The following is a 72,089-nucleotide window of genomic DNA, read 5'->3' on the forward strand; positions in this document are numbered from 1 at the left end:
CATGATGGCAAGTTAAGAGATCAGGGGAAGTAACAATGTTTATCAGTTCCACATCCCAGTTTAGCCAAGTGAGGCGGTGTGAGTTCTTAGGCATCATTTTGCTAGCTGAAACTAAGTTCCTTGAGGAGAATAAAGGCAGAGTGACTGTCCATAGTTTTATGTCTGTGTAGGTATAGATAGTGTTGTACTAGTGTGTCATCCTAATAACTCTGATTCAGTGAGCAACTTAGGAACAAAATCATCCTATGAAGCATTAGTAGTTACTTCCATAGACGGTAAATCAGTCAATGGATTTTCACCAAGAGAAGAACTTCAACATTAGTTCTATAGTCTGTATGATCATATCTGAAAGAACAATACAGAGAATATGACAGATTTAAGGAAAATTTTAGCCAGCTTTCAAAGGTAGCTAGTATGTCTGGAAATTCAAGATTTATCCAAGCCCATGGCCATCCATTTTGGATTTGTTGCTGTCTAGATTAAAGTATGCAGTTAACAGTAATCTGAGTTGGGGAGATGACTGCATTAGTGTCATTTGTGTGGCTTGACTGAGGTAGGAATGAGAACGGTTTTGCTGCCTGGGATTGTTCTCATTATTTTCATGGTTAATCAGCAAAAAAATTAAGTCAGGTCATGTAAAACATGCCATAGGTTATGTAGTGATTTTATGTTTATTGTTAATTGTAGCAAATCCCCAATTTGTTTATATGTAAGGTGAGGTAATGAATAACTGCCATTGAGTGATATTCCTAGCAATGTGAACTGACAGAAAAACAGAGTAACAGTACTGAAATAAAAGGTGCAGTACAGAAAAAACAAATGCATATTTAACTATGAATTTATTGGAATATTTCACTTTGCCAAGTACTGAATTATAGAAACTTCACAATTTAGGTATGTACAAGTTTCTGTACTATCACGTGTTACTGTAGGTATGGATAATCCCACTGATGACTTTTTCACCAGTCAATTTACAGAGGCAGTAAAATGAAATGACTTATCAGTGTCTTTTTTTATTTGTGATTAGCTTCATTCATGCACATCTCTGTGCAAGGGAAAACTGTCTACACTCCAACATTATTATAAATACCCCTGAAGTCACAACACCTCCCAGTATAAGTCTGGATTATAATTTAAGACACCAGATTTTATTTTTAGCCAGCAAGTCCCTATTGAAGAGTCTTCACTGAAAAAGTTGAAGATGTAACAACCAGCATCGTGCTACTATCATTCAAAAAACTGGCATTATGCTACAGTAGTATAGCACACATCAAAAGTAGAATAATAAAACAAAACCTTATTATGGTACCATCCTAGTGATTTATTCTGTATACTAAATTCACTACAAAATAAAAGTGATAGTTTAGTACAGATATCATGAGTAGTCATAACAACATTATACATGAAAATATGTCGTATCCCATGCCTGGAGAGCTGTTCATAGCAATCATCTTCAGTGGTGAAAAACAGACAAACAGTTTTTTTTTTCTTTTTTTTTCTTCTATTTTCTTTTTATTCAATGTTTTCAGAAATGTGTTTGTTGTTTTCTTCTAAGATGAACATAGAAATTATCTATCTGGGTCAATATTGGGTAACAAATAGAAAATAAAATAGTTTAATTGAATATCTATTTATCAAAGGTGAAGGAAAAAACTATGAAATAAAAAAAACTTTCATGTTACAGAATGTGAGACTGCAAAAGCCTGGGTATGGATGTGGTTGGTATAATCTAGTATGCAGTACTGATTAATCAGTGAAACAGATAGATGGAAACCATAAAGAACACACAGTCCTCTTATATTAGCCAACAAAGTCACATACTATATCTGATGTGAAGAAAGATCCTACCTACATTGTGGTTAATTGTAATATCATTTGTACATCTTCAGTTTTTTGAACATACCCAGATACAAAGAAATAAAGAAATTATTTCCAAGTATGTGCATTTTAATGTGCTCCTTCTGATTCTCCTGTTGTAGCTTGTCATTGATGAGGAACCAGAATGCTCATCTTGAAGAACCCCCCCCCCCCCGAGATACTGGCAATGGGACTTTGTTTTGGTTTCAACACATTTGAAAACAAACTAAGCAGCCTTGTTTGCATGTCATCTTTGGGCTTCACTTCATGAATTATGCAACTGTTGTATAATTCTATCATACAAAATGACTAATTAATATCTTTTGTAAACTTTAGTAATAATAACGAATTATTCCATGTGGCTGGCAGAAATGGTATGTATTCAAATACTGGTCCACTGTTTCTGATTGCCAAAGTTACATCCTACATTTAATGTGGTTTCCATTTACTTGTAGCATACGAGCGAATTCCAGTATGTCACCTATAGGGCTGTACCTTATAAATAATGACACTGCTACTTTATAATCTGATTCCGAAGATATTCCACATTCAGTACAAAGTTACTTTTTTTGGCAGCATGTTTGCTAGTTTAGTTGATGAATTATAATTTTAAGACATGCATGTTAAAAACTAGTGGGCAATAACTTTAAAATCATTCAGTGTATAAGACTTTGTTACATTTGTTAAATGAAACCCTGCAATCTTTAGAATTCTGTCCTCCCTCAACTTTTTCATTGGGAATAATACTCCTTTCTGTCACCTTGTCCTTCATTGTTCCTAAACACATATGCATTTCCAAGATTGAATTTTTGCAGTCTACAACCAAATATTCCGTACTGACAAATGCTAACTAACCATGGTACAATGCCTTGCTATCCTTGTGTATGCCATTATAAAGACAGCACAGGAGGAGTTCTACAAAACAATTAGTTCTGGTCTGTGTGAAGCAGTTTTAACATAAACATATTCAGTTAGTGAATGCATTCCTAAAAATGTATTTTGTCAGATAGATGCATCAGCAGGGTAGGAGTTCTGCAAATCTTTGTCTTAACAACTCATTTAATTAACAGGCTTAGTTCCTGGTTTTTCTGTGCCAAGTGAACTGGGTTATATTTGGTCACACACTGACTAGCTAGTGACAAGTATAGCACTGTATCTTGAGTGAAACAATGAAATAGTCTTTCGTCAAAAGGCTGTACCATCACTTTAATTTTCATACCAGAAAACGCTGCATTCATCAGTAATGCAAGCTTATTGCTGACCAATATGAAAAAATATGTGATATGATTTTATTGTAATGGAGTGTGTCCCTTTTCACTCAAATAGCTGCAAATCAAAACAAACAAATCATATGCTCTACAATTTTTATCTTAGGCACATAAGAAAGGGTCGATATCACAATTTCAAACTAACAAAAGTTTGATCGTTGTAATATCGAACACTAAAGTCTGAAACCCAAAAAACTGAAAACACAGAACGGCGATTTTTTTCCCAGGGAAAAAAAATCACTGTTCCGTAACCAACTTCGAGATCGCACCACAGTGGAGGAAATAGCAAAGCCCCAAAGACAGCCCACCGATTTTTTCCCTGGGAAAAAAGTCAATGTGCTGTGGCTTCACTGTTTTCAACTTTCAGACTTTAGGGTTCGATATTACAACACTCAAACTTGTTTTAGTTCAACGTTGTAATATAGACCCCATAAGAAAAACTCTATCAGCCCTAACATTTATTTAGTTAGCTATCTATATCCATTGTTAACAATGTAAATGAACTAGCCATAAGCACTAGGCTATTTTCAGTCATAACTCAGGCCAACTGCCAACAACATACCTAAATCATTATATGCATAAACAAAATAACTGGTATTGATACACAGTAGTAAACTGAATACGTATATTGTTATTACCTTAGCATTTTCTTTACCATAAGTAAGTATAAAGTACCTATTAAAGTTGAACAAGTAGAAATGCTTTCACTGAGAAGTAGAGCAAAAAGAAAAATAATGATGATAAAGATGATGATAATGACAGCGGTGATGATGGTTATTCCCAAGATCAATGGCTTGATCCATTCATCTATCCATCCATCATCATGTTTTTCTCATTGTTCCACATCAACAGTGACCATCACCTAGAGCCAATGTGCACACCACTGGGTGGCTAGCCCTGCCGTAGTTGTTCTTCCATATTCCCAAGATCTCAACCATTCAAAGTGTTTACATATTTTTGCAATTATATTAGGTAATTATTTTTGATTATTATTTTGTATTTATTATGTATGTATGGATGTATTTATTTGTTTGTCCATTTGTTTACCAGAGAAAGCATACCACCTTATTTCCTCTGTAGGAATAATTGGATATAGGATTAGTCATAGGAGTGGGTGCTGAAGCCATTTTCTGCTATATGCTAGAAACTAAATTCTTACTTGAATCATTCTCTTTTTTTTTTCCAAAGGGAGGCATATGATAGTTTTCTTCATCCTGCAGTATAACTAAGAAGATGGCTGATGTCTTTGTGCATTAGCACTGAATAACTAATATCCTGTCTTTCTTTTCTCAATTTCTCTAAAGAGTTTCAAAAGACTTATTTATCTACAATTAGAATCTCCACAGATTTTGTAAGATTGGTAATATAGAGGGATATCATTGGGTCTCCATGTTATCATGTGCTCAAGAAAATGCATTCCAAGAAATTCACCTCGAGAGCAAAGATTCAAAGGTGAATTGTGTCATCCATGCTGAGAACACCTAATAATTTGTTATTACTGGTGATGCCCAGTCATAACTATTTGTATTGCATGGAGTTTTATCTACTGGCTTTGAAAGTTAGTAAAGCATTTAGCAAGTGTTGTAACATAGACAGCAAGTAAATATAACTGCAGGAAAAATTCAGGGACAGTTTTTGAATACCGCCCTAATTTAAGTCATGTCTATAAACTTCCATGGAAAGATGAGGCAAAATATTCAGAGACAGTTCAGAGTGAAGGAGCATCCCTTCTGGAAGACATGACAGTAACAGTGTTTAGGGGGTATGTAATTGTTACACATTTCTGAAAGCATTTTAACATGAGGGTCTTGCACTATAGAAATGTTTTACAGATTTGTTTTTTCCCCAGTTTTGCAGCATAATCATGACGCTCCATAAACTATAATAGTATTATCAATTTTTATAGTATTACTAATTTTTAAAACGTATTTCTCCATGCATATTTCTGTATTGTTTAAATGTCTGTGAAATGCTTTATTATTTTCTTTAGTATACTATACCAATTTATTTTTGTACTGTAACTTTGCTTAATTGTTTTCTTGACTGCCTACAACTTTGTGGCTATGTTTACTTCTTTCAGATGGTAACTTCCTATAATTAACCCAATGATGCTTCAAAACTGTTTTCAAAGCAAACACCTAAACAAGTGTTTAAGTGTATAAATGTATATTTAAATATCTGAGAGATCATAGACAAAATACACGTCATGTGGCACATCTCTTTCTAGAAGGTAATCACATTAAAGACTTCATGGAGGTTAGTCACATATCTAAACTGTCTAAGTCTGTATTAAGCAACCTGACTGATATTATATATGTGTAACATCAGAAATTAAAAAGTTTATTTGTTTATAAGTTCACAGTTTAAAATTAGGTTTCACAAACAGCACTTGCCATTGCATTTTTCATTCATATAATGCATAAAAAGCCTTCTTTCTTTTGAAAAAAAAAATGGGCAGTTTCAAAGCTCCAGGAAGTTGCAGAGAAAATTAGTAGAAAATCAGAAGCTTTGGATCCAGAAATTTGATATGCTCTGCCTTGCCAAGAATCGCCAAAAAGGTACAGTGTGCTGGGTCTACTTCTAATAACTGAAAACCACTTAGCCAAAATTTACCAAGACAACACCGAACTTTTAATTTACCGAACAATCACACTACCAAATTTTTAACAGGGAAAGTATGCACTTGGCCAACATTGAACAAAGAAACACACCACAGTATATCAAATCCACCCAGGTGGGGGGCTGTGTTCCCCACATTCTCCCAATGTGGGGGTTGTGAACCCCCCCCCAACTAAATATACCAACTCTCGGATAGCACTACAGTGGGGAAAAGGCCACATTCCTCATGTTGGCTAAGTGCATACGTTCCCTGTTAAAAAATTCAGTAGTGTGATCATTCTAGAAATAGACCTGGTGTGCCACATTCCAACATATTGTAGGAAAAGATAACTTTTATCTTTTGAGAAGAGGAAATAGATAAATAGCAATGATAAGAAAGAAGTTCATGAAATATTATAAGTCTATAAAACATCTTCCATTTATTTACCATTTATTCTTTACTATAATCCAGGCTATGTAAAACTAGGGATAATTATGTTACTGGGCTTGCATAATTTGTTGACAACAGGCCAAATAGTACATGTTGTAAGACTAATCAGACAAGGGTCAGCATTATCCAAATCTGTGGATGTGTGTGAAGATATTAGAATTGCGTATATACAGGTCACAGGATTAAATGACAAAAGGGAAGTCTGCATTGACCCAAGTATGTAAAGAAAATGTAAGTCAAATGATAACTGTAAAGTGAGACGACATTATGACAGTAATGGTAATGAGAAAGACAGTCATAAATTCCACAGGAAGTATGATGCAGGTGATTCAAACCTTGGGTACTAGATACAGCTGTAAGAACATGCGAAAAAGAGTGCCATGTTTATTTAGTTTTGTTAAAGTTGTGACAGAAAAAATAAGTCTGCACGCATTTGTAAAAGGGAAAATAAGAATTCTCAAAAGAATATTCATTATATTGGATCAAAACAGAAAAACAAAGTCCAAATGTAATTGAAACAGAAAGAGATTATTCTGTGATATCAGAAAATGAAAAGGCTGTCTAAGAAAATAATCAAGTCTGAGTTGCAAGAGAACCTCAGAATTAACAAATTAAATTTTGAATTTAAATTGGATACTGCTGCAGAGGTTAATCTTGCGTCCAAAAATATTTTTAAAACATTGGAGATGAAAGGTACTGAAAGTTAGGCAGTGTACACATTGCTGGTATATTCAAAACACCAAATAATGTAATTGAGTCAAAAGCTACTGTCATAAAAATAGAAAGTATAAGGGACATGGAGAGAGAGCCATGACTCTGGCCTAGCTGACCTGAGATCAGTTAGCAGCTCTTGCACTTTAGCACAGGAAGGGAGGATGAGAGTTGCCAGTCCTGGTCGGAGGGAATGTTGTTGGGTAGACCCTGCAGCAGATCATCTGCCGAGTCCAGAGATGCACAGAGGGTGTCACTTTCATAGCAAAAGGGCAGTGGCTGAGTCACGTCAGAGGTGAGACAATATGCCAGCATGCCCACTGCACATCCATCCCCGAGATGTAAATAGTTGAATACAAGGGGTTGAAAATATAGGCACATACACACACAAAAACAGACTACCTTGATCTTGTCACTGGTCCCAAACATGAGTCACAGCAAGTGGATGGGGAGGCCCATCAGTTTATGGAGAGGACAGACCCATGGTAGAAGGTGATAATCAGCTGTGGGAAACCCAAAAATATGTTAAAAATCTTTTTGTTAATTTTCTTCTTTTTTATACAGTTTAATAAGGGAGTTCTATAAGTCAGGTTTATTCCTGAATTTGTCATTATATCTAGGGCTGATGTGTACCAACTTTTATGTACAGTTATTTAGGTGCTGGTAAAAGGTGAATGTGAATGTGGCAGGTCCTTCAGTTTGGTCCGTTTGCAAAGATTGGTGGGAATTTTGTCTAGGTCTTCTACAAGCGGAAATAGTTTTTTCATGGAGAAGTCCTTAAAGATGGCCTCATTTTGTGGTGGGTGGCACTACTGAGTCTGATGTAGAAAAAGACTGATTTTTTGGTCAGATTTTACCAAGGATGAGGAAATGTGAAATGTGGCACAGGTGGGAGCGAGACTGGTAAGGACCAGGTCGTGGATATCAGAGTCTGCAATAAATAGCTTTACAATCTCCTTCAGTGCATTGATATTAGCAAAGTCTAGGAAACACTTGCTTTATCCATTCTAAAGCTCTGCATGTGCCATCCAATGTTTGGATAATTGAATTCCCAATCATGAAGGTATGTGGTTTGATATTTAACCATTTGGTGATGTTAAGGTTATTTCCATGATCTCTGGGGGACACTTATGGGAGTCCATTGCTCGCAATTAAGTACAAGTTGGATTTGTTATTGTTAAGACTGATTTGGATTTCTAGGATTTTCAAGTCAGCGATATCGGTAATTGTACTTGTGGCGATGATGATTTGGACAGATACAAAATATTCCTCCAGTAGTTACCAGATATTCTGGAACATAGGTGGACATTCAGAAAGGGTTAGGGTTTCTATAACATGTTAATCACTGCAAAAATGTTTTTTTAATTTTATTTTAATCTAGTTTCATGGACTGTGGCAAAAGTGAATAGTATGCACCTCAAATACTATTCTTAAATTGCAAATGAAAATGCAGTATCACCTTCGTAAAAGAATGCCAGCACTAAATTCATAACTCATCTTCACCTGTTGATTGCACCTCCTAACGGCTTATGCATAAGGCAGTTGCCCCTTTACCCTATACTTGTTAATGTTGTGATTCACATTTTGTATAGGTTAGCTGTAGACAAACTCTTATTTTATGTATTGTGTGCAGACTTTAATAAATGATAGTATAATCACTGTAAAAGGATCATTAATATGGCTTGCAGGGTGAGGGTTGATGATTGTATTGTATGTGTGTAAGAGCAGCAATCAGTTTTAATAATATTATAGTGATCGTAATTTCTTTCATTTTTCAGTACAATTGAATTTCAAAGGCATATGCATAAAGTGTTTTTCTTTTGGGGGTAGAAACAGGATGTGCATAAAAGCAAATGACTATCTGACTGGCTTGTCAGGGGAATGCAAATGTGTGTGTGTGTGTGTGTGTGTGTGTGTGTGTGTGTGTGTGTGTGTGTGTGTGTGTGTGTGTGTGTGTGTGTGTACATATGCATGTGTATATGCATTCACATGTGCAGGGATGATGGATGGTGGATGTGTGAGATGTCTGTGTGTGTGAATAAACTGACATCCTAGCTTTTTTGAGCACAGTTAGGTGATCTCTTCACAGTTATAGTGGGTGCATCATACCAGAATGACCACATTCATTTATGAGAGACTGTATCTGCAGGGATCTGTAACTTGCATCTTTGATATTAAGTGGCACAGTAACAAAGGGAATGTATAACACACTTCAGCTTTCTGAATGCTGTTATAAATTTACTGCAAATATCTTTAGATTCATTTCACAAGAAATATGTGCATTTCCATTTTATAACACAAGCATGTAAAAGATAAAATCATAAACACATTGTGGTTTTGTAAGATATCTGAAATCACTGTTTCCTTGTTTCATTCTATGTTTTTAAAATACTTGAAATAATCCGGAAAAGAGAATGCAGTATTTCTCAGCTGACCAGTCACTCCCATGTAGCACACCCACTTCATTTGTGACTATTTTGGGATGAAAGACTTGTTGGATATCTGTTATCTGAAACTAGCTAAAACGTATTAAACTGTGTATGATCAGAAACCTGATCATAATTCTCTATATTGGGCATGGATATGGACTTGATTTGGTGTAAAGGTTCCATGACCTGCTTTCTGTAGAATTAAAGATAACTTAAGGTTAGCCACAGTGTCCAGTAATGCATGATACCACACTGAATACTTATGTAATAGTATATTTTTAACAGAAAAGAAAAGGGGATGGAATATATTTTGGGTATAGTATCTTGGGGATATAATATATTGATGTAGTATGTTCTGTATGTAATATATATCTTTAATATTTCATAACATAGTCAGCATTATGGCAGACAGGTATGAATCCCTGACTGTGGCCCAAATTACCAACTTTTGATTAGCGTCTTGGGCATCTTAGGTACTAGCAGGAGGAAATTGCTATGCCCATCTCTGGGGAGAAGGGGAGTGGAGAGTCATGCACCTTAGGCACACAATGCAGTATGACTCCCCTGATGGGAAATACCACAGAGTGTTACTAAGAATTGCTGGTACACCTTGCTGATGACAGTCAGTGCCAATTGTCAGTTGCATGTCTAGCCCTCAGAGTGTGCTGGGTGCATGCAGGGAAGAGGACTAATACAGAAAAAGCCTATATGAGCAATGTGATGCTGTTGTATGGGACACCTGAATCTCCTTGCTGACCTTAACCCATTGGAGAAAGTCGAGTGGGAGTAGAGGAGTGGAGGATTGAACCAGCAAACATGGGGAGTCACCGGTGTCTGCTGATGGTGAGCTACATGGAGAAAAAAGAACGGGAAAATGTTGTACAGCAACCAGAAAGAAAAAATGCATACACTCTGTACTTTTCTTTCTAAAAGGCAGAAACAGTCAAGACATCATATAGGCTGGTCACACATCAAGGTTCTATGAGTCTTTTCTGAGCATCCTTACTGACATTACAAATGCTGAAGACTTTGTATTGAGTTCAGCAGAACACTTTCCTTCCTGTCACCCATGATGTCAGTTGTCAAGCAACATTACAGGATCATAGGTTCATGAGTGTTTAGTAGGATAATGATTAGAAGGGGTATTTTAAGCCTAGCTATGCATCCCAAATCTCTAACAAGTTCTGACACCCTTGATAAGTGTAAGCATGGGTCTGGGAGATGAACCATTTACAGGTTACCTGTTTGCATTAGAGACATAGGTGACAAACCACGGATGGATTTTCGTTTTCCCATCCAATTGTCCAAGTTGCACTTGAATTGCATTGGGGAGGAACTGTGCTTCACATGGATGGGGAGCCTGTTCCATAGACGGGGTAGTCTCTGGGATACACACCTCTGCGGTCAAATGAAACAAGCTGTTTCTTGTAACCCTATAATACTTAAAGGCCATTTTTGTGTGGCAGCAGTTTGTGCTCATCTGTATTAGAGACTAACAAGTACCACAGCTGCCTTAAAAATCCACTTCCACACCTATTACATCCAGGTATCTACTGCAAAACTAACTGTTTGAATTAAATGTCACTGTGTAAAGTTATATTGCTGATGTGTGATCATCAGCTACTAAATATTAATAATTGTGCAAGTGAATTATTCCAACAGACCCTTAAACGTAATGAAGAAACTTGGTAAGTAGGTTGGAAATACAATGGATAAATGCAATGGCTAATATACCTTTTTATTCTGTAGACCTGAGTTTGACTCCCAAAGTATACATTTTTATATTCTTGTGACTAACCATGACTTGTAGTAAGAGAGAATGTCATCCGTGAAAACAAGCATTTTCTGTAGTGAGTTTTACCAAGTAAAAGGATTTTAAAAAAGTTAAATTCATGCTCTCTGTTGGAGCATGTCTTAGTTTTCTCTGCTTAACGATGTTTCTGCAACAATATAAGAGGCCTGCACATACAGCATCTTAAAGCCTGGCCAATACGATGACTAGATATTTGGTTTGAATATACTGCATGCTTCTGATTATTTGCTGATGTTTTCTTAGCTAACTTAAACACAAATAGAGGTCTCCACTCTGCGTGTGCTGACTTTACATGTTTATCACCTTATTTCAAAGCACACTTAATATCATTTAGTTCAGCTTTACATTTTATTGAAAATGCATTATTTTAGTTAATCAATTTGTTGTTTAATTGCATAAGGCCCAATAGAAACAAGTGTTGTTTTCTAGTGGTAATCTATAAACTTTCGTCTGACTAAATGATTTAATCACAGCCACACAATATGGCAAAGAGAAGTTGAAGGAATTAAACTAGAATGTTCACGTTTAACATATAAACAGATTACTCACTACCTTTTGTTATTTGCTTTGTGAAATTCCTCCCTGTGTCCCTCTGCAAACTGTACATATTACTTCCCTATACCTTGCACCTACTGTCTCCTTGTATTCTCACTGCTCCCTTTCTTGTTTTTTTTGTCACCTAAACTATACCTCTTTCCCACTTATACCAGCACCTGTTTTATTTACTTGTTTACTGCCTGAACCCTCTCAGGCTCCTTAAATAACTTTCCCTTTCTTGCTTCTTAAACTAAGTAGTATAGGTAACTCGTGGTGTTAACTTTCCTGCTTAGCTGATTGTTTTCTGCTCTCCTCTCTAACTGTTTCTGCCCCGCTTCGCTCCCCTCCCTACCCCCTTATCCCACCCACCCCACGTATCCTTAGCTTTATACCCCTTACACCACACCCCCTCTATAACTTCACCTATCACTGACTCTTACATCATCTACAACTTCCTCTCAACTATACCTTCCTCTATCACCTCTCCTATCACCTGACTATACTTAAAGGTATATTCTTATCCTGTCTCTTCCATCTAGCTACACATCATTGCACTATAGTCTTACCAAAGTCTTCTAGTCTATTCCTCTCTTGCTAACCTCAACATGTCTACAGACATCCACCATTATACTTCCATGATCTCTGTAAAAGACAATACTCTAAAAATACTAATTCTTCTACTCATTACTTCCCTTTCTCTCACTCTGCCCTATTCCTTAACCTCCTATGAAACTAAACTCAATTTCCCAACTACTCTCCTAAACACACAACCTCAAATTACAAAAGCCTAAACTTTTTCTCAATTGAACATTACATCTACCTCTTGTTACCTCTTAGCTAAATACCACAGATTGTCTCACATAAAAAGTCAGAACCTCTTGATTAGGAAACTAAAATACTTACTGAACTTCCCTAACAAATCCTACTTGCAATACAACCACTCTACCTTGGTAGATGGTGACATCCACCCCAACCCTGGTCCATCTAATTTTTCAGCTGAGGCTACACCTGTTTCTCTATACACTTCTCTTCAATTACCAACCTCCAATACAAATACTCTACTCATAGGACACCTTAACATCCAAAGCGTCAATAACAAAATAACCCAACTCCACTCTCTTCTTGATCACCACTCCTTTGATATTCTTTGTTTAACAGAAACCTGGTTAAAACCCTTTACTAAAGACACTGAAATCATACCACCAGGTTATAATATCTTGAGACTCGACCGCAATGGTAAAAGGCGGAGGAGTAGCACTATTGTTCAAAACAGAACTAAAAATAACATTAGTACCCTATGAGAACCTTGGATTTACTAAAACTGAACTTCTTATCTCAAAGCTGCAACTAAACCTCAAAAAATCTATCTATATCATCTGTATATATCTACCCCCTGGAAATAACTCTACTACCGTAGAAAATATCCTCAGTTGGGCCTCATCCACCTACCCACAAGAAACCATAATACTAGGGGACCTCAACTTAGACTGGTCCTCAATATCCACTAACAACCCAGCATCTCATATTAATCTCCACGGCTTCACTCAAACAATTAACACCACTACTAGGATTAACAAAACTACTAACAAAGAAAGTATTCTTGATTGGATTTTGGTAAACAAACCTCTAGTTAAATATCAGTCTGGAACGCTACCTGATGACATTAGTGACCACAACCTAACCTATATTATAAGACAAAAAAATACCTCTAACTACTCTCCTTTATATAGGACCCTACGTAACCTCAAATGCTTTAACCCAACCCAATTTAAAACTGAACTAAAGGCTTGTAACTGGAACCCACTAAAAACACTTCCTCTTCAAGAAGCTGTTAATTACTTTAACAACACATTCCTAACTATTCTAGATTATCATGCACCAAAATGTTCTATTAGAATTAAGGCTAAGCCAGCCCCCTGGCTAACGAAAGAGACTAGACAAAAAATGTCACTTAGAAACAAATCTTGGTTAAAATGGTGAATTAGCAAATCTCCCATAGACCAACAGACTTTCAGGCACCTGAGAAACAATACCAAAAAAGCAATCCTCTCTGACAAAAGGAACTGTTATAGCAATCTTCAGCAAGTGAATCACAATAACCCTCAAAAATTCTGGTCAACCCTAAATAGACTTCTTCACCCTGGACAGACTACCACCCCCCCCTTCTGGGTCTGATAAAATTTCTCCCCTTGATACTGCCAACACTTTCAACTCATTCTTCATTAATACTATTAATTCCTTGGCCTCCCATCTCTCCAGTGACAATACTAGCATCCATGACCATGCATCCTCCAAACTACCGACCTTTAGGCTTCAACCCATCTCCACTACCTTTATACAGAGATGCATTCTCAAACTTAAACCTTGCACCCCCTCAGCTGACCAGCTTCCTTCTGAATTCCTTCAAAAAGCAGCCTCTGAAATAGCTTATCCCATATCATTTCTCATTAATAGGACCATAAATGAAGAAACCATCCCTGATGTATGGAAAATCTCTCACATCATACCATTACATAAAGGAGGAAACTCCTTTGAACATTCTAACTACAGGCCCATAGCCCTATTGTCCCCACTCGCTAAAATAATGGAAAAATGTGTCCACCATCAGTTAATGAATCACCTTATACAAAATAAAATTCTGACAAACTGTCAACATGGCTTTAGGCCCTATCATAGCACAACTACTGCTCTGCTCTCCTTTACAGATATTATTAACAATAATCGCAACAATAATAGCCTGTCTTCTGCTCTCTTCATTGACCTGTCCAAAGCCTTTGACATGGTTAACCACTCTCTCCTATTAAAAATTCTTGAATCTCTTTCCTTAGGACCTGAGGCTATCCACTGGTTCAGTTCATATCTCACTAACAGGAAACAGGCTGTCCTCTGGGATAACAAACTCTCATCTCTTCTACCAATCTCACTTGGAGTCCCCCAAGGCTCTATTCTTGGACCACTTCTTTTCTCCCTCTTTATAAATGACTTACAATTAGCCATTCCACAGGCTACTTGTATTCAATATGCTGATGACTCCACACTTATTTGCTCTGCTAAATCCATTTCTGAACTTCAAACTAACACTCAAGCTGTATTTTCTAAAGTCGAAACTTGGTTCCTAAAACGCTGTCTACTCCTAAATGCAAAAAAGACCAAACTACTACTCTTTAAACCTACTACCAGATCCCCTACATTCGACTTCTCCATTGTGTCGAATAATGGAACCATTATATCACCTGACTCTACTACCAAATTGCTAGGGGTCACGATTGATAACAATCTCTCCTTCGACTTTCATATCAATAATACCATTAAATCTGTAAACAGGAAACTTGGCTCTCTATATAGAATCAAAACTTTTTTAACCTTCCCAGCAAAAGTGAATCTTGCCCACTCACATCTTATTTCCACACTTCTCTATGCCTCACCTATCTACACTAATCTCAAGAAAAACAATCTCTCTAAACTGTCTACCACTTACAATAACATAGCTAGATTTGTTACTGGAAAACAATTTAGAACCCACCATTGTCAGAATCTGCAACAACTTAACTGGCTTGAACTGACAAACATGTTGCTTCTATCCCAACTTATGTTTGTCCAAAGAGCCTTTTACCAACCTCTTAATACACCTGCTCTTTCTAACCTCTTAAGCCCCTACTCAAACCTGAACTCACTCCGCTCTTCTAGCAAATTGCTAGTTACCTTAACCAAATCTAATAACCTTGCTGGTGATTCCCTTTTCTCAAATGCCATTGGGAAACACTGGAATAAACTTCCTCCCGAACTTACTTCAATTGCATCTACTGCTCTGTTTAAACAAAAACTAAGAGTCCACCTTAAAAAACACTGGATATGTTCCTGCTCTAAGCCTGATTAAAATTTTCTTGGTTCTCTCTCCTCCTCATGGCTATTTGTCTCTCTCTTTCTGGCAATACATATCTCTTCTAATCTGTACCTTCTTTCGATTAATGTTCTCTCTTTTCCTTGGTTTCATGCTTTCTCTAATTGATTCCAAAGATGAAATTATGTTGAACATGTGGTTTATACCTTTAAAATATAATTAATCATTCTTGTCCTGAGTGAAAGACCTACCACTTTTTTAATCTGTTCGTTAATCTGTTATTATGTATTTTTTGTTATGTTGTATCCGTCCTGTCTACATGTGGAGCTTTTCTCCCCGGGCCTCTACTGAAATTGGAAATATATCCAGTTAGACTAGCCCAGTTAACAAATGTAAAATAAATAAATAAAAATAAATAAAATATAAAAGAGGATAGAAGTGCATTTGTTTAGTTCTGAAAGTTTCATGAAACGGGTTGAAATAAATATTTTTTATTTCCTGTTTCCTTATTTTATAGGTCAGTACCAGATAAACAGAATTTTTAAGTGTAGGTATATAAAGTGTAATAATTCCAGTTGGCTACACTGTTCTGTTATGCCTCTATGTTAAGAGCCTTTAATGGCTATAGATGTGTACTAGGCAAACAGAGATATAGATATGTACATATATTACATAGACAAGAAGAAAAATATTAGATAGATAGATAAATAGGTAGATAGATAGATAGATAGATAGATAGATAGATAGATAGATAGATAGATAGATTGACAGATACTTAGATTATATAGAGAGACAAATAGATACTATACATATTCAAATTTAAAATAGTTAAATTGTTTCATGCATGAACCTACTTGAACACTTTAACAAATGTGCAGCAAGGTTTTAACTTTCTTACTTCTATGGGTAGAAAACTGACAAAAATAAAATCACATTTGTGGGGAGACCTTTAAACCTAGAAAAAAAAGAAAGAGAAGACTCAATGATACAACATTTGCTTTTGTTTTTCTTAATGTGTTTAATACAACAATGTCTGCATTCTAAGCCATGTGAAGAAACAAACAAGGCTTCCTGTACCTGAATGATGGCACTCAACATTACAAGTTCCGACATTTCAATAGGGATCCTTTGTGAACACTGTTACCAGTTTGTATGTGCTGGTTTACATTAGGAGCTCATTTCTACAAATGCCATATTACCCTGCACTAAGTATAACAAGTCACTCTGCGCTGTCTTTCCCATAGTATTTGTTGTGCTAGTACTGCAGTCTGTGTGAGGGATTGACACAAAATGAGTTCTTCCAAAACGTACATGATTTGCACCAAAATATATATTTTCCCAGTAACATATCTAGGTTAATAGAGGGAATTAATTTAAACTTTTCAGCTATTGTTTTAGTAGACTATAACACGTTATTGTTTTATTAGACTATAATATGTGAAATGTAATATAATTTTCACTGAAAGTCATTATCCACCCTTTCATAAATCACTGTCAATGGAGTGCATAAACTTTAAAGGACCTATGCAAGCACACAGGTTATGTGCCTGCTTTCTTGAAAGAGACATGAATATATGATATAACTTGCAATCTAAATCAGGTTGCCAATAGTACCTGGAGATCAGATTTAAGTAGCTAGTATCACATAAACTGTGCTCCAAGGTATAAAAGCAGTTCTGAATTCTAGATTAATACTGACGTGCAACACAATGCTGTAGAGGGTTGAGTTGCTGCTTCATAGCATTTGGGTCTTCAGTTTGTTTCCTTACTGTCTGCCTTCCCTCTGGAGCCTGCAGGTACTCTCTGTGCCCATGTGGATTCTCCAAGTGTTTCAGTTTCTCCCTGCTTTGCAAGGGCATGGTATAGGGAAGCTGTCCATCCTCCAAATTCCCCATTGTATATCTGAGTGCATGTGGTCTGTGTGTGCATGTGTGTGCGTGCATGCATGTGTGTGTGTGTGTGTGTGTGTGTGTGTGTGTGTGTGTGTGTGTGTGTGTGTGTGTGTGTGTGTGTGTGTGTGCGTGTGTGTGTGTGTCTTTGTCCTGCAGTTATGGGCTTTAATGTTACTGAATTAGTTTCTCTGTACTGCACTTAATGAATGCCATGGTATGCGTTATCTCTCCTTTGACACTGAATTAAGTAAAGTGAAAATCACAGAATTAATCTTTTTATATTTATGTACATAGCAAGATATAAATGAAACAGATATGAGGCAAGTTCTTGGAAAAATAGCTGTTGTTATCATTGCTACTAGCTCAGCATTTTGATGGATCATATTAGTCCACAGCAAGTCAGGATTATAAACTGAGAGGATCATCATTCCCTGATCTGGATAACATTCATTTGACAATATAAAGTTTTAACTCAGCACAGCTGACTATTTCCTGAGCTAACCATGAATCCAATTTTTCATAGTAGGTGAGGGAAGGCTATGCAAACCAAAGCCATTTCTGAGTGATTAGCTCTTTCATGCTTTATTTATTTAATGTTCAGACTGTATCATAAGCCTTGCAATTAGATGAAGTTTGAGTTTTATTTATCTGTTGATGTATTTTTGTATTTGTTTATTCATTTATTTTTGAGTCATTCATTGATCTCATTAAGTTTACCAGGTACATCTGCATTTTTTACATTTACATGGGGTACTCTGGTGCACTGCTTGTTAACTGACTGGTTACAAAGTATGCAAGCACAAAATAGAGGAACCAAATTCAGGGTTTCATGATGAAGTTCATTTGCAGCACATAGTTGTATACCTTGCTTACGTGTTGTCAGAAACATAACAGGTAAACTACACCACAAAGTACAGAGACAACACACTGAAACACCAGTATAAGAGTTCTTCATTTTGAGACCATTTTATTTTCAGAAAAGGGGAGAAAGATGTTTAGTCAAATGCAATCCAGCCAGCAAATCACTTGAAAATTTAGCTGGATTTTTCAAAAAGACAGCAGTCACTGAGAATAGTATAGTCTGTCTTTCAAAATATGTGGTGATGCCCAGATATATTTATAATAAGTAGCAGGGATATAAGGGATAAAGCCTTCTGCATAGGTTGTGTTAGGGATAAATTCCCTGAAAGAAAAAGATCCTAGTATTAAACTTTTCCAAACAGATACTTGATTGATTTTTGGCAACTCTAAAAATCTTATCTTAGAACAAACAATCTAGTCTCCTAGAAATTAGGCTAATATGATATGCTTCTGCAATGCCATTCACTGAATTTACAGCTGGCATAAAACTTGAACTTTTGTTTATTTATTTTGCAGTACTATATGTAGCTTTTTCTGTTGAATGATTTTCATATGACTGATATGTATACTTACTTAATTTTGAGGTATATTATCATTTAAGTATTTTGACAAGTATCATCCTCTCTTGAATGTTTCTATGCTATGGGTAGTCAAGTCCCTTAAGTTAATACTGTTTTCCTTTGGTCTTTATATGCAAAATGAAACAATATCAATGCTGGGTTAAAAAGAAAGTCAGGAACAAAAGAAAAAAAAAGATCTACAAAATGATTGGTCATGGTTCTGTCAACTTTCAAAAAATAAGAAAACCTCTCATCAAAAAGGGGTAGTAGGACACATTTCTGGAGTCAGGCCTGAGGATGGTGATCATTAGTGAGGTCCGGCTAATTGGATGACCCATGTAGTCTGAGTTTAGGTAAACAAAATTGCATAGAATCAATATATGAGCTCGCTGTCCACACAGTTGAAGGGTAGGTATCATTTGCAATGCCAGTCAAGTGACAAACAGGAATGAGATGGATTATGATGGATTAGATCCTGGAAATGGAACATGACTCTCAGGAGATGGAAATGAAAAGTACCAGCTAGGAATACATGGCTTTACTTCTACACACAACATTTGTTCTGGAGCTGCATTTTTGATTGGAGTGTTGTTCTTTGTCTGAGAGGCTTTGTGTAAGTGCAGGCATAGTCACAAAGTGCCACCATGGGTACTGTACAGTTTGGGACTGTGCCAGATAATGACATGGTCACCTCAGTGTGACTGTGAATTTCAGAAAAGAAAATTCTATCTAATGTTTCTGCATATCCATCTAACAGCTACATGGAAAGTCCATGCTTCCAGAAGACTATGAGAATAGTGCTACATTGGGTCCTACCTACCGACAGCCTCCAAATGTCTACTGAGAAACTTCAACAATCATGTGTGGGATGATGAAGACACATGAAGACTGTGACTGGGGGGCTTGTTAGACCTATATTCAAACTGATTTGTTACTAAACATCTGGGTTAGTCATGGCTTATCCATAACAGACACCATGTCCAAACAGAAATCTAGTCATAGACATACATCAGATCATGGCACCTTGGGCCAGTGATTGATGATTACTTTTGCATTCATGTGATCAGGGCTGAAGCCATTTGCTTTGGGCACTCAGTTCAAAGGGGTGCTGAGTTGTCAGCTTGATGATGAGATGAATCCCAAAGGTGGGGCATCTGCTGTTCTTACCCAACAAGCTCAAAAGTGTAGTGAGGCTGTAGCTATCTCTGATACGCTTAGCCAGAGTTTCTTTGTGAGATGCATTCAACTCTCAACTTGGAAGATTTCTTTCCATATTACTTGGGAGGTTAGGGATGAGGAGTCAGAATGGATTCTGCTCAAGACCTTAGTAGCTGAGGCAACAGCAAGAAGCTAAAGCCAAAATGTGTTTAATTGTTTTCATGTTGGTAACTCATGGATCTACTGGTAGAAACCAGCACTGAAGAAAGAATCAAGCTAAAGAATGACTCATTTGGTCCAGTGTCAGTAGATAAGTTTCCATTTCAAAATAATAGGCATTGATGGGGCTTGTAAGACAGCATTTGCGGCAATAGCCAAAATGAATGCCCAAATGTTGGAGGAGTTTGGCAAGGCCTTTGGGAATTGCATTTAGTTGACCTCAAAAACATTTTGGTAAATAATCCTGTGATCTAATGGAAGGAGATGTTCTCGGCAAGGGGATGGGAAATGTTGAACTTTACTGTGGACATTGTCAAGAGATGTAGGAACACTGTCAGCAATAACTAAACCTACTAGGGATGGCTTCTTTGAGGAAACAATGCAAGAAGCAGATGGAGTGAATTAGTCTGTTCCCATAGATGTGGTCACTCTAACAATTAAAGCAGTGGGAGGTGACTCTTTAGTTAGGAATACAGACTTTATATTCACCAGACTGGACAAAAGGAGGGTGACTGTAAGCTGGTTGTCCAGTGCTAGGATCCATGATGTTATAAATGGACAAATATGACTATGATATAGTGGGGTCCAATTTGATAATGAATTACCTGAGGCGCTGTACTCACAGGAACATGCAGAGAGACACAATGGAACTTGCTATACAAGATTCCAAGAATGATGGCAAGATATCAAGAAAAAATAATTGACTTTAACAATTGGCTAAGTAGATCTCTATTCCAGGGAACAATGCCTATCATGAATTCAGATGCACATTTTGTAAATGTCTTTCACTCCTACAGGACTATAGCAGCACTGGTCTTCCTCTTTCCTAGTGATATTATATGATGTTCACCAGTTCTCAACTACCATATACTGAATGCCTTCCTACCCACTGAAATCATCTACAAGTACCTGAATCAAGACTGTGGTGTCAACTTCCATTTCCTGTCAAGACACACAGGTAAGGCAGTGACACAAGGCACCAAAAACAAGTTATGTAGGTACTTCATATTTTTCCATTCTATGAACTGCCCCAGGATAGTTCCTACAACTGTGTGAGACCTGTGACTAGTTTTGACTGACTGTCCAAAGCTGTAACCCTGTATGTCCTTCCTTATATACTATTTCTGTAGTTAAATTAAAATATACTCCTAAATTTACACACCTTGAACTGAGTATCTGTAACATGATATGCAAGAATCTCAAGCCACTAGTGTTTTCATTTCTCTGCCTAATACCTTTGTTTTCCTAACTTAATATAATGACTAATTATATACTCAATTTTTATTTTGTGTACATTTGCCATGCTATTGGCATTTTGTTAAAATTCTGATATACTTAGCAATATCTCATTCCTGTATAACTCACTGAATTGATTGACTTTTTTTGTTATTTTTACCTCAGAGCTTCAGCCTGGGGTCCTGCTCTATTTACCCATACTCTTCTTAGTCTCACTATACCCCCAACCTACCCTACCCCACCTCTAATTCCCATACCCCCACTTAGTTTACATTTCAATCTTTCTAGCTCCAACTCTTCTCTCCAGTCAACCAATAAACAACTATCTCCAGCCAACTGATCTTTCATAGTCATCTTTGTCATCCTACTAAGTACTCCACATCAGTGCCACAAACTTAGACTCTCGTCTCCCTCTCCCTATCTACCAATAATCCACTATCTCCTTCCTATTAGCTCACAAACTTACTCTCGTCCCTCTCTCCATATCTAGTAATACTCTATCTCATTCCTTTTTAGCTCACCTATTTATCCTTAGTGCCCCTGTAGTAACTAAAACCTCTATTTACTACAATCACACTCAACAATTCTTTCCAGTCTCTCTGCTTCAATCTAAAACTATATTTTTTACTTATCTGAGACTGATACTTGTCTCCTTCTACCCCTCTGTCCTCAAGCAAACTTATATTAAACCCATGATTTATATGTCAAAGACATTTGCTAACTACTATCAATAGATACCTTGTTGTTTAAAATACTTTTGGTTACATATCTATTCTACATGTTGTCATTTACTCTCTCTACTCTTACTTGATCACCTACACAACCTGTCAACCAACTCTCCCTCTAACCACCAAAACCTATTCTCTAACCCTTCCTCATTTCATTGTTATTCTTACCCAAAACAAAGCTATGTATAGCATTAATCATTTTACCAATACACCTACTGCTAACCCATCTCACATTCCCTCCACTACATACAAATCCTTCACCTCTGCCATCTTTCAATATGTTCATCTAACCACAATCACTATTTCATTATGATAGCACCTTCCCTCCTCCACACTTTCTTGATATTCCTCTGAAAGCACAACCTGCTCCAAATTAACCCCATAACACATAAGCTTACAATAAAAAATAAACTAAATATAAAGTGGCTATTCTTCCATCAGCATAATACTTCTAACTTACAATTATGTGGGGACATCCATCCCAGTCCTAGCCCATCATAACATCAACTCCCCATTATATGCATCCCCAACCAATCCTGGCTCTCTAGGTGCTCCTCTCCTGGATAAACTCACTATCAGTGAAACACTATCTTCTCTACCTTTCTCCTCCTTTTACTGTCTTGTCTAACCATATCCTACCTTAACCTTGCTATCCTCTTCCATGTAATTGCTCTTATCACAGCCTTCTGACCTTATCTCCGATCACTATTACTGCACTTCTAAACTTTAGCTCTGAATCTCCTCTCTTCCATTTGGCAGTATGCACACCACAGTTCTCCTCTACTTTCTCCTTCTCTCCTTTCATTGATGTAAATACAGACTATTTTTCTCCACTGTTTTCCCCATCACTAGTCTGTTTTTCTCACTTTAATACAGATCAAATCATTTTACTACTATTTTGCACAGTTACCATATAAATCTCACAAGATTTTTAATTGTCATTAACCATGTAAATGTGTGGCAAATATATTTTTAACAATGCTGCATATAGACTTTGTAACCTAATGTACTTTGCTTGCTTGTATTTCAGTACATATTTATCATATAATTGTGTTACAAATTTATCTCTATCACTGTTGCACTTAACACTTTGTAACCAGCTGTACTCATCTTTTCTTGCTTTTATTCATAATATGTATTTATTACTGCATTGTAAAACATTTCTTCCTGGACCTTCACTGGAAAGGATTTGTTTACCCGGTTGGACTGTCCTGGTAAACAAAAGCAACAAATAAATACATAATTATACTAAACAAAACGAATTACTAAATTATTATCTGTTGTAGGACCATGTCTGTGACCCCCTCAGAGTATGTAATACACCTTAATCAGTAAGAAAAATAAACCATTGAACAAATACTTTTCTTTTTTCTCAAATATTTTTTTTTTATTGTCAATTAAAATAACATTTACATAATATTTTTAAATATCATTTTAAACAACTATATACAATATGTACAGTAGCCTGACTTTCAATTATATACACTGTATGTTATTAAGGTTCCCTATCAGAAGCCTGAAACACTATAAGCCTGAAAATCAAAATCCTGAAAACTATAGACTGAAAGACCAAAATCCTGAAAGACCAAAATCCTGAAACTCAAAATCCTGAAAACACAAATAATGCTAATATGTCACTATAAAGACACTAATATCTACCAACTGACCCTGACCCTAACCCTAACCCTAAGGTCCGTCACTATCACACACTCACCTGACCCGCACCCTAACCCTAACTCACTTAAACTGCCCCTAACCCCAATATTTGTCACTATTGCATACATGCCTAACCTGCGCCCTAACCCTAACTCACTTAAACCGCCCCTAACCCTAACATAAAACCAACCGCACACTTACCTGAACCCAACGCATGACCCAACACCACAGGGCTAACAATAGCAAAGCCACAATGACGTCAGTATGTCCATTTTGTGTTTTCAGGATTTTGAGTTTCAGGATTTTGGTCTTTCAGGATTTTGGTCTTTCAGTCTATAGTTTTCAGGATTTTGATTTTCAGGCTTATAGTGTTTCAGGCTTCTGATAGGGAACCGTTATTAAATACAGAATTAACAGATCAGTTATCAGAGATACAATATTGCTTATTGCAGAGTGTCCAACAAAGATATAACTTTCTTCCAAGGATTATTAACCAATGGCCTGGGATAGATTCGTAGTTCTTTGATATTTCCATCAATGCAGTTGTCTTCAGTAAAGTGTAGAATTCTTCCAAGGTCGGGGGTGTATTTGAATTCCAGCTTCTGGGTACGCATTTCCTAGATATAGCAAGTATTGTCCATAACAAATACATATTTGTCTTATTCAGTTAGGGACGTTTAGAATTATCAGTACTTTAGTTAAGGTAAAGGATTCATTAAATAAAGTTTGTAAAAAATGATTGATTCCATTCCAATATGATTTAATTTTATTACATTCATAAAAAATATGAATCCAGTCTGCTTTATTTGACTTTTCACACCTTAACTGATAGTAAAATGTTAGTTTTAATTTCTTCTGTTAACTGCAATGACTGACCTTTTGTTAAGAACTGCCAGTATAATGGTTTGGGAATTGTTTTATATGTTATTAACTCTTTATATAGATTTGAAATGTAATTTTTCTTTTCAGAACTATTATATATAAATTCATACAGAAAACTTATTAGATTTGGAATATCTTTAAGTGAGGAATTATTAATTAATCTGCATAAATCTTGAGTGTACATTAAAATGCATTGCAAGGTTAACCAGTCCTGTATTGGAATATTGTAAGCAGTTTTTATCATATGTATATCTAAAACATTTAATTTATTTACAAATTGAAATCAGCATAAGAATCCATTTTGTTCCCAGGAGGTTATTGTTTCCCTATATATTTTGTGAGGAGAGTTCTTAGTGATGGTAAATGGGGTTAAAAGGTCAAGCCAAAGTTTTGGATCTATGTTTGCATTGATACGTTTCCTAAGGGAATTGATGTAATGATTAATCAGTGTTGTTTTAGAAGGTTTTGTTATATTATATTGTATACTTATGCATAGTATGTACCAGGGTTTGTTTAATTTGTCTACTATTAAAATTTTTAACAGATTAAATTCATTTATTAATATAGCCATTGTTAATTCTTTCCAGTTGGCAAAATAATTTGGGTTTGTCCAGTCTATTGTAATTTTAAGCACAGATCCTTTTATATATGTTTCTATTTCTGGGAAGTTCAATCCTCCTTGTTTCCAGGGTCTAATGTGATGAGTTAGAGCAACTCTATTCTTTTTGGGATACCATAAAAATTGTATTAAACATGAGTTTATTTCTTTAAGAATGCATCTTTCAGGAATTAACTGTATTGCTAATGCTACATATAGTATGTTTGGCAATAAGACCATTTTTATTAATTGCAATCTATCTTCAAAAGTTAATATAATCACTTTTCTATATATATTTTTATTGTTTCAATAATGTTTTTATAATTTATTAATATTGTTTCGTTTATATATTTGCATAACACTATTCCTAAATAATTTAGCGTAAGTTCTTGTTTTCTTATGATGGATTTATCTGTAACTTGTAGTTATTTTTTCTTATTTAAAAATAGAAATTTTGATTTTGATCTATTAAAGTGTAGACCTGAAATCTTATAAAATTTCTCCATTACTTCTTATAGCTCTCCTAATGACTCTCTGGAGTTTGATAGGGTTAATAAAATAACATCAGCAAAAAGCATTATTGTAGATATGTACTGGTCATAGTGTTCTATTCTTTTTATTCTTGGATTATTGTATATTATTTCTGCAAGTATTTCTATAGCCAAAGCAAATAAAATAGGAGAAAGGGGGCATCCTTGTTTAGTACCTTTTGTTATATGGATAGATTCTGAGGTGAAAGGACCTAATTTAATGTAGGCTAAGTTATTAATATATATGTTTTTTTAGTAATAAGATGAAAAGAGGAGGAAATTCAAATAATGCTAAAGTTTTAAATAGATATTCCCAGTTGAGGGAATCAAAGGCTTTTTTCTATGTCTAATCCAATTACAAGTGTTTTTCTATCTTCTTTATTCACATAGTCTATAAGAGTAAGTATCCTTTTAATATTATCATGTGTATGCCTGTTAGATAAAAATCCAGTTTGATCATTATTAATTGTCTTTGAAAGTGGGATTTTCATTTTGTTAGCTAGTATTAACATGAATATTTTGTAATCATTATTCAGTAATGATATAGGTCTGTATGAGGTCCAAAGGTCTGATGGTTTATTATCTTTTAGAACTGGTGTTATGAGAGAATATTTCAATGAGGGTGGTATTTTTGCTTCTGACTGGACTTCTAGCACAGTTTTATGAAAAAGGGAGATTACTGTTGAAGGGGAGAGTTTGTAATTTCCGTAATTATACCATCTATCCCTGGAGCTTTTTAGATTTACTTTCGTTTATCTTGTCAACAATTTCTTTGTAGGATATAGGTTTTTGTAGGTCTAGTTTTAAGTTTTTGGGAATTTTTTTTTATATTGATAAGGTTTGTATCTAAGTTTATTTGGTTGGTATCTAAATCTTCTTTTTTGAAGTGTTCCATATAATGGAACCGAAATGCTTCAAGGATGTCTCCTATATCTGATACTTTTTTCCCTTTCTTTTCATGATATATACTACTAATGTTATTTGCTTTAGATTGTATTTTAATTCTTGTAGATAAGTTATGTAGATATCCGGAGGAGGTGGCTAATGAGTTTATTTTTAATTTTTCCAAGGCTAGACAAGTTTTGTGTGTTAGAATTTCATTATATTTTTTATTTAATTTCTTTTTTGACTGCTGAACAATTCTGATTTTTTTTTTGATTTTGCTGTCAAGAGTCTGGTTTACAAGTCAAATGATTCAGATTCCCACTCTCTAACTTTGTTTTTGTACCAGCTAAGGGTCTTACCATATAAAAGCTCTTTTAATGAGTCCCAAACCATGACTCTACTGATGTCTGTTGTATTATTAATTTCAAGAAATAATTGTAGTTCTGACAACACCCAGGGTCTGAGTTCTTTAATTTTCATGATATATGATGGAATTCTAGTTGAGAGGATTAAAGGTTTAAACTTTATTTGGCGCTTCATTATCAGAGAGTCATGATCTGAGAAGGGGCATGGAACTATTGAGAAGTTGAGGATTTTTGTTTGTAAATCTTGAACTACGAATAATTTGTCTAGTCTGGTTTGTGTTCAAAATCTATGGTCTTTATGGGAAAATAATAAGGATTTATCATCTTTTACTTTAAAAGTGTCAATTAAATTAAATGAATCAACCCATTTTTTAAGGACTTTGAAATAGTTGCTATGCAAAAAGACTTCTTGGTGGTTTCAGAAGCTTCTAAGGTACAATTAAAGTCTTCTCCCAGTATACGATTTCCTTTATAATTGTTGGAAATAAAATCTAGGTGTTTTTTAATTGTTCCTTCTCCAATTCCTGGGAACCAATATAGATTAGCTAAGGTCCATATTCTGTTATTAAATTTAATTATAACAAATGCTAGTAGACCTTCTTTGTCTTCATATTTATAAATAACTTTTGGAGTGATTATGTTTTTCTTCCAGAGAATTTATACTCCTTTTGTCTTTGTTCTATAGGAGGATTGAGCTAAGACTGTATAGTCCTTAGGGTTCCAAATAAAGCTATCATTAGTCTTAAAATGCATTTCCTGGAGAAATACTATTTGTGCCTTATTTAGATTTAAATATTTTAGTAAGTTTTATATTTTATTTGCATTATTTAAGCCATTAGTATTTAATGATAAGAATGTTAAATCCATTTCAAGCTATTGTTGGAAGAAACTTTTTGCTTCTCTCTTTTTTTTTTAATTTTGATTATAGTAGTTATACCATATTATCTGATAACATTGGATGTTATTTTTATGTGTGTAAACTTGGGAGTGTAATTTAATGTTCTTTCTTCTTTAAATATAAGTAGAGTAAAATTCTGGTCAAGCTTTAAAAAAGGACTTCTATAAAACATTAATTCTAAAGTATCAAATACAAGTAAATATGAATTTCCCATTAAACATGGAATGAAAGTCATTCCTAATCCAATAGATAAAGATAGATCTATTGGATTATCACTCATACCTTTAACCAACAATATCTACTGAGCTCCATATGTTAAATTATTATATGGATAATTTTCTTAAAAGAGATATGAAATTCTATATTATTCTATTATTGTTCTATAGTATTTTATATATCAGGATGGAATGTTAGTAGTGTAAACAATCATGTTGACTTAGAAAATATCCAATATTTATTCACCCTTAAGAGATCCCAAACTTGTCAGATATGTCATTTTGCATAAATTAAATGCAACAGAGGAGCATACACTAAATAAGCCAACAACAAATACATTATTACTAAAATAATTTGACTAAAAGGACTCTACAGGAGACAATGAGTGATTACCAATGAAATATGAATTTACTGTAGGTGTACTGTTTTCCTTTACTTTCCCACTCTTCAGCTCACCAACTTCAACTTACACTTATGAAAAGACATGGCTTATCAGTGGTATCCTGACTCTGAGTAGAGGCGCCCTAGTTTCTAGTGTGCAGTGCTTTTATATATTTATAGATTTACAAAGCAGAGTCTAAGAATGAACTATGATCACCCTGACAATTTCCATCCTGCATAGGGCACCTCCTGCTTCCAGAATGGGTAATCACATCAGGACTAGAATGAATGTGAAGGTACCTATATGGTAATCAAGACTTACCTTAGGTAAGTATTAATCAAATAGTATTTAGAAAAACTTAGAGAGTTCTTGGGGCAGTTAGAATACTCTTAAGCCTCTTCTCCCTTGACCAAAAACAGAGATTTCCCTTCCCTTTCTTTCCCTTGTTTCAAATCAGTACTAATAAAAGAAATTCAGCAAACATAGGTAAACAGAAAAAACTTTCAGTAATCCATCTTGCACATGACTCGCAATCCAATAAACAAGTCAGTGACTAACATCACTTTATTAAACATTATAAAGACAAATTAGAAATAATTTCCTAGCACTTTAAATTCTCTGATAAAGCAAACAGTAACAATAAGCTATTTTAAATAAAAGTGTAAAGCATTTCAAATTTTCCTTGCATGTATACATTTCTACTTGTATTGTAGTGTCAATAGCTCTTTGAAATCTGTACAATGCTTCACTTCTTCAAATCATTTCTTTTTCAATTCAGGTTTTGTTTTGTCAAAACAGCAACAATATTTCAAAGGCACAATTAATATTTAGACTGATGTTTCAAATAAATAACTTGTCAGTTGCCAATTGAGTTAGTTTAGAATGTAAGATCCGTGCAAATATAGCATGTTGCAAAAATAATATGTATTTTTTCGTGTGCTCTGGAGACTGTCATATGCAAGTGACATATATAATTAGCATATATAGAGCATATATCTTATGGATTCAGGTTGTTAAAGTAAATTATGCTTATTAATCAGGCAGTTTCATTTAAATTCACAAGTAATTTGGGGACATTTCAGTTGAGTTTCCAGGAATGTGTAGTCCAATGTGAGTAACTGAGTCCACTTTTTCTCATAAACATATGTAACAATTCATTAAACTAAGCAGAGTCTAACATCTGTCTAATAATCATTATGAAGACAAAGAATAGTAATTTCCTATCTCTTCAAACTTTCTGATATTGCAAATGTTGACAGTAAGCTATTTTAACTGGAAGACTAAAACATTTCAATACTTCCTTGTGAATATATATTTTTACTTGTACTGTAGTATTAAGAACTGTCTTTGAAATCTATGCATTACTTCACTTCTTTCAAGTCATTCATTTTACAGTTCAGATTATATTTTGTCAAAATGTCAATAGCATTTCAAGGGCACGTTTAATATTTAAACATATTTTAAATGAATAGCTATCAGTTACCAAGTGAGTTTGTACAGAGTCTAAGGTAACTGCAAAGATAACATGTTGCAAAAAGTAATATGTATCTTTTCATGTGCTCTAAAGACTGACAATTTCAAGTAACATATAAAATGTAACTTTTACACTTCAGACAGCTTGTAAAATCAGCATGTTAAAGTGAGTAATACTTTTTATTCAAGCAGCTACATTTCAGTGCACATGTAGTTTGGGAACATTTCAGTTGTGTTTCCAGAAATATGTAATCCTATCAGGATAAATCATAAAATATTTACAAATAATCCTATTATGTATTTATATTACCTTATTTAGGTCGTTTTTCATTTTAATGACTAAACAACATTACTTTTTCTTATTATTTGTTATCTGTGAGACTAAATGCACTTCACAGATTCACAGTGTCCTTAGCAACTGCAGCAATCAAGGGACTCAAACATATGCAATATGCTGCCCGGCTAAAGAAACTCCAGCTCTACTCAGTAGCATACCGCCTACTCAGAGGCGATCTATGCCTGACGTACAAGGCCATGCCAACCCGGAATTAATGGACATGCTCCACCTCAGAAAATCCATATCCACCAGAGCTACGCGAGTGAGATATTTGAACCTCAGCACAGAAATAAATAGGACATGCTGGAGGGACAGATTTATAACCCAGAGGCTCCCTTCACTCTGGAATAAAATCCCAGTCCATGTGAGGCAGAGCCCCTCACTGACTCTCTTCAAGAGAAATCTTGATGAGTGGATTGGTGATGGTAGGTTTCCCCCGGGGGTCACTTCTGTGTCACTGCTAGACAGAGGTACAGTAAACTAAACCTTAAAATGGGCACATTATACTCATTCCAAGGGGTGGTGAAAGCCAAACACACTCTGGCTAGGCTTATAAATGCCCTAGGGCAGATAGCCTAGTATGAACCTATGAACCTATGAACTGTTGCTATGGCAATGCAAATAAAATGTGAAAAAAGCTTCACTTCTCTTAATCAACAGTACATTTTTCCCTCCTTTTTTATGTATTTAGTACTAAAAGGAAATAATTCAAAGGACATATGTACATGAATGGAATATTTCAGAGTTCATCACGAACATGTCCCCAATCCCAATAAGCATAACATTGACTATCATTAATCTAATAAATATTGTAATAACAATTAAGTTCACTATTCCAATTAGTCTACCTTAAAACTAGATTATTTTAGACTATTATTTATTTGTGTATAGATAGTGAGTTATTAAATATATACAGACTATATTAGTATAGTAAATAGGAGAGAATTTAAAAAGGGAGACAAGATGCAGTTAAAATAAATAATGAGAAAAGACAGAAGAGAGAAGGAAAAGAGAAAATTGAGAAAAAATACACATATACTATTTATGTTGATTTACAGTATAAATATTTTATGTGCTATATAACCCTCCTTCTGGGAAAGAAAAGTACCCTGTTTTACATACCTGAGGTAATGTGAAAACTCTCATGTGTCAACTATTTAAAAAAAATAGATAAAGATTCCAGTAGTTTGTTACTTTTGTTTTAAAATTAAAAGCAGTAAAATTGGTCCTTTAAAGTAATGTTAAAACAATTCATATCATAGTAGATGCTTTGAGGGATTTGGCTGTAACATTTGTTTTGTTTTTTTTTTGTTTTTTTTTTTTGTTGTTCTCTTGAGAGAAGGTGACATCCAACCCATATCTTCTGGTAAAGTAATCACATTATTAGTTTTAATAAATGAAGAGGCTTCCTCTAAGTCAGTAAAAGTCCTCATCTGGTTGGCATACAGTATTCTTATCTTAGCTGGATATGCAAGTTGTGCCTTGATGTTATTTTGTTTCAGAAACTTTATCATTGGCCACACTTTTTTCCTTTGTTCCATTATTCTAGATGAATAGTCTTTATCAAATCTTATCAGACTATGTTTATATTTTAGAAGTGGCTTCCTCCAAGCAGATCTTAAAATCAGTTCCTTGTCCAAGTATGAAAGAAATTTGATAATTACTGACCTAGGAGGAGAGTTTGAGTTAGTGGCAGGTTTCCCAAAAGCTCTGTGTGCCCTTTCAATGCCAAAGGAAAATCCTTATTTTAAATTTAAAACGTCAGATATCCAGCTTGATAAAAAGGAAATAATATCCTCACCTTCTGTGTTTTCAAGTAATCAGAAAATCCTGATGTTATTTCTCCTCTCCCTATTTTCCAAGTCATCTACTTTATTAACCAAGTGTTTTGTTTAAGAAGCAGTTCTTTCTGTGTTTCCTCTTCCTTAAATCTACTTTCTAAGTCATTTAGAGAAACCTTTATTCCTGTTATCCTTGTCTGGTGTTGTTGTAGCATTTCCTTGAGGGTATCAGCCTGTTTTTGACTGCTTGTTTTAAGATTTTCCAGGTTCTCTTTAAAATCATCCATCTTCAAAGACAACTCCTGCAGGGTAGATGCCATCTGTTGTAGTTCCTTCTTTAAGGCAGCATCCTGGTGAGAATTCTTTGAGTTGCTCATTTTAACAAGTAAATATATCTCCAAGCTTTTTGACATGAAATTATTTGTAAAACTTCACCAACGTTTCTAATTATGTAAATTAGTCCTTTATCGATAAGATTTTATACTTTGAAGAAAAAAAATAATATTTTTCCTGTCTTATTTAACTAGTTATATGGAGCTCTAAAATACTGCTGCTTTCAGTTAGCCATTCAGCACAAATACTTTTCTTATGGACGACTTCAACTATCTATACATAAACTGGAAAGCATATAATAAGAACAACTAAATATATTCCACAGGTTTCTGTCCTTTGTAAATGTTAATACATGTGACTACATTGCTTCCCTGCCAACTAGAAATGTTAAACTTTTTGGTGTTTTCTTCATAAAAGTTGCCCACAGCCCTCACTTCCACTTGTTACCTCCAACCCAGCCAACAAAAATTATCTTTTTCTGACTACTCTGAAATCCTGATTTGTGGCCCCCTACTATTTCTTCTACATTGAGGGGTTTCAAAACCAGCAAAATATTATTCACTGATGTTATTAATAATCACAAATAATATAGTTCACCATATTGTACTTGCAACTGCTCTCCACTACTCTGAAGTTTACTTTGTTGTAGCTGCAGCTTCTCTTCACTACTCTGAAGTTTACTTTGTTGTACCTCAGCTGCTCTCCACTACTCTGATGTTTACTTTGTTGTACCTGCAGATGCTCTTCACTACTCTGAAGTTTACTTTGTTATACCTGCAGCTGCTCTCCTCTACTCTGTAGTTTACTTTGTTGCATGGGCGATGCTATAGGACTGCAGGACTGCAGCCCCCCCCCCACCTGTAGAAAGAAAAAAAAAAGAAGAAAGAAAAATAAGAAAAAATAAAAACAATCTGTGAGTCCCAGAACTCCACGCATGCATGCTGGAGTTTCTCACAGAACTCGTGACTACTGTGTTCATCACCACACAGACTTCTGGGCTGCAGGGCAGAGATGACTTCTCTGACTGCTGTGTTAGGCTGTTAGGCAGTCCAGATAGGGAAGAAAGGCATCTCTGCCCTGCAGGCCCAGAAGTTAGTGCGGTGATTACTGCACAGAACAGAAGGACACTAGACTGCATCACACACAGGCTGGTGCCTCTAGCCTACTTTTGCAGAGCCAGGAAATCAGCCATTAGCTTGCGTGGGCAACTGGATTAGCAAAGGACTGCTGCAGATGGTATGTGTGTGGGAAACCAGCCGTTAACTTGTGTGGGCAACCAGATTAGCAAAGGGCTTCCACAGATGGAGTGTGTGTGGGAAACCAGCTTGCATGGGCAACCAGATTAGTGAAGAACTGCTGCAGTGTGTGTGTGTGTGTGTGTGTGTGTGTGTGTGTGTGTGTGTGTGTGTGTGTGTGTGTGTGTGTGTGTGTGTGTGTGTGTGTGTGTGATGCTCCAGTTGCTATATACTGGTGGCTAGAGAACACATGGTGGTGGGTAGAGAATACTGAGACTTGCACCCTGTACCTTGGATGCAGGTGGCAAAGGCCTGAATTCCTTACCCACCACCATTTGTAAAAAAATTTGCATATTTTTGCCTCATATTTGTTCTGTTCCTCATAAAATCTGTGTTTTCTGTATGTTTGTTTTTCCTTGTAAAGTCACTAGTGCAATGGTGCACTGGTAGTATTGTTGCCTAACAACTACAGGTTCTCTAGTTTGACTCTTGGCTGGGGTGTCTTCTGTGTGGAGTCTGCATGTCCTCCGATCTTACAAAGGCATGTATCTGGAGTGTTTCTCCCTGCTCTGCTGAAAATTGGGGCTTTGTTCCAAGTCAGACTTTCCTGGTTAACAAATGTTACATAAAAATAACCAGCATTTGAATTTCAGACTTCATATTCTTCAAAAAGTACATGATAACACAAAACCTTTTATTCTAGCAATTTTCTAAGTTTATAACATGGATATTTGAAGTTTTTCCCTTTTTTGGACTGTATTCCCCAATTATTGGCTTCGTCCAGGTTTTGTGTGCTAAGGTTGAGAGCTATTGTGAGAACTGAATTCACTGACTATGTTTGGGGGCTGTATTCCCCCATTATTGGCTTTGTCCACATGTTTTTTGCTAAGAAGTTGAGAGCTATGGTGATAACTGAATTCACTGAATATGTTTGGGGGCTGTATTCCCTCATTATTGGCTTTGTTCAGGTGTTTTGTGCTAAGAGGTTGACAGCTATGGTGAGAACTGAATTCACTAAATGGTAGCCATTTTAAGTTTCAGTCTTCCTCTCTCTCGCAATCTGATTTGGCATAGTGGTATATTGCTCTAAGTGTTTTGCACAGGGTCCCCTGGGTTCAAGACTAGGCAGTGAAATGTATGGTGATATCACAGCATTTTATTCTAGCAATGTTCCAACATTATACAAGCAATGTTTAAAATGTGTCCCTGTTTTTTGGGCTTTTATCCCCCTCAATAAATTTTGGCTTTTTTCAGATTTCTTGTGCCACAAAGTTCAGAGATACAGCTGAGTGTCAAGTAGATTTTACAAGGAGCTGAGAGCTACAGGGGAACAAAAGTTTAGTGCTGCTTATGCTGAGTCTGCTTGCATTGTTAATAGCACAACAGGTAGTGTACTTGCTCTTGATTCAGAAGGCTGTGGGTTCTACTCCCACAGTAGGTAGATGCATTACTGTACTGCCTTGTAAAGGGGGTGAATGCTGCAGTTTTTTTTTTGGTGAAGACACCTAGTAACTATGAATCTGTTATCAGTTTGCCATCCATTCCCTATTGCAATATTATTAGCTTATAATTTTTTTAATGCGACATAGGCAATTTATTCCTCAGGGGCAACAGGGACTTTATTTGTAGATGAAACAATGACATATAAAGTTGTTTGCTAGCAGCAACCTCCTTCATTAGTTACAGATTTATTTAATGTGGAATTATTTAGATGACTTTTACTTCTTCAGAGACTGTGCATATTTACTGATACTAGTGGACTGTAGAAGTTTGAGTAGACTTTTATGATGGAAATGTTCTGAATTGGGCAGTTTTGTCATTAACGGTGCATGCATTTTGTTTCAATGTTTACTGAAAAATGTTCAAAAGAATAAATGTAAAATGCCCTTTAACAACTGTACTGTATTGTACAAGGAATATAATTTAATACAGTCAGGGAGGTGTATCAAAGAGCATGTGTATGTTACATGTTCAAGGGGCCTATGATTTGAAAATGGCCCAAAGTTAATCTTTATCTGCCAGTGGCAAAATGTATTTTCTTTGAATGTGGGTTTAAATGATGTTTCAAGGGCAGAGAAGATTTAATGCTAAGTCTATTTTCATTGTGAGACTGCATTGCTTTGTTTAGCAGATATCTATTAGGGTTTGTGCTGTAAAATGCAAACTAAAACTTTGAAATGAAATCCAAATCATTGCAGAAGTAAAGCAGTATGCACATTACAGTGTTTATGGTAAATGGGGCGAAATAAACAAGGAATGGGACATTGGAATAGCTGCAGGGAGAGGTTCCATTCGACCATGAGTTTGTGAGGGGTGAAAGGCAGCAAACTCAGACAGCCCCGGCTCAACTATAACTCTCAACTGTCCAGATTTTTGCAGAATGAATAGATTTTTACTTATTATTTTTGGTTTGTTCCTCATAAAATTTGTGGTTTTCTGGCAAATCATTTAGGAATAAAGTCACTAAATAATGACAGACATTGACTTTCAGACATCATAATCTTCAGAAAAATGCATGCTAAAGCAAGACCTGTTATTTTGTCAACTGTCTTAAGTTTATACAAGAGCAGTTTTTAGTACTGTTTGTATGTTCTCCCAATATATTTGGCCATGTCCAGATTTCCTGCATTAAGAGGTTGAGAGGTACATGCAAAGAAATCGATTTATAGAATTAGGAATACCCAAACCTCTCAACCGTCCCCAAATTTTGACTCAATATGTTGCTCTCCCCCTAATAATCCCGCCGCAGAATGGCAATTTTGGAAGAAAAGGTGGAGGTTTTACAATTATAAATAACTGTAATGATCAGAGTTATAGTTTGCTTTTATTTCAAAAATGCATGTAGATGCTCTTATTTTGTCAGCTGCTCAAGTTAACAGTAAAACATATTAAAGAGGTGTCCCTTCTTTGGCAGGTTCCCAGCTGTATTGTGTGGCAATTTTATATTTTTGCATCACATTTTTGGTCTGTTTTTCATAAAATTGTGGTTTTCTGGCAAATTAGTGGCAAATCATTAAAGACTGAAGTTAGAAAATAATGGTAGACATTTGAGTTTCAGATTTCATACCCTTCAGAAAATTCATACTAATGCAAGACCTACTACTATTCTATTATCTTTCTAAGTTTATAAGAGCAATATTTAAAATTTGTCCTTATTTTTGGGCCTGTGTCCCACTTTTATGTATGGCTTTGTCCAGATATCTTGCTCTGAGTTTGAGAGGTATGAGTGTCAGAGCCATCACCTTCAGTCAGAGACATTTCAAATTGTGACATACTTGTTGCACCCCACTCCCCATTGTAGTGGCTCTGGATGTGTCCAAGCAAGGCAAGGAGCAGTTATGCAGTGTAAGTGTGCAGAGTATTTCCCCATCCAAGGTAGACCACAAGTATGACTATGGCTTTTCATCTGTCCTTGATTTGGCAGAATGTTCTGGTTTTCTGTCATATTTTTATACTGTTGATTTATGCTTCTTATTATTCAGAAAATGCATGCTGTTGCAGTGCCCTGTTGCTCTGTGTTTAAGTAGCAATGCTTTAATGGCCATCATGTAAGCTTGTTGGAAATTGTTAAGATGCAAGTAAGTTTTAATAAGCATACTGTTAAAGAATTACCAACCTCAAAAGCCTTTTCGTTGTTGCCATGCAGAGAATATTTATATAACTATATAATGTATAAGCCTTAGGTACTGAAATGCATATGATAGTATTTGTAATAAAAGACAAGATTACAGTATTTTCAGAAGCTCATTACATTTGTTGGAGACTTGCAGTCATCTTTGCAGGCTTTACCCATAAACTAAACAGAATGCCAATCTGTCATGTGTGGTCCATAGCTTGTGCAGTAATCCTTTAAGCAATTTATATTGAGCTTTTTTCTTGGTTGCTGTTCATTTTTTACTTTGATTATGTCTTCCCCGTGAAACAAGTAGATAGTTGTTGTCAGGCAGCAGGTCTTTTTTGGATAAGAAAATGTTTACAAGTAGGGGTATCACAGCGATTGCTACTTTCAGCATGTTACTTGGTAATTTTATGAAGCTGAATATAAATTATAATTAGAACTGCAGTGCAAAGAGAAGTGGCTTGAGTTGAGTGCTGCTTGTTTTTTTTATATTTGATTTTGACTGGCATTCCAGTAATGTATTTAAAAAGTAATTTATTTTTTCATGCCTCATAACCTTTGTGTTTCCATCTAGATATTAAGTAAGTTGTCATGTAGCCAATGCATTTAAATATGTTTTCTTGTACACTTCATTTTGTCTTGATTGGACTCTTGTAATGATGGTTTGGCACCCAGGGCAGCATATTTAATTAAAGTTCCAGTTGTTGTGGCTTTGAGCATAGCTCCACCTCTTTCTATTTCGCCACACCCCTTCCCATTGGCCCACCCATTCATCTGTCTCCTGCAGCCCCCCTTTAATTTGAAGTCACCAGCCACCACTGCTTTATTGTACCTGAAGCTGCTCTCCTCTACGCTGAAGTTTACTTTGTTGTAGCTGCAGCTTCTCTTCACTACTCTGAAGTTTACTTTGTTGTACCTCAGCTGCTCTCCACAACTCTGAAGTTTACTTTGTTGTACCTGCAGCTGCTCTCCTCTACTCTAAAGTTTACTTTGTTGTAGCTGCAGCTTCTCTTCACTACTCTGAACTTTACTTTGTTGTACCTCAGCTGCTCTCCACTACTCTGAAGTTTACTTTGTTGTACCTGCAGCTGCTCTTCTCTACTCTGATGTTTACTTTGTTGTACCTGCCGCTGCTCTCCACTACTCTGAAGTTTACTTTGTTTTACCTGCAGATGCTATCCACTACTCTGACATTTGCTTTTCTCCTGAACTGATGCATTGCGATGTGTGTGGCAGTGTGACAAAGGCATGATGACAAGTTTAAAATGAAACCAATACGGTAGAACAACCATATCAACAGACTGTGTAATAGACAGCAACTTATCTTCATTATTATAAAAGGAAATTCAAACTGGTAACTGAGTCCCTCAAACTTACCTTAGGCCATAGCTAGAATGAGGCAAAAGGGTTGTTCTTGACACAAGCTGTTAAAAGGGCAAAATTGACAATAGTGGTCTAAAGAAATGAATACCAACAATGATTTTGCAGTCCTTTTTCAACTCTGAGGAGCTTTGGGGCCCTTTCCTGCTACTCATGAGCAGATGCATTTTTCTTTTGTTTGCTTTCTTTCTGAACTTGAGTTTGTAGAGGGTATTATTCTGGAGATTGCGCAGGGTGCCAACTTATATAGCTACTGCTCTGAACTTACCTTTAGGCAATACAAGTCCAATTCCAAATTTGGAGTCTAACTATTTCTAAATATAAAGACAAAATAGTGGAAACCAAGTGGTAAGTCCTCCATTGCTGGAATAATGATAAATAAACCAAGGAAGTAAGCTCTAGCAATGGACAGAGCCAGGCATATGTCAGTTCCAAACTCCAGGCAAAAAAACTCACAGAACAAAACTGTTGAAACTAAAGTTCAAATTGTAAACAGACTGCAGGCACAAAAAATCCAACTGGATATGAAACCATATAAAACTCTTTTATTGTAGTCGACAAGAGGTCGACTACAATAACAGAGTTTTATATGGTTTCGTATCCAGTTGGATTTTTTTGTGCCTGCAGTCTGTCTACAATTTGAACTTTAGTTTCTACAGTTTTGTTCTGTGAGTTTTTGCCTGGAGTTTGGAACTGACATATGTCTGGCTCTGTCCGTTGCTAGAGCTTACTTCCTTGGCTTATTTCTAAAGATAACCATAAGTCCTTCTTTGGCTATATTAGGAAGCTTAGAAGTAACCAAAAATTTCGTACTGAACTTATTTCTAATAGTACCTCCTTCTCTGACCCTGAGGACATTGCTTATAGTCTGGTAAACAAATTCTCTTCCAGCTTCATCCTATCAACCCCCCATCTGACCCCCATTAATTTCCAAACACGTCTCCCCTTGATATCACTTTAGACCAAGTTCTTTTGGCATTTTTCTAAAATTAAATATGCCATTTCCATGGATCCTGACAATATCCCTGGATGTCTACTGAGCAGTGCTAAGTCCTAACTAGTAGAACTTCACCATTCATTCTTCAGCCTAAGTCTCTCCAGTGGTTACATCTTCAAAATTTAGTCAATGGCAGTTGCAGTGCCTTTTCATAAATGTAGTCCCTCTTTTGAACTCAGGAAGTACATGCCTCTTACTCTCACTAATAGTATTTGAAAGGCAATGGAACACAATTTTAGTTGAAATAATACATAATGATAAAGATGACCTGGACACACTAGTTTTGTTTTTTGAAAGGTAGACCTTGACTACTCATTCTACTGCAGTTCTTTGAAAGGGGTACCAGGGCTATGAATAAAGAGCAAATGGCCCACACTGCCTACCTGGACCTTGCCACTTAAATCTGATGCTGTAAACATGCATTGATAACAGACTCGCCCTTAGCACCCAAGTCTCTGCGGTTGTTAGAAACTTCATCTACCTTGCTCAACTTATCACCCATAGTATCATCTCAAGATTCAAAGAGGTTATAATCTCATTTTATTACTTCCTTATTAGGCCTATCATTGAATATAATGCCACTTTTGGCATGTCTCTTGCTAAGCACCTAAACCAACTTGTGAGAGCTCAGCATTTCTTTGCTCAAAAAAGATCTCAGGTCTCAGTACCTTTCACTATTCTGATAAACTAAAAATGTTGTCCTTCTAATCTGCATAATACAGACACGTGAGGGGTAATCTGTGCTTTGCTTTCCTACCAAGTACTTTTTGAAGTTTTCCACCTAAACAGAACCAGTGTTTAAGCAAACACTTTCTTTAAAGACCTATACCTATACAGTGCCATCAACAACAGAGGATGGAGTGATAAGTACCTAACCCAACATATTCTCCACTTCTAGAACAGGCTGTCCTTAAATATTAAACAGAATACTTCCCTGGAAACCTTTATAACCAGTCTTCATAACTGTATGGTTGATAATTTTTCATTTGAGGTGCATGTGGAAAATGTACTTAATTAACGACACTGTTAATTTCCCACCTAGACTGGTTGCTATGGTGAGATTCTCAAAGGTCTCATTGGCTGAAAGCTTAGTAAGAACCTATGGATTATATAAAATATTTATGGTTCATACATTTCATTAAGATCGGCCCATCAGATGATGACTCATTGATCTTGGCTTGCAAAAATTGTACTTCTACAAAGTTAGTGCATCCTTTCCCTAGAGATGTAGCTAAAGTGTCTGCAGGGCATATCCCTACATCAAGTGGTGGGGTGATCTGTGTCCCTCAGAAAATTATTTTACTGCTTTACTTTTGGCTTTTGGTAAAATACTGTCTTAGTCTTCAGGTCTCAACTAAACTGTCTTTAATTAATTTTTTTTTGCTGAGTTGTGCTACATCCATATTGTTCATCACAAAAGATTCCATGTATCTTTTCTGTAAAGCTGTTATCTATATATGTACAATAGGTACTTCTGTTCTAAATACTAATTTCAAGGCCATTGTGCAAGAACATCCTCTCAAGAGAAGGACCAAACATTTCCAGCAGTTTTAATTGTCCATCAGATTCAGAAGAAAAACATACATAAATGTCAGTAGGAAACGTCTGAAAACTTCAAAAATGTTGCTTTGCGTACTATTTCATGAATATTGACTTACATCTCTGGTAGTTTTGCATTTTAACATCACGCTTACAAAGCTAGATGACTGGTCTACTGTTAAACGATAACCTTCTCTTAGCAAAAGTGACAAACCCCATCTGATATCTAGATTTGTATTAAATAGAGTGCTAACCAAAGAGTTAAGGATAAGCAGTCCAATACATGGTTCTCATCCAGTAAGGGGTGAAGTGTAGAATGATACCAAGCAGCTCTGGGACTAACAAGGTAACCATTAACTGGTTCTATAAAGAGATGTGCTTCAGTCCTTATTAAAACATATTGCACTAGGGTGCATATACATGACAACACAACATTTAAGAGCTTATTATAAGGTAACAGTGAAAATGTTTTCATAACTTGAGAAGGGAGATCAATGTGCAGATATATGCTATGTACCACCCTATGCATTCTGGCAACTTGATTAAAATATTTTGGTGAAAAGGAACCCCACATTACACCTACCCTGGAGGGTCACAAAGCAGGCTGAGGACTACCACTGGGTACCATGTAACATAGCCCACTGGAAGAGACAAAGGTAGTATACTATTTCCAAGGCTCTGGGTATACAGAGAACAGAGCATAGGTAAACAGCAAATGAACAGACAATCCTAACATCAGTACATCAGTATAGCATATCAAGAGATGAGATAGTTGTCCAAAATCTGGATCAGACCAAGTTTTTACCTTGCAAAGTTTTCCTCATTGTAAGTCAATCATCACTACTGGAACAGGTCATTATTTAGACAGCCAACAGTAGTAGTTCAAATATTTTTTTCATTTGATGGCACTGTCTTCCTACACTCCCTCAGATAATTACGGCACAAGAGCAATGTATTTAGCCAACTGCAATGGCTGTTCCTTACTTCTGCAATAGACATTACTAGTGCTCCTGCCCCAACCATCAAGCATAGGAAGTGGTTTCTCTGATTTCATCCAGAGAGACTGCATCTCCCTGAGTGCTACCTGATAATCTGAACCCCACCCCCCCTAAGAAAAGAGATTAGGCCATAAGCCATCATCTTCTTCCTCTCCTATCTGGATTCTTCACTGCTAGGGCTATTAATTGAATCATGGTCACCTGTGTAGCGGTCAGTGCTCCATCTCTCTGCACCGCAGATCCAAGCTCAAAGGACAGTCCAAATTAGTTGAGTGAAAGCAAACTTTCTTCAGTTCATCTAATTAATCCTGTTTTCTTCCACTTCCAAAGGATGTTACTTGGGATAAGTGGCTTCTCAAAATTGCCACTGCACATAATTTTTCCTTGTGGTATTTGTTTTGGCAGAAAAGTGGGTGATGGCTGAAAAAGGTCTGCAAATATCTGTCTAATTATTTGCTTAATGAATGATGAAATATCTCATCATAAATAAAAATTTTGGTTCAGAATAATGATTCATTCATGAAGCAAATTAACATTGTAACAAGAATCTGAGAAAACCTCAATATGCATGGAGCTCATGAATGCAGACTTAGGGATGTGAAATGTTTCAGGAAACTGACATAAATTCACTCTTTAGGCACAAAATCTATAGTCTTAGAAGTATTAAGTAAAGTCTTTTTCCATTTTTCTGACAACCAAACTAAAAACTTATTACTTAAAAATAGTAGAGATAAAACAAATATTTTGTGTGTGTGTGTGTGTGTGTGTGTGTGTGTGTGTGTGTGTGTGTGTGTGTGTGTGTGTGTGTGTGCGCGCGCGTGTGTGCTATTTTGAATCTCCTAATTGAATAAGATATATTGGTCAAAGGCCCTTTTCAATGATGTCCTAGCCATAAGGGAGAAAGCTCATGTAGTCATTATAATGAATTAACATAATTTCAAATAATGATAAAAAATAATGCAATAAGTACATGGAAGTTGGCTCATATAGTACAATACAGTAGTTATCATAATAGAAGAGTTGATAATATATTATTTGGAAACAGAATTATACTTCAGATAGATAAAAAATATCTAACTAATGTAAAAACATATACCATTTTCATGAATTATCTATGCAATGCTTAGGTCTACGCTCTTTAGTATAAAGACTGTTAGACTGACTGACTGATTGCTTGTTTGACTGAGTTAACTGAATATATGTTGTGTAAAATAATGAATGAACTACCATTCATATGGTATTCAGAAATCACAGAACTCAAAGGTAACCAAAGGTAAGTGTCAGCCTATAAACAGGTAACACACAACATAATGACATCATAGAAAGCAAAATGGAAGGATTCTGAATCAGACGAGGACTTAAGTACAAAGAAGGGAATGATTCTAAATCAGACTAGGACTTAAGTACAAAGAAGGGAGGGATTCTGAATCAGACTAGGACTTAAGTACAAAGAAGGGAAGGATTCTGAATCAGACTAAGAGACTTAAGTACAAAGAAGTGAAGGATTCTGAATCAGACTAGGACTTAAGTACAAAGAAGTGAAGGATTCTGAATCAGACTAGGACTTAAGTACAAAGAAGGGAAGGATTCTGAATCAGACTAGGACTTAAGTACAAAGAAGGGAAGGATTATGAATCAGACTAGGACTTAAGTACAAAGAATGGAAGTATTCTGAATCAGACTAGGACTTAAGTACAAAGAAGGGAAGGATTCTGAATCAGACTAGGACTTAAGTACAAAGAAGGGAAGGATTCTGAATCAGACTAGGAGTTAAGTACAAAGAAGGGAAGAGGAAAATAGGATAGGGTAACCATTTCTGTAAAGCAAGCACACACATCTTACACTTTGAAATGTTTATGCTGTTTTTGGAAATAGATTAATGTAGTCAGTTTCATAGCATAAAGGGAATTTGATTCTGTAAGATGGGTGATGATGCAGAGATGTCTGACTTCCTGTTCTCTCTAAAAAGCAATGCCTGAGTTATGCAATAGCTCTACTGCTTTAGGATCTGAGTACAGAGAAGTACTGAACTTTTCATTAAATAGATGAGATAAAACAGTTTGGTTATCTATCCTGCTGCTTTTTCATAGGTCCTTCTCTTAGGCCAACTAGCCACCCATCTCAGGCCTATTTGTATGACTCTGTCTTTCATAGTCCACCATTGGCTTAGAAACACGTTTACTGTATTCACTGCACTTTTCCTGAATAAAATACTTTTTGATGTTTATGCTGAATAATGTGCTTTTAGTCTGGTAGGCACACCTCTTTTTCCCTCCTCTTATGTTTACTGTTGAACACTATGTTATCATACTGTCCCTTTGGCCTTGTTCACCCACGCTCTTCTGCTTGTTTCTTACTTATCGTCAACTGAGAATAAGTTTAGATTCTGTAACATTTGTGCATGCATCATTGTCTTTATTGCTCTTTTAGCCATTTTTGCATTGTCTTAACTAGTTTAATGTGTTATCACTGTATGGACACAAGGAGGAAACAAAGTTTTTCGGCTGGGGACTGACTGAGTAGCTATTGTTAATTATAGAATTTTCTTTCACTGTATTTGTTTATGAAGTGTACTAGCAGCTGAAATCTTGTTTAGTTGATTTGCAGTTTAGCTAAATAGTGTCTATCAGCTCTAACTATTTATCAGGATTTTTACTTTGTCCACATTTTGCAGCTCTGCAGTTAGTATATGTAAGAGTAGGGTGAAGCCCCACCCCTATGTAAATGTGTATAATGTGCTTTAATTTTGGTTTCTGATTTTGTTGAATATTTTAAGCAATTAATTTTGATTATTTGTTATTGTTTTCATTGGTTGTATCTACATGCAGGGAATAGAAGTGTTCAGTGAACAAACTGTGTGGGAAAATAAGTTTACACCAAGCTGCAGTTATATATGTAATACTGAAGGAGCAGAAGAGGTTCAACAATACGAGTCAGAAGTTTGTGTTCACTATATTAGTATGTTCTGAACAGAAGAAGCTCATGGCTTGGTATAGATATGCATGGCAGTTCCTGCACCAGGTGTATATTTATTAGGTGGGCTGTAGCATTTTTGAGCTGCAAATCAGTGGAAATACATTAATTAAAACTCAGTTCAGTGAGCCTAAGAAACAAGAACTAAGATGAGTGCTGCAGGCAAATAAGTCAATTAATGCTCCTTTCATAAGTCTGAGAACCTAGGAAACAATCACTAATGTAGGTCCTTTGGGTGGGCAAAGGCAGATCAATTACAACGCTTTTACTATATTCACTGATGTGAATTTCAATGGTTTAATCTGCTGAGGTTATAGGGCTGATGACCCTGTAGCTAAGCAAAACAAATGGTCCAGTTGAATTATACAGACAGGTAGTCTGCTTTGAGATGTCCAATATGTGTCTCATTCAGTTTGAAGTTTGTGTGTTTTTTTTACATGCAGTTGTGATTTTTTGATGATGTGTTGCTATTTAAATGCACTTTAATTGTCCATATGGGCGACGTTAGAAGGTAAAATTATGAATGCACTCATCCTTGGGGTTGGGCTAGCAGCCCAAATCATTACCTACACATCTCACAATGCCTCACACATTTTATCAAAATCCCCTTACCTTGAAAGCATTAGGATGTGGTGTAGGCTGGCCTGACATATGGAGTTATGCGATACCATTATGGGGTAATCCTCATTTTCTTTGTGATACATCCATATTTACGATGTATGAATGAGACATGTAAGGAATCAAATGGTTGTATGACTTCACCACTGAAATAAAAAGAAGCTTAATAATTTTGAAGGGCTATGTGTCTCTTGGAACTTACCAATATCAAACTTCTGGAAGTTCCTTCAACTCAGGTATATGATAGGCATATCACCTTTACTCAGCACTTAAGTAAGGAATCTCTTCCTCTTGCACAGGGACCCATGCACTGCTTAGACAGTGTAAACATGTGAAAACACTGCTGGCATCATCCCACCATGGATGCTTGTTATACACTATAGTGATGCCACTGCATCCTCTATTCCAGTTTTTCTGTCAATCCTAGGGGTACCAGATCTTTATGCATACATGGCTATTTTCTCAGTGACAGTAGCAGTCAGAAACAGATTCCATATATTTTTGAAAAAATTGTATAGTTGATCCACCATGGATATTGGCAACCAATCAAACACAACTCCGTACCCTAACTTTTATAGATATTATTTGCCCAACTTGTGGTTCGTTGCAGCTCACTACATAACATAAGCTATGGGATTGTCCTCCTGTTTCAAAAATTTAGCAAACAGTGGTGGTTTGGATACAGAAAGTTGTGAAATTAGATATACCCTGTACTATGGCTATGTTATGGATGGAAGTATCCCATAATCCAGGATCACTATCGTTGCAAGGCAAAAGATGGATACTCCACCTCTCAACCACGATTAGACCACATATTGCATTGGAATAAAGACCCTCTAAGATTGTTTGTAGATTATCTTACACTTTGGATTTTTCAAAGGGGGTACAAGCCAGCTAATATAACACCTAATACTGTAACACTCATAACTACAACACATAATAACTTTTAGCTGACTTATGCATGTTCCCATTGTGCAACTTTTATTCAGGATCTAGAAAACATAGAATTGTCATAATGGATAGACTAGTGAAGAAGTTATTTGATTTAAGGTAAGTTTTGTTTATTCTAAAACCACTATGAATGGCTCCGCTGACCAACACAATAAAGGTTGTCCTCCACTAATCTTCCAATGGTAATCCAAAAATTACGACTCACGAGTCACAGGCAAAGAAGTTTTAATACACCAAAAATAGAAATGGACAACAGACAACAGATTTAGCGCACTTTCGTCTCGTATCCCGAGACTTCCTCAGAATCAATAAAAACTCAATTTACTCCAGTTTAAATACTCATTGTGGGTAGCAATCAGTCGTCATGGCAATAAATCTTCATAGCTACATATTGTCATAGCAATGCAATTAATAAATGTATTTCCTTACATAATCTTTCATTTGTCAACAAACATATACTTAAATGTGTATATTGTGCTGGTCAGCAGAGCCATTCATAGTGGTTTTAGAGTGAGTTGTGGAGTTTTTTGGTGTTTACAAGTTTTCTTTATTCTTGGTTTGAGAGACCTCTCTATTTCTTTATTTTTAATTTTCATTTTTCTTTTTATCTTTCTTTTATTACACCCTTATTCTTTCCTTTATAGTTATCCTAGATATCTAGAAAGATCTTGTTAGCTATAATGGATGTCTATTAATTAATGCTCAGGCTTTATCTGTCTTAGGTTTACCAACCCTTTAGATAATACATTTGTTGATTTTATACTTATATTTATTTACTTACTTTATTTATTTGCCCTTTGATAAGTGGGAAAGTCCTTCTGAGCCAATTGCCCATTTTCAGTGGAGGCTCGAGGAAAAAAAATCCACAACAGATTCAAAAACATTTAAACAGTAGTTGTTGAATAATTATATACAAGGGGAGAAAAGCTCTGCAACAGATTAAATATTTTACAATGAGTTGGGGAGAAAGCCTCCATGAAAACACACATAAAAGCATTTTACAGTAGCTGATAAGTAATTATATAAAAGAGCAGAAAATCCCCCAAACAGAAAAAACACAAACACATTGAAACACATTATAGAAAATTACTAGGATTCATTGCAATCAAGAAGGCAATATGTGCTGCAAGTAGCAAGACACTTCCAGAAAAGGATAGCGTATGTCAACCAAACTAATACTTATTCAAAATATTGGGTGTATTTTATATAGAGGGGTGATAAATAATATTCTACTGCCAAAATAGACAGAGGAATGGAACGAGATCAGGAGGAGTAATGAGAAGGAGGGAAAATTAGGGACATAGAGAGCTGATTATTTTTAGAAAGATGAGAATGTTATGGAAGGACATGAGAGGAAAATAATTAGTAGCAAGTGTAGGCTGAAGAGGTAAGAGCATGCATTAGCAGTGTGGTATCATTAACGTGAGAGCTTCTTTTTATATTGGGTCATTATTACCTGCTAAGATATGGAAGTGATAGTGAATTCAGAGTGAGAAAGGTATAGTTATATGCATACCTATATGAAATTATTATACCATAATATATTGTTATATACCACAGTGACTGACCTCTGTTTTCTGTTTACAGCATATTGATTAATCTGACTGGTTCTTATATGTTGATAAATAAAGCTTATATGGCTGTTTAAAAAAGTGTTCTGTTATATACATTGGGCAGCATAATATGAATTACAACTCCTTCATTAATACTGAGATTTTGTATTCATCTGACAATGTTAGAGATTTTGTGTCATTGCGGACAGGTGAGAAATGCAGTTTTGTTGTGATGGTATTCAAAATTTTTTGTAGATATTATGCGGGTTATAAACATTGACTTGATAATTAGGTTTTATATATATATATATATATATATATATATATATATATATATATATATATATGTATGTATACGGTTCACAATACTTCCAGCACTCCAAATATATAAAATCCACAGCCAGCGTGAAGTAAAAGTAGTTTAATGGACAAAACAGCCCAAACAACACAAACCAGTGGCCGGTTTCGCTCGCAGCGTCCTCAGTGTGCATAAACCAGTTACAAAGGCCGTACTGATATACGTATAACACGTATTGTTCACCTCACTATTTAAAGGTGCAGATGCACTCAAAATAAGCATCATAACGATCAAAGTGCATAAAAATAGAAATCTGTATTAATGTTTAACTATGTTAAACAAGAAAACCTATACTGGTATTCTATAGAAAAGTACACATACATATAACCTAAAAATACCCTAATCTAATAAAAAAATATAACGTGAAACACAAAGAGCAACCCATATACCAAACCTACTTGTATACAATAGTATTGCCAATACTTATTACCAATGATCATTTAATCCTGGCTTGAACAAAGCCCCCAGGTTAACTATCCAACGTCGTTCATATTAACTTACAGGAGGTACAGTTTTTAGATGTCACGGTGGGCAAAGCTGATGATGGGTCTCTTTATACTGACCTCTATAGATAGCCCTTTTCTAAGAATGCTCTTTTACATGCCAGTAGTTGTCATCCCCCCCACACTATCCTAAACATACCAGGGTCTCCATTTCAGCGTACCAGGAAGAAATGTTCCACATATGTTCGGTATGATAGGCAAGCTAAGGATTTAGGATTAAGATTTCAGAGTAGGGGCTATCGCAGGAATCAGGTACAACAAGCTAACAGGCAAGCTAGTTCAATGAACAGAAACACATTATTGATTGATCATGAACATAAGGACGATAGTCCTTTTATTAGATTTATTACAACATTTGGCACTAATACACATTATATTAAATATATATTAATGAAACATTGGCATATTTTGGAGGCCAATGCATTCTTTACTAATTGTGTCGATAGATATGCCATTTTGGTTATAGAAGGGGTAAGAATATGAGACAACTTTTCTCTAATTTTAAAAAAGATTATGATAAAAGCACTGGTTCACTGGTTTCAGTGGGTAGCACTTTTTGGGGTGCTTGCAAACATTGTAAGGTTATGGCCAAAACTAAGTCCTTTACATCTGTGAATACAAAAAGAGTATTCGACATCCGATGTTTTATTACTTGCAATAGTACTTGGGTAATATATATGGCGGTATGCCAATGTGGTGCTTTTTATGTAGGGCAGACTTCTTGCACACTCAAACAAAGGATATCTCTACATATAAGTGATATTAAGTGTCAACGAACTAGAAGTGCCCTTTATAAACATAAGTTGAATCATCCATCAGCACATTTCATATTTATAGGATTGGATAAAATACCTACATATAATATAGGGGATTATTATAAACATCGCATGTTGACCCATAAGGAACGACGTTGGATAGTTAACCTGGGGGCTTTGTTCAAGCCAGGATTAAATGATCATTGGTAATAAGTATTGGCAATACTATTGTGTACAAGTAGGTTTGGTATATGGGTTGCATTTTGTGTTTCACGTTATATTTTTTACTAGATTAGGGTATTTTTAGGTTATATGTATGTGTACTTTTCTATAGAATACCAGTATAGGTTTTCTTGTTTAACATAGTTAAACATTAATACAGATTTCTATTTTTATGCACTTTGATCGTTATGATGCTTATTTTGAGTGCATCTGCACCTTTAAATAGTGAGGTGAACAATACGTGTTATACGTATATCAGTACGGCCTTTGTAACTGGTTTATGCACACTGAGGACGCTGCGAGCGAAACCGGCCACCGATTTGTGTTGTTTGGGCTGTTTTGTCCATTAAACTACTTTTACTTCACGCTGGCTGTGGATTTTATATATTTGGAGTGCTGGAAGTATTGTGAACCGTGTGTTTCAAGTCCGTGCACCATCTTTGGGTTCCGTGCACCATTTTGGTTTGGGATTTTATATATATATATATATATATATATATATATATATATATATATATATGTACATACATACACATGTGACTTTATATATACATATATATATATATATATATATATATATATATATATATGTGTGTGTGTGTGTGTGTGTGTGTGTGTGTGTGTGTGTGTGTGTGTGTGTTCATCTGTTCCCAGATTCTGTTATTGAAGGATACAACCCTGCATTTTCTTGACCCTTGACCTTAACTATAGCTTTATCAGGTTTTAGCTGGTGGTTCAATTTTGCTGTTAATCCCATGCCAAAGTTATTTTTGCATGATCTGTGATGTTTGGGGTCATTGCCCTTGCTTAATATTGCATTTTGGGATAACTGAAACCCAAATGATGTACTTAACACGTCTCCGCATTAGACTATAGATATCACTTCTCGGTCTCTTTAGGTCACTTTGAATTCTTTCTCCCCCATGAACCACTGTGCTTATTATTTTAGTGCATGTAAAAATAACATTGCCTTATTGCCAAAACCCGCCATGATGCCTGACGCAATGCTAAACAGCACTGCTCTTAAGATCAGCCCATGTGTGACCCCACTAACCACTTTTCCTCCATTGGCCAGCCAGGTGAAAGTACATTGCAATCAAGGCTAGCAAGAAGGTTGCTCTTTCTGTAATAAGAAGATATTTAACTTTCTTTTTTTCTTTGCTTCTGCTTCCTCCTGCAGCTGACCATCAGCTGACCTCATCATTCACTAGGTCTACCAGACTCACTTTAGCCCCACCTGGGCCCAACCGCACCCCTGCATGGGGCTGATGTATTGCTCAAGGATGTTGGGACAGCATTGTACTGCTGCTGGAGACTGTGTTCTAAACCCCCTACCTAATGGCAGCCTACGAGCTCTGCAATCACTGCCTCTGAGAGTTGCATGTGGACTTCCACACATGTCCAACCTACTAGTAAAAACTGGTGTACTGCTGACAGTGTGAAGCTCACCAAGATCTTAATGTTTCTGTTGCACTGAACCTAGGTAGCTTCCTTCTTTGCAGAAGTGTCCTTTAACCACTCACTCCTATTTATCTCCCATGTGGACCCTACTGCACCTCTGCAAGTAGTCAAACCCAGGTCATCTGGAGTGCAGTAATCTCTTTATTGGAAATCTATGTAACTTTCTTGAGTGAAACAAAATAATAATACTGTTAACAACAGCAAAAGTAAATAAACGCAAAGATTTTACGTAGGCAGATCTGCAACATGTTAAAGTTTGTTTGTTAGGGTTTAACAAACTAAAGATGAACAAGCCCAACATTACCCTTTCAGCAGATTTCTGCTGATCACGTCTCTGCATTATGAAGAAAAACTATACTAAAAGCTAGCTTTACTTATGTTTAGACATTTGAGACACTGTTTTCTGCAAAATAAGTAAAATTAAGGGCTGGATATAACCAAACTTCAGAACTTAATGTAGTAAAGCAATCTTGTTGTCCTAATTCCATGGGATAGCGGGATGAAACCCTGTCTGTCAACTCAAGCAGCTAGGTTTCAATTAGCAGCACCAGCATTGTAAGAGGGAGGCATAGGTTAGAAGAGGGATGCATGCACTCATAACAACACAGGATAGATGCAATTTCCCTGGTGGACATCTGGGAAACTACCTCCCATGCCTCAGGGTTGATATATGAGGTTATTTGATAGCAATATCCCTTGCAGAATTGACAGAACGTATATCAGAGACTACCAGATGCCCACCCCTTCCCTTGTGCAGGTGAATGTGCAAAGAGATGTAGTGCTGAAAAAATACAGAAACTCTGGTTTGCATGATGGCAACATCCCTTGTAGAAGAGAGATCATACCTATTACAAACAATCCATTACAAATGTATGCCTCCTCCCCTTGAACAGCCAAGAGTGGATAGGAATATAGGACTGTCTAAATGATGGCCCAACTCGATGACTCTCTCTTTCTTTCAAAGAAGAGGGAATGGATAGGTCGATTAGTGGAGCAAAATGAGCAAAAATAAATAAATAAATAAAAATTTAAAAAATTGTTACAGTGAGCTATATTCAAAGATGGTGCAAATTATAACTTGTCAACAATTCTGAAAAGCAGCTTTTCATTTTTAGTTGTGTTGTCAAGGAGACCCATGGGTTACAGTCAATGCATGTATTTTGAAAAGTCACTTTAGTGTTGTTTTAATATTTTAGACAACTATTCCTTTAGCAAGGAGCAACAGGTAATTTCCAGAAAAAGTCCCCTTGTGTCAGTGATGTCTTTGTACAATTATTTATGTAAACTGAGGAAAGAAGGGAGCTTAAAGCAGAACATATGACACCCAGTGGCTTTAAATGGTCCCAAGGAAGAGTTTTCTTCACTATATGCATTATTCTGACTATATAGTTTTAAAACCTGCAAAGTAAAACTTACACAAAATCAAGTTATATCAGAAAGTCATGCATGGCTTATCATATAATTATTCTCATTTTAAAATCTATGGAAGGGTATCTGTTATTAATCCATTAAAATATGGGTACAGGAAGCACTGGGGGTTGATGGAAGAGATATGAGGAGACTGTACCCTTTGCATAAACAGGATTGATGGGCATAGTAAGCCTTCTTTGTTTGACAGCTTGTGACACCTTTCTAAACACAAGTTTTTTTTTTTCAGGTATAGGGACTGTGGCATAGTGGAGTCTTCTGAGATGTTGAATAAGGAAAGTATACCATCATGGGTCATGTGATATTGCAGCTAGGTGCAGATGGTGGAAAGCAGAGGGAGGATCACCATAAGAACAATTTAGGGACAACAGCATGTAGCGACTTTTTAAGAGCTGATGGTTCTGCAAGCTAGCAAATCATGTTTTCCAAAATCTTGGATCAAGGAAGAAGTGTAATTAGGGGTTTCCAAGGAAGGCAAGTCTGATTGCAGTGACCAGGCTACAGGCTGACCCTGAAGTATCAGGCTGGGAGTTGGAAGTAACCCTGCTAGTATCAGGCTGGGAATTGATGTAAGACCAACTTGAACTAAATTACACCGAACACCATTTACAAAGAAAAAACATCAAACTGCAATTCACTAAAACTACTTATAAAAGTAAAAAAAGCACTCCACTAAAAACACTAACCACATAAACATTGGTGAGGGGCAAAACCCTCAAGATGTTCCTTATACCAACCCTTACAGACACTCACACACAAAAACTCATTTTTGATGAAAATATTTTACAAATCACAGCCAAAAAAGACCATATTCACAATCTTTAACTTTAATGGGGTTTGCTGTAGGCGCTTTTGAGAGTTTAAACAAGAAGTTCACAACTTTGTGGTCAGACATCACTGAAGAGAGACATACCAGAGGAGTAGTGCAAGGTGTAGCCATATTTGTAAGACTGAGTTCAGGAATCTTATGTCCTGTAGTAGGTGGGATTATCAACTTCTCAAAAAAGCTTTTATGTATTGAGTCTAGGAAAGTATGTGCATATCCTACATTGGTGTGCCAGTTTATTGACTATAAATGTGCCAGCCTCAACCTACTCAAAGCCACTCAAACCAATGGAGTTTCTGATAATAGAAAGATCATCTAGATCACTGAGAAATCTTACTTTGCTATCGGGGGGGGTGAAAAAATGTGTTCTGTAGCACTCTATCTGTAGATAATTAATCCTATATATAGTGATATGTAGTTCAAAGTGTTTACTTTATGAGCGCCTGGATGTAATATGTCCCTTGGCAAATATGGAGAGTCCACAGCAGTTTCCACTGGGTCTGAAAACCTGAAGAGCAAAAAAAAACCCCAGGTACAGAGACAGCACTCTATTTACCTTTAAAACATATCCCAGTAGTTACACAGACATGGATGCTTTCCAAATGCAGGACAGACTGTATTTATTATTTAGACTTCTGGCATTTAGAAGAGCTAACTTAACGTGATCTGCTTTTGGAACTGATATATTAGTTATTTGGAATGTCCCTCCCCTGGACACTGTCTTAAAAAAGTGCACTTGGCATAGCAAAGGTTTTAGTCAGTGTTCGGAAGTCTTCTGATGTGAGGTATCAGCTATCTTTAGCAAAGCAAATTGGTCTGTCAGTCATCTCTTGCCATACTGACGCATGTTGAACGTAACCAGTTACTAAAACTGCTTATCCTTTCAAGGTGAAGTAAGGATTCCAGTCATGGCCAGTGTCTTACCTGCATGTGTAACATGCATGCAAAATAAGATCTGATATGTGTGGATGTTGTATCCAGATTGGCTATTTCATGTATTTGGGCCCAAATGAGAAGGGCAAGCTCTTTTTCCACCAATCACAGAGACACGTTTGTTGATATACTGGAGATCCTCTCGTTGTCTAAAAAAGTTGCTTGAGGTTCCTTGATCAGTAGGAGCCTGATCACTTTAGAATTTATAAATGACTCAGCAAATTTATAAAAATGTAATCACATTTTTCTTCTGAAAAAAAATAGTCTTCCTATTAAGTCACTTCATAATTCAAAGTACAGCATCAGTCTGTAATTTGGACATCTATCTCTCTGTTTAATTAAGATATGCATCATGTCACAGCTTGCTTTATTAAAAAATGTCAGTTTCTGGAATAATCAGTATTTCTGCCTGTAGTCTTTTTATTAGCGCCCTTTTCATGCACACAATTTCTTCTAAAATCAGGGTATCTCATTAGAGATTTGCATTTAGTTTTTCTTTACCATCTTTTCAGCAATATAAGAATAGTCTTTACTGCAGGAATTTTAGGAATTCCATCATTTTCATTACAAAAATCCGTGAAATGTTTATTGTCCTCTAAGCTGAGTCAATATCCACAATGTAATGATTTTGAGACCATTTATTGAATACAATAGACAACATTAAAGATGCCACAGTACGTCTACATAAAACCATACTATAAAACAGCCAATAACCTTTGCCATTGAGGCAGTTGACATCACAAAGCCTATTCCAGTTAAACTTTACAAGTCCAAGTGCATAACCCGAGCAACCTGTAAAGCCCTTTATGTCTTGCTTCCCAGCCCAAGCACCTCTTGCCATGGCCACAAGTTAAACTGAATCCAACCTGCTCACCATGATGAGGCAACTGAGCACAATTGGGGGAAAACAAGGAGGTGAAACCTGCAATGCAACTGCCAAGTAAGAACCATGCCCTTGATGGATGGAGTGGGAGGGCCTTTGAGCCACTGATGAAAAACTGTGTGGAACTGTGGCGCTCATCTTTAAAACCAAGCGATCAAGGACCTGCCTCCAAACCCAGTTCATTGGCAAAGTGGCTTACAATTTAGCAATCCTTATTGATGACTGAAAGGAGGACAAACCAACATTAATATTGACACCAGCTGTTATGCAGTTCCTTTAGTAACATCAGCAGTGTTTATGTTCTTAATAACAATACTTGTATCCACAGGAAGAGAATGCTAGAAAAGATATGTGTAGGACTGTCAACAGCAAAATCCTCTACCACATTTATATCAAGGGTGACAAAGCCAAACAAAACACTGAAAAAAGCTGCTGCCATGCATCTCTGTAAACTGTAATGAACTGAAAAAAATATATCAAATGAGGATTTACTTAAAATTTTAGTAACAGATAAAGGAAACAAGAAATTAGTCAAAAATTTTGAGGTGCTGGTGCTTTAGTTGTGAAACTTTATTAAAGAGCTTTGACTCAGTATGTTACCATGGAAAGTGCATTATCACACCTCAAAACTTCCAAATATTGAACAACATAGGTCTTCCCTTCAAAAACACAGTAAAGTGCCTAAAAGATTATCATGTTCTTATTTTACACAGTAATAAGTATAAAGATACTGCACCCTGCACTCTAACTGATACGGAAGCTTTGTGAGGAATGGATTCACTGAGTTTTAGTAATAAGAATAAACAATAGTTACAGCTTTATTCAGAACATCAGTAATTCTAAGTGGAATGGGGAAATCTGAAGGCAAAATTCACAGCACACCACCTAAATTATAGCAGTGGGGAGGCATGAATAACATGCTGGTGATTCACAACTGGTAAAGAATAACAATAAAAGTTTTAGACTTGAGTTTTCAGGAAGGCAGTGTGAAAGTGATCATGAGGATTATATGCAGTTTTCCACAGCTTAATAAGTTCTTTTCCAACTTGTTATGAGAGATCTAAGATGCAAAACCGACAAGTCATTTGCAGCATAGTCAGTAGTGTGCTGCAAATTGTGTTAGGGTGTAAGAATGGTTGTATTGTAGATGCTTTTCCACCCAGATAGCACCAAGTGGTGTTCTATTGCTATCCTGATGGCTAGTGGTTGATGATACATTTCCTTACCTCCCCATGCAGTTTAAAAGTGATTTTGCTTGTAAGTGTCATGTTCTTTTGTATGTGTGATTGCTTGTTTGTGTGAGCAATTGAACAAGACAGCTACAGATCTTGTCTTACTATGGTTTCAACTCAGAAAGTTAAGTTGAGTTACCTTTATTTAAGTGGAATAATCAACAAAGAGAATATAGCGTTTCCTATATATTTTTTAGATATTTTAATAACTAGTGTGTGAGTGTCTGTGTGTGTGTGTGTGTGTGTGTGTGTGTGTGTGTGTGTGTGTGTGTGTGTGTGTGTGTGTGTGTGTGTGTGTGTGTGTGTGTGTGTGTGTGTGTGTGTGTGTGTGTGTGTGTGTGTGTGTATATATATATATATATATATATATATACACAGTAAAAAACAGTACCTGTGGCAACAATTTTTTGCCATTAGATTAAGTAATCACGTCAGAAGGAAAAGACTATCCCCGGGATTCATGAATGCTCCATGCAGGAAGAAGCTCTTCTTGCATGGAGCATTCCGTGTCCATGTATACCAGCTGCGCGCCCTGCATATTCATGAGGGCGTGCTGCTGAACACTCTACATGGACACGATCGAGTGCAGGAAGTGTCTGCGAGCAGTTCTCTCACAGTAAACATGCCCCCTGCACTCAGCAAGTGCCATACGGTACTTGGAATGTAAAAGCAGTGTCCGCGAATATTGTGCATAACAAATATGTGCCTTTCAACTTCTTAATGCAAAAAATCTGGACAAAGGTTGACAAAATGGTTGTACAAAAGGGGCATATTTTAAATATTGCACTTATAAACTTAGAAATTCACTAGAGTAACAGAATTTTTTCATATACATTTTCTGAAGGAAAAACCGTGGACAAGGGTAAGGCAGTCCTCACAGCCTATCTGGACCTCACCAAGGCCTTTGACACCATCCCCCACTCTGGAATCATAGATAAACTTACTAAGCTGGGCATTAATCCCTACGGCACTCGATGGGTTGCCAACTGGCTTACTGACAGAACCCACACTGTAAAAGTAGCTGACTCCAAATCCAGCTCCAGACAAGTGACAAGTGGAGTTCCTCAGGTTTCAGTCCTGGGACTTCTCTTGTTTGGCATCTACTTCTCTGAAGTACAGGCCAACACTAAGGGACTCTGGCTAGCAAAGTTTGCAGATGACTGCAAACTGGGAGCCATTATTGAATCCCCAAATTATGTGGATACTCTATAAAAGGGCCTTGCAGAAACAGATGCTTGGTGCCAGAGCCATGGGCTCAAGCTCAATGCCAAGAAATGTATAGTTATCCCCTTTGGGGAAAACATGTACCCATGAATTACCACATAGGTGGCAGTACACTAAACACTGAAAGTGTGATAAGAGACTTAGGGACACAGATGGACAGTGGTCTCACCTTCAATAACCACATTGCCACAACAGTCAGGAAATCCTTCTATGTTGCACAACTCATCACTAAAGGCTTTTCATCCAGAAAAAAGGAGGTCACTGTCCCACTGTACTCATCCCTCATTAGACCCATTATAGAATACAAAGCCCCATTTGGTATGTACCCCTCAAGACATCTGCAACAACTGTAAAGGACACAGAAATACCTCACTAAAAGAATCACAGGCCTAAAGCAGATGCCCTATGCTGACCACCTTAAAAAAACTCCAGCTATACTCTGTCGCATATCATCTACTCCGAGGTGATCTCTGCTTAACATACAAGTCCATGTCAAACCCAGAGCTGTTGGACATGCTACACTTAAAGAAATCCCAATCCCTCATAGCCACAGTCTCCAGGAATCTAAGCCTTGTCATCACAATAAGCAAAACATGCTGGAGGGAAAGGTTCCTGACCCAGAGACTCCCCAGACTCTGGAATAGACTGCCCATACATGTCAAACAGAGTGCCTCTTTGGCCCTCTTCAAAAGGAACCTTGATGATTGGATGGGAGAAAGGAAATTCACCCCAGGGATCACGTCAGTTTCCCTGCTAGACAGGGGTCCAGGGAAGTAAATAGTGTGGGAAGATATAGCCAGGGAATTGTTATGGCTAGGCTTGTATAGACCATCGGGCCAATAGCCTAGTACCAACCTATGAACCTATTAACCTATATTAAAACAAATCCTGGTATGCTAGCAACTTTCTAAAGTTTATAAGAGCAATATTTAAATAATGTCCCTAATTGTACCCACATACTGTCAAGCCTTGTCCAGATTTTTTGCATTAAGAGGTTGAGAGGTATGCTGCAGGAAATGTGTGCAAATGCACACATAACAGTGGATAAATCCACCAAATGTACAAAAGCACAACCACAGCCCCCCCCCCAAAAAAAAAAAATAGCCTACACTGAGTATGTCATGCATCAGCATGAAACATGCACAGAATCCTGAAAGCCCATTCATTTCAATTATGTCACCAACATAGTCCCAAGTAGTTGTCACAACACCACAATACACACCCTTATAACCAAAATTAAATAAAATAATATATCCTTAGTTTTCAGTGCCCTAAGGGATGTTTAAGTGTAACTTTATCAGTGTGTACATTACAGCTTAAACATCCCATAGTAACTAAATGAAAATAGACAGGTAAAATGCCCAAGCCCATAAAGTATAGTGGTTAGAATTGGAGCTTTACATGCAGGTATTCAGAGTTTAGTGGTTAACATTGTAGCTTCGCATGCAGGCATTTATGGTTCAAGTCCCTAGACAGGTGACTTATTTTATCATGTGAAATTAGTGTCAAACTTATATTAGTCAACTTAAATTATGTAGCAATTATTTTTTGTCAAACAGGGTAGTGTAGCAGTTCTAAAAGTGAGATGTCAGTGTAGAAAAGATGTGAAACCCCCATATAAACACACGTGCCCCATACAGTATAGTCACACAAGAATATAATATAATGAAAGCACACAGGGAGATGTCATGGAAGGTAAATGTAAAATTATAAATGTGTGTGTAAATATTTATTTTATATTATACAATGACAGGCCATTAACATACAAAAATGATTACAGTAATTGGCCAGCCCAAACAGAGTGCCCGTTTTAAATCTGAGAGTATGCAAATGGAAAAAGGTCTGGTTGCCTGGACTATTTCCATTTGTATATCTCCTGTATTTTATTTTTACTCTGCAGAGATACCAATGGGGAAATAAAGATCTCCATTGCTTTTTTAACATATCCCGCTATGTTTTACGAGTTGAAGACCTCATATAATATAGCAAGATATCATAAACAAATGCATTGGAGATCTTCCATTCAACAGAGATCTCTGTTCAGTTTTTAATAGATGTCACTATGTTATTCGAGTTCATCACCTCGTATAACATACCGAGATATGCTAAAAAAAGCAATTGAGATCCCCCTATCTCTGTTGCTACCTCTGCACAGCACTGATATACTGCGTAATTGTGTGAACACATCCCTTACGCATGCGCAGTACATCCAAAATGGCCTAGGACACCGGAAAACTGTGGAAGGACAGCATGAAGGCATGATACAATGACATTATTTGAGAAAGGTAACTATTGTATTGCTTAAATAATGTCAATGTATGATAGCAATAAACCATAGCTGGGTGTGAGCAATGCTGGATTTACCCACGGTTGGCATTGTTTGGTCATGAGGGCATTGCCCTCGTGACCAAGCCACACCAACCGTGGGTAAATGCAGCATTACTCACACCCAGCTGTGGGTTATTGCTTAACTAAAACATCATATGTATGATATGCATAAATGTGCCTTAATCATTTTGTATCCATCAGACCTTGCTCTGCCCAGCAACAAAATATTCAGTCCTGCCAAGTCTGAAACACATGATGCTGCCCTCAACAACCAAAGCAACATACCACTACAACGGTGAGAGTTTACAGTGCTTTAATGAACATATCCTGCATTCAGGTCATTTAACATTAGTAAAAGAAAACAGCAGTCATAACCGTTGAACCTAAGACCCTGAATATTATAGTCAAAGGAATGTACCACCACACCAGCGGAACTGTCTGAATTAATGTTGCACTTTTCAAACATATCATGCAACAGAGGCATGCAACATTAGGGAGAAAGCTTTGTGGAAACCTTTGTGTGTCATATATAGACATATATATATATATATATATATATATATATATATATATATATATATATATGTCTGATGAAACATATATATGAAAACATACAGTCATAATATAGATATACACATATTAAATATAAGGGGAAAAAATATATGTGTGTGTGTGTGTGTGTGTGTGTGTGTGTGTGTGTGTGTGTGTGTGTGTGTGTGTGTGTGTGTGTGTATGTGTGTAACATGCAGTGCGATTATATCTCAGAAACATCCCTCACAACCTGTTAGTGCAAGGAACCTGTGCAAAGACTGCAAAAGGGTGGGGAGTATGGCCCACATATACGGACATATTCAAAAATCTGTGTTACAAATGAAGACGTGTTACAGCAACAGTGTGTGTATCAGCAGACAATCACTGAAGGATATGATGATGGGTACTGAAATGCAATTTCATTTATTTACTGACATAAATCCTTGGATCATCACTGTGATTTACCAGACAAACAGAAATAAATTGTGGAACTGAACAAAAGTATGGTCCAAACATCTGGACAGTCTGTGGAAAATCTGTCAGTGGAGAGGTATGCTCAGAACCCCTTAATGCAATGAATGGGGACCAAGCCTGACAAAGTGGGGGAACAAAGGCCTGAAAATAGGGACATGTCCTACATGTGACAGTAGATAAGCTGAGAATGTTCATGTAGTAACAGTGTATGTCCAAACATATCTCAACTGACATATCACAATGCCAGGACTCAATTCTTTCTCATTAGTTACTGACCTCAGTCCCCACATTATCCCATTGAGGTGTCATGCATACATAACAGTTATGGAGACCAGACCAAAGGTATAGGGCACAAAACTGGACATCCTATGAATATGTGGACATAACAGAACATTAGAGAAACTACACTGAGCTACCGAGCAATGTACAGACTACAATCAGACTGAAATAACACTACCCAGGTCCAGCTCTGGGGCTGTGCACATGCATTGGCAAATATAACAGGAAGTACAGGGATATAATACTAGTGCAACATAGCTAACACCTATGCTAATTTGGTATTATATGAATGGAAGAAACGTGTTATATTAAGTGATGTGAATGTAATGAATAAGAACGTTAGATTCTACAACAGATCTGTAGATGATTGTTTTATGATTTGGAGTAGTTCTCTATCGGATTTAAATAGTTATGTACAGTATATTAATGACTCTACTGAGTTTTTGAAATTTAAAATGGAAGCGTCAGATCGAAATATAAATTACTTAGATGTACATCTATATAAAAATGAGGATAGACTGGAGTCCATGATATACAGGAAGGAAGTAGATGCTTCGAGATATATAAAAAGAAGCAGCATGCATGCATCACATACATTCAAAGGGACACTGAAAGCACAATTAATAAGAACTAGTAAACGGAGCACTGTGCATAGAAATTTTAGAGAACAGGCTATGCTAATGATTCAGGAGTTTGAAAGAAATGGATACCCGAGAGATATTATAGATGGAACCTATGAGGAAGTGTTAAAAGGAAGAGAAAATAAGTATAGACCCATTTTAAGTGGAGGAATAGAGAGGCATGTAACATCAACACATGGGGATAATAAGGTAGTAAGATACCTCACTACGTATAACCTTAATACGGGTAGTGTACAAGGTATAATAGAGAAAAATTGGCCTATTTTAATGGCTATGCCTGAGATAAGCTCAATAGTAGGTGACAGACCTAGCTATGCCTACAGGAATTCTGAAACCTTGAAACAAAAGCTTTGTTATAAAGATTTTAAAGTTAAAAACAAACATACACAAAAGGGAATTGGGGCAAGAAATTGTTATAACTGTACATGTTGCAATGATTTATATGAAGGTGATAATACATTCATACATCCAACGAGTGGAGAAGTTTTCACCCTGGAAACCCTAACAACTTGTAATGTAACTCAGGTAGTTTATTTAGCTACATGTACAACATGTACATCATTCTATGTGGGCAAAACCACTAGAAGATTAAGGGAGAGGATTGTAGAACATAAGTCTGATATAAGAAGGAAGATATTAACAAATGCATTAAGCAAACACATTATGGATGAGGATGAAAAACATAGATTTAAGTTTAGGGTTATAAGTACAGTTGAGATGGGTATAAGGAAGGGTGATATGAATAATATGCTAGAATTGAAAGAGTTTGAATGGATTATTAGGCTTCAGGCAGATGTGAGTCCAGGTTTGAATAATGCTGTTAGTCTAAAGCCAGTTTTAATGAAGAAGCGGAGAGAGAAAATATAGTTTTAATTTTGCAAATGTATATTACTGTTTTTATGATGGCTTGAAAATTTTGAAAAATTTTGCAGAAAAATGTGTGTACACATGTAAGCATATGTGTGTGTATGTGTATGTATACGTAAGTATGTGTATGCATGTATGCATATATGTATGTATGTGTATGTGTATATATATATATGTATATATATGTATATGTATGTGTATATGTATGTATGCATGTATATATGTGTGTGTGTGTATGTCTATGTGTGTTTATATTTTTATACATATATATATATATATATATATATATATATATATATATATATATGTTTATTTATGGTAATTATATGTATTTACTTTATATACTCTATATAATTTAATTTGTCTTGTATTTTCTTAAAAGTATTTTAGTGTATTTTAAAATAGTGACATTTTCTAACTATCTCTTTAAGATATAATTGTTGTTTAGTGTGACAGGCTGGCTGGAACTTGTAATTTAATTGTATCTCTTATTTAAATGAAGAGAAAACACAATTACTGTATACTGATGAAGGGTGTAGACCCAAAAGCTTTATAATAAAGTGCTTGGTGTGTTAAGTGTTCATGAATGTTCATGTAGTAACAGTGTATGGCCAAACATATATCAACTGACATATCACAATTCCAGGACTCAATTGTTTCTCATTAGTTACTGACCTCAGTCCCCACATTATCCCAGTGAGGTGTCATGCATACATAACAGTTATGAAGACCAGACCAAAGGTATCGGGCACAAAACTGGACATCCTATGAATATGTGGACATAACAGAACATTAGGGAAACTACACTGAGCTACCGAGCAATGTCCAGACTACAATCAGACTGAAATAACACTACCCAGGTCCAGCTCTGGGGCTGTGCACATGCATTGGCAAATATAACAGGAAGTACAGGGATATAATACTAGTGCAACGTAGACACTGGTGTGAAAGTGCATACCCCCAAACAAATACAGCACAGCCACAGCAACATACCAGTAAGCAAACCGAACACAACAGTATAATACTGTGTGAGCAACCACATACCGTTTGCCACTCACACATTACCCCTACATATACTGCCCCAATTCACAGTGTACTGGGAATCCTGAGGTGTTACACAACATTTCACAATCAGCCCCTACAAGCATATGGACTTGATAGACCACCAGCAGCTGTAGCAGTATGCAGACTCAGATAGGTAAAGGATGCATGGCACTCACAGCTGCTACTCTCCCTCCCTAGCCTAAAAAACATATACACACAGCGCTGCTACACAATCTTAGCAGTCTGTTCACACTGGCCAGACAGACATCCTGTCATATGTGCAGATTTGTACACAATTACCAGGGTGTGGATCCACAACCCTGGCCACCGCTGCATACCATGACCAGGTGTCTGCCAGGTCTTGTCATGATAACTGGAGTGCAGTTAATAATTAATGATATACCATACCTCTGCACCTCGTAGTGCAGTACATCTGGATAACGCATGGCATACTTATGGGATAGGGGGCTGGAAAGAGGGACACATCACACATAATAGTGTTACAAACTGAAACAGTAGCTGCCGTTACATGTGTTGTTGTAACATCACATCCCTGAAGGAAATGATGTGTGGAACACCAATGCATGACAACACTTACTGACTACAATCCTCACATTATCCTACCAACCCCACAAAAACAGATGTCGGTCGAGGAACAGACTAAGCATAATAGGCAAACATCTGGCCAGTCTGTGGACAACATGCCAGTTGAGAGCTATGTCAGAGGCATATCACTGTTAGATATCAAGTCACCTAGTAAATGCATGTCTAGACAAATGCTGTCAATGTAGCAATCCTCCATGTGTATAACAACACTAATGACATGCAAGCTATACCAAACTCTGGAGCTTTGTTCCCCATGTTGCTGGGCTGTCTATACATGTCCTGTACTGTGAGGTATTTCCACCTACTGTCTGTGAAGCTGTAGCCCCTGCACCTTCGTAATGTCCCACACACAGGTCAGGTAAATGAGCAAGGCCCACATGAAGGGCATCCCATATGTTGTAACTAGAAGCTGTGTCCAAGCCCACAACACAATACTATGTGGGCACCTACATAGCTTTATGGCCTCAGCATTACCCAACTGGACATCAACCCCCTCAAAGTAGGCTGAATGCTTGTGGTGGACAGCAGCAATATACACAAACCACAGACTTGGTCCCTAGATTGGCCATACAGGCCAAATTAGGAGCACATACCAACCTGGCATCAACTCAGCCTTTGTCTGATCAAACATATTAGGTCACAGGTGGAGTACTGTAAGGCTAACTATGAGTACATATTGAACACATCCACCAAGGCCAATCACAAGGCCATCTTCACATATGTCTGCAACTTCTGAGGCCACAAACCAACCCACCCCGTAATGGTGGCCAATCAGACCACATACACACACAGCATAGCGATAGGCAACTCACTGCAGATAGGTTTAGGGCAAAGATCACCTCCTGGTTCAGCAGCACTACAGCTGGATATGCACAGCACCCACACCCCTCCCCTCATCACCAGTGAGCAGGTACATATTGCCTACTGAGAGACAACAAACATAAGTATCCATGGCACCTGATAACATCCCTGTCTGCATCCTACATGAACTCAGGCATGTGCTCCCAGCTGCATTTTACACTATAGTCACACCAAGCTGCAGCGCCATCCACACACCATCCACATGGAAGATGGATAATGTCATCCATTTGCACAGACCTGAATGAGGAATGATGGATTATGCAAAAACATTGCCCTCACTGCGGGCAATATGAATCATCAGGACCAGGAGTGCAATACAAGCTGATACTGAGCTGATAGATTACAGGGATATTCTGTGGTTGTGAGTGGTGGCTACTGGTATGGTTGTGAGTGTTGGCTACTGATATTCAAGGTACATGTGCAGGTACTGGACATACTGTTGCCAAATGTATGGGGTCCTGTGATGTGTTTCCATGTTAGTGTCTGCCAGGTGCAATGTCACATCACCAGCGGGAGACCTTTTTACCAGCCGGAATGCAACCTGATAATGGAAGACATAATACAAAACCACACAGTACTGTTGGGCCAAATCCAGCATCATCTGCAGGAGAGGATCACCCTGCGGGATGACCCTGTCCACAGGGTAAATTAGGTGGGCCTGCACATACGTGCATATGAGCAGCTGCTGCATCATGCCACCAGCCTCATATGCCATGCCTGGCAAAAGCCTGCTGCCTTGGCCAGGAACCCCACAACCACAGGTGGGAGCCCAGTCATGCAGCCTCCACTGACACCAAATGAGTAGCTCCTTGCCAAGCTTGGGCCACCCATCACAGTACAACAACAGGGTACAAAGCCCCACTTGCTGAAGGTTGGTGGTACACACACAATGGACAAGGAGTGTGCAGGTAAGGTCTCAGTGGGAATTAGTAGACTACTGTATGCGACATCCTGTATCTGTACAGTATCTACATGCATGTGCCAGGTCAGATTGCAGTTGTGGATGGAGATTTCTAATCCACAGAAATGCAAATCTATGGCGAAGGACAACAGCATGTGTAGTATTGGTTGTTGTACTGTACATGTGCAGACATGCAGCATCCATCCTTTTCCAGTGGCACATGTGAGTCTGCTGACAATACCGCTCTCCCACAACTACATAGGTCACTCTGGTCTGTATATGAGACAGCAGTCTGAAGCTGGTAGGTATGGAATTGATCGGTTGTGCTTTGGCAATACCCCAGGCATGCAGAGGGCATGCAAGTTACCATGCACACAGCTATGACTAATAGCCGTATTGTTTTATGTGCATGTTCACATGTGGTGGGGTTAATTGTATTGCATCACAGTGGTCACCACATGGGCCTATCTGAAGAAAATGTAACATTCCTGTAGCATGATTCATAACCTGTCAGTGCAAGACGTCTGGACAGGCACCAGCAAAATGTGTTGGACAAACTGACTAAGGTAGGGACATGTGTGAAACATTACTGCTATACAGTGGATATAAAATGCATGCACACAACTGTTAAGATGCCATTTGTTTCTGAAATATACTGACTGAGACCACAATATGTCAGTCCACACCTTTCCCAACCTTTAATGTGACCCATGACATGAACAATTCACTTACAAAACCAAGCATCTGAATTCATGTATTGCATCTACAACCCTGGACAAGTGTGAGGGTGGCAGACATTGTATCAGTATGCTGTTTGAGTCAGGTATGATACCTGATGCTGCCATATGTGTCAATACACTCACTGTGACCTATTTGGCACCTATATCACTTACATGAGCATTGTTAAGGCAGACAGAGCACTAATAGGTTCCAAACATTTGGATGGTCTAGACAACCCAGCCACTGGGGATGCACAAGCCAGTGCATTTATTTGTGCTGCTCCCAAGCCCGGATAAATGTAGAGGGTTGCATCAGGAAAGGCATCCAGTGTAAAACATTTGCCAAATGAGCTATGCAGAAAACAATACAGATTTACATGCTGGGTTGGTCGAGGCTTGGGTTAACAACGACCACCACCAGTACTGTTAGCCAACAGGGTGCTGGTGAAAATTTAGGTACTGTTGGCCGAAGGAGGAGAAGGAGAAGAAGAGGGGGAAGGCATGCCCAAATGCAGGAAGAGAGGAGAAAGGTTAGGTGTGTGGTAGTGAGGGTAAGAATGTTGAATGTCGGTAGCATAACTGGTATAGGGAGAGAGCTAGCTGGTGTTATGGACAGAAAGAATGTTGATATATTGTGTGTGCAAGAGACCAGGTGGAAGGGAAGTAAGGTCAGGTGTATTGGAGGCAGGTTCAAATTGTTCTATCATGGTGTGGATGGGAGGAGAAATGGGGTAGGGGTTATCCTGAAGGAACAGTATGCCAAGAGTGTTTTGAAGGTGAAAAGAGTGTCAGATAGAGTGATGTTTATGAAGCTGGAAATTGATGGTGTAATGATGAATGTTGTTAGTGCATATGCTCGGCAAGTTAGGTGTGTGATGGATGAGAAAGAAAAATTTTGGAGTGAGTTGGATGAAGTGGTGATGACTGTACCCAATGGTGAGAGTGTGTTGATCAGAGCAGATTTCAATGGGCATGTTGGTGAAGGGAACAGAGGGGATGAGGAAGTGATGGGTAGGTATGGTGTTAAGGAAAGGAATGCAGAAGGTCAGATGGTAGTGGATTTTGCAAAAAGGATGGACATGGCTGTGGTGAATACATATTTTAACAAGAGGGAGGAGCATAGGCTGACATACAAGAGTGGAAGGAGATGCACACAGGTGGATTATATCCTCTGCAGAAGGGCCAGTTTGAAGGAGATTGGGGACTGTAAAGTGGTGATGGGGGAAAGTGTAGTTAGGCAGCATAGAATGGTGGTCTGTAGAAGGATGTTGGTAATCAAGAAGAAGAGTAGGAGTGTGAGGCCAGCACCAAGGATAAAATGGTGGAAACTGAAAAACGGTGATTGTGAGGTGGAGTTCAGAGAAGAGTTAAGACAGGCACTGGGTGGCAGTGAATAGTTACCAAACAGCTGGGTAACTACAGCAGAGCTAGTAAGGGAGACTGCTAGAAAGGTGCTTGGTGTGACATCTGGACAGAGGAAGTGGACAAGGAGACCTGGTGGTGGAATGAAGAAGTACAGGAGAGTATACAGAGAAAGAGGTTGATGAAGAAGATTGTCAGAGAGATGATGAAAGTAGACAGGAGTATAAAGAGATGAGGTGCATGGCAAAGAGAGAGGTGGCTAAGGATAAGGAATATGGAGAGCTGTATGAAAAGATAGACACTAAGGAGGGAGAAAAGGACCTGTACCAAATGGCTAGACAGAGGGACCGAGCTAGGAAAGATGTGCAGCAGGTAAGGGTGATAAAGGATAATGGGGAAAATGTACTCACAAGTGAGGAAAGTGTGTTGAACAGATAGAAAGAGTACTCTGAGGAGCTGATGAATTAAGAGAATGAGAGAGGGAGAAGGTTGGATGATGTGGGGATAGTGAACCAGGAAGTGCAATGAATTAGCAAGGAGGAAGTAAGGATGGCTATGAAGAGGATGAAGAATGGAAATGCTGTTGGTCCAGATGACATAGCTGTGGAAGCTTGGAGGTGTTTAGGAGAAATGGCAGTGGAATGTTTAACCAGATTATTTAATGAAATCTTGGAAAGTGAGAGGATGCCTGAGCAGTGGAGAAAAAGTGTTTTGGTACCGATTTTTAAGAATAAGGGTGATGTGCAGAGCTGTAGTAACTACAGAGGAATAACATTGATCAGTCACAGCATGAAATTATGGGAAAGAGTAGTAGAAGCTAGGTTAAGAAGGGAGGTGATGATTAGTGATCAGCAGTATGGTTTCATGCCAGGAAAGAGGACTACAGATGCGATGTTTGCTCTGAGAGTGTTGATGGAGAAGTACAGAGAAGGGCAGAAGGAGTTCCATTGTGTCTTTGTGGACTTAGAGAAAGCATATGACAGGGTGCCTAGAGAGGACTTGTGGTATTGTATAAGGAAGTTGGGAGTGGCAGAGAAGTATGTAAGAGTGGTGCAGGATATTTACAAGGGTAGTCTGACAGTGGAGAGATCTGCAGTGGGAGTGACAGATGCATTTAAGGTGGAGGTAGGATTACATCAAGGATCAGCTCTGAGCCCTTTCTTATTTGCAGTGGTGATGGACAGGTTGACAGATGAGATCAGACAGGAGTTCCCGTGGACTATGATGTTTGTAGATTACATTGTGATATGTAGTGAGAATAGAGAACAGGTTGACGAGACCCTGAAGAGGTGGAGATATGCTCTAGAGTGGTGAGGAATGAAAGTCAGCAGGACTAAGACAGACTATATGTCTGTGAATGAGAGGGAGGATAGAGGAATGGTGAGGATGCAGGGAGTAGAGATGGCAAAGGTGGATGAGTTTAAATACTTGGGATCAACAGTTCAGAGTAATGGTGAGTGTGGAAAAGAGGTGAAGAAGAGAGTACAGGTAGGGTGGAGTTGGTGGGGAAGAGTGTCAGGAGTGATTTGTGACAGACTAGTACCAGTAAAAGTGAAAGGGAAGGCCTACAAGAGGGTAGTGAGACCAGATATGTTATATGGGCTAGAGGCAGTGGCATTGACAAAAAGGCAGGAGTCAGAGCTGGATGTGGCAGAGTTAACGATGTTAAGATTTGCACTGGGTGTGACGAGGGTAGACAGGATTAGGAATAAGTATATTAGAGGTTCAGCCCAGTTTGGACGGTTTGGAGAGAGGTGAGATTGCATTGGTTTGGACATGTACTGAGGAGGGATGCTGGGTATATTGGGAAAAGGATTCTAAGGATGAAGCTGCCAGGTAAGAGGAAAAAAGGAAGGCCTAAGATAAGGTTTATGGATGTGGTGAGAGAGGACATACAGGTGGTTGGTGTGACAGAGCAAGATGCAGAGGACAGGAAGAAATGGAAACAGATGATCCGCTGTGATGACCCCTAATAGGAACAGCCAAAAGAAAAAGAAGATCTGGATGTTCCAGACATATATGTACAGAGGACTGATATGGCCAATACAATGGTTTCACATGCTGCATGTGAGGCAGATGCCATTACCACACTATATAAAGTAATGGCATTAGAAGGTAGTTACCTACCATGTAACACACACACACCAGTATTCAGATTACAACTCTTACTATCTATGTCTACTATAGAGTGATGCAGTTATCAGATGTGCCATGGAGCTTACACAATTTCACCTCATCCAAAGGTACTTGTAAGGTAAAAGACATCAACAGGACTACTAAATTAGGATGAGTATGGTGTTACACAACTCAAAATGGTATAACCTTTACAGTATTTGATTCTCACACAAACACAGTTGCCAGTATTGAGATTAGAACTCCTGCCTACCTAGTTATTTGTATTATGCAATTATCAGACATGCCACACAACTTACACAATTTCACCTTGTCCAAAGGTACTTCTAAGGTGAATGACAACAACAGCAGTAGCAAAGTAGAGTGGGGAAAGTGTAATGGGTGGAACACAAATCAAAATTGTATGAGACACACAGTACCCGATTTACACACACACACACACATACACACACACACACACACACACACACACACACACACACACACACACACAAACACGCACACGCGCACACACATACACGCACACACGCACACACACGCACACACACACACACACACACACACACACACACGCACACACGCACACACGCACACACGCACACACACACACACACAGTTGCCAGTATTGGGATCGGAATTCCTGCCTACCTAGTTATTTCTACTATAGTGTTACGCAGTTATCAGACATGCCACAGAGCTTATACACCTTCACTTACTCCAAAGGTACTTCTAAGGTGAATGACTTCAACAGGATTTCTAAATTGGAGTAAGGGGAAATGTAAAGGGTGGTACACAATGTCCAACACAAACTGCTCCATCACAAATGTCAGAACATAACACCCCCACTATCTTCATCCCTGGGCAAATAAACACACAGCAGCAAAACCAACCATCTTTTAATGCTAAATATTAATATTAGAAGTATCAAAAATAAAATACCTGAACTCCAGGCCACAATAGCACACTACTCTCCAGACATAAGTGCTTTAACAGAAACCTGGCTATATAAAAACATAGCTAACTCAGAAGTTCTCCCTACTGGCTATAATATCATTAGACAAGACAGACCACTTCATAAAGAGGATGGAACTGCCTTACTGTATAAGTCCAACTTAACTGTATGTCAATTACCAAACTCCTACCCCTCCCCCAATAATTGG

Source organism: Protopterus annectens, chromosome 13.part0 (assembly GCF_019279795.1).
Source record: "Protopterus annectens isolate FY-2018-M chromosome 13.part0, PAN1.0, whole genome shotgun sequence".
Lineage (NCBI taxonomy): Eukaryota > Metazoa > Chordata > Ceratodontiformes > Protopteridae > Protopterus > Protopterus annectens.